We start from the raw sequence: 71,837 nt of genomic DNA, 5'->3' as shown, positions 1-71,837 counted from the left end.
CGCAACCGCGACCAAAGAAGCGCGACTAAAGGCCCCCCTTTAGTCGCGGTTCCTTACAAACCGCGACTAAAGGCCCGTCCACGTGGGCCGCGAGGCGGCGCCGGGCGGAGGGCCTTTAGTCGCGGTTCTTACGGCCAACCGCGACTAAAGGCCTCCGCAGGGTTTAGGGTTTAGCCCCCCTCCCCCTAAATCTGGTTTCTTTTTAATTTGTATTATTTTATTTCTTTTTGGTTTTAATTCTGAAGGAGTTTCACATATTCTACGGTACTGTATACATATACATGCATATGAATGTACAATTTCAAACAAATTTGAAATTAGAACCAAAAATAATTCAAGAGGGATATACAATATATATTCAATATCGGATGACCATATACAATATATATATAATCAATATCGGATGACCATATACAATTTTGAACAAGTTAGTTACAAATTCCGATGCACATAAAGATCTACGTCATCGTAATAGTGTTCTCCTCTAGGATCGATGACTTCCCTCGCCAACCATCCAGCTAGTTCCTCTTGAAGTGGTCGGAAGCGAGCTCCTAGACTAAGCGTCTTCCGGAGGTTATTCCTCAGGATGTTGTTCTCACACGTACTGGTCCCGCTCATTGCGGTATCTCCGGATCCTCTCACAAACATAGTATCCACATAGATTGGTTCCCGGTGGCTGAGTATCCCCGGTCGTCCGCACTTGCCATTTTAAAATTTAGCTCTTTTTTGAATTCACCGACCTTGGTATCTACGAACCGTCTCCAAACCCTACGAGGCAAAGAAAATTAAATAAACAAGAGAGTTATTAATTAGTTACTTGATATTAGGAAATGATGAACGAAATAGGCCGATCGATATAGAGCGCAAATGAATGAAAATAATTACTTTTGCATCATTTTTCTCATGTCGCCCCAAAGCGCCGGATCCATATTCAGAGAGTCGTGGACGAGAGCTGAGGAGGTCTGAACTTTAATTACCATAAGAATCCAGTGGAACCTGCGGACACGATACATGCACGATCATGCATAACTCATCGATTAGCCACATACCATGCATGGAGTAAACAAAAGAGAATGTGCTCAAGACGAAACACTCACCCAAAATGGTAAGGAAATAGAATATCACTTTTCTCTTGCTGTTTTCTAATAAACCGCCACGGGTCTTCCTCCACGTCGGCGGGGTGGTGTTCTAACACATATGGATTAACGATGTGTGGGTCAATGAACCCAACATCATGGATGTTCCTTATTCGCATTTCCCGCTTCTTCATTCTGCATAATATATAGCGTACACAACAAGATAGTTAGGACAATATATATATATATATATATATATATATATATATATATATATATATATATATATATATATATATATGTGAGGCAATGAACGAGATGGGGTAGAAATTAATAAATCACTTACGAACGTAGCAACCGATGATAGATTTGTCGAGCTCGCGCAGATTGAACAGTTGGAACAATTCACTCGGAGGAATTTGTACCCGATAACGTTTGAAGTGATGCACATATTTAACTTCCGCATAGATATAGTCTTTGGCGTTTTCATGTTTTATGTAACCCTTGTACCAATTTAGCGGACCTTTCATTTGTCGAGGTAGATCCTCTTCTGCGCGAGGCTCGATGAGAGGGCCATTCTTCACATATGTAAATACTACGTCCTTCATTGGCGCCTCATCAAGGCCTAACACTGCACGAAGAGTGATACCTAAGTCGGCCGCTTGTTTTACGGCACTTTCTACGGTCAATCCATGTGCTGCCGCAGCTGCTATGATATCGGGGCATCCGGACCGGCGGCTTGCACTATGAGCGGGGCGATCGATTGTTTACTTTGTTCCCCGAGCTGGGCAACTTCTTTCCCCCTTTCTAATTTTGTCTCGGCCTTGTCCTCCAAGGCTTTCTTCTCCGCGAGACTCTTTGTTCCTCTTGAACGCGGCGCTTGCCTACGAAGTTCACGTAAATAGTCGTCGAGCGGATTCTTCGCGGCTTGGGACGGTGTGTTCAAAAATGACTTAGCCCATTGCTTTTCCTTGTCGGAATATGCGGCTTGGGCTCGCCCTCTATTTTCTTCTTGACGCTCGCCTTCCATTTCTCTAAATCAGCAGCCGCGCCCGCCTCGACTTCCTCGGCACTACTTTCCCAAGGCCTCGTGGGGAGAGGCTTCGGTGATACCTCCGGTACCTTTGTTTTCTTAGGTACGTAAGGGTCCGGGTTAATAACCCAGGACTGCCTCGCTTCTTCGCCGGAGGTGGATTGGGGCGGTACCGGTGTCCGATCACCCGCCGGACGGGAGGCAGGGCGGCGGCGTCGGGCTGACGTGAATGAGGTGTATTAGGTGAAGCACCACCGCCACCGTCACCGCCACCGCCACCGTCACCGCCACCGCCACCGCCACCGTCACCGCCACCGCCACCACCACCACCGTACGGGGGTGGACTTGTTGGCGCCTCGCCCGGAAACTTGATAAATTTCTTCTGCCATAGAATGAGCCGGCGCTTGACATCTCCAAGTCTTTTCACCCCTTCGGGTGTAGCAATGTCAATGTCCGGGTCCTCAAACCCTTGGACTATCTCCTCCACCGTCACACGAGCATAGCCATCTTGAATGGGGTTGTTGTGGTGGAGTGCTCCAGTGGTAAAGCACTGCCGATGGCTACCTTCATGGACATGTTCCCGATAGGATAATACGGATGACATGCTTTCATCTCCTTTATATCGTCCACGGGGTAGCGAGGAGGCTCCGGTGCAGTAACCTCGACCACCGGCCGAGGCTCCGGTGCGGTAATTTCGATCGTCGGTGCACCGGCCGGTGAGGCCTCCGTGGAAGCCACGCTGCTTCTTCTCCGCTCGCTGGCTTCCGAGATCCATTGGATGATCTTCATGCTGCGCCCGAGCTGCATCTCTTTCGGCGACTAGTCACTGTCGTTGCCTGATCGACGGTACCTCGGAGGAGGGATCCTCACGAGGGGAGAAGAAGTAGGGGCCATAGGGCGGAGTGCACACGGGACGGTGGTACGCGAGTTACCCAGCTTCGGAACACCCGCACGATGACGAGGCCTCACTGCTGCTTGTCCGGAATTATCCGGGCGCTTTCGCGTTGTTACAATGAGTTGTGGTTGTGCCTCTAGGGCTCCCGGGATCCGGCTTATAAAGGCGCACGGATCTAGGGTTTACATGGAGAGTCCTAGCCGGATTACAGATAGCCTAACTACGATACAATGTCTTGCCGTGCACGTCACGGATCCGCCTTCCATATACGTCATACTGGATCCGGGTCCCTCCTGGGCCTCCATGGATCCGGGTTACTCCTATGTCGGTACGGATCCGGCTTACTGATCCTGGACTGGACTTCTTCCTTCATGATCAACAAGCAATCGGGCCGCCCGATGGGCCACATGCCTCATCACCATCTGTGGGCCACCCGGGCTTGCCGGATCTAGGCACTGTCGATGGTACACCCATGAAGTATACCCACAACAGTAGCCCCCAGAGTTCTCCGAGTTTCGCCTGCAGTTTCCGCCTTGCTAGTTCATTATAATCTCCGGCAAACGGTGGTAACGCGGAGAAACTTGAAGAGCTCCAACTTTGCATTTTCTTCCTTTTTCCCAACTTACAGTCGGAAAATGCTCCCATCCCGCGGGACTTCATCCATCGACATTCCAAAGAACATTTCCGGGTTACTCCCTGCTCGAATGAGAGACAACTTATCTTCACGCAGTTACCCGGAATCTTAAAAAGACTCAATCGGTTCCGCCAATTCTGGCGCCATTTTTGCGCGATTCGCGCGGTAACTTATCCCTAGCCATTTTTACTGCTAGGGTTTGGGACACGTGTCACACATCCAACGGCGCGACGCTTGCGTTCCGACCACAGGATGCGGAACACGAATCTCATTCCCTCAGCCTATAAATACCAGCCGTCGACCCCTTCACCTCTCATTCACCCCCTCCTCTCTTCTCTGCCGAGCGCCGCCCGAGAGTTTCTCCGCCGCCGTGCCGGAACCCGCCGGAGAACCACCGGAGCATCACCGGAGCGCACCCGCCACCGCAGTGTTCTTCGTGTTCATAACTCCGACGAGCTACCGCAACTCCGGCCACCGCACGCCATTACGGTAAACCTCGAACTCAACTTTCACACCGCAGTTGGTAGGGATGAATTTGGGGAAGACGAAGTGGGATCCGACTAAGGAAAGTTTCCGCCAACCTTTTTCTTCAGATGTCTTCAACGACTCCGCCTACGAACTCGGAACCGATCATGGCGACGCCAATCTCCTCCGCCCCTCCTCCTTTTGTTCCCATCAGGCCGGATCCTTCAAAGGATTCCGGCAAGGAAACTGAGGGAACCTCCGCACACCCGAGAAAACCTCCGGGGCAGGCCGATCGGAGCAGCAAACAGAAGAGGCTGCCAAAAAATCAAAGGCTCGGAAGCGCGACTCCGAAGCTAAGGGGAAGTGGTGGCCTTGTACCACCACCGAGATGGAATTGAAGAATCTCGAGTCGGAGGGCTTCCCGCAACCCGGAAGCTGGAGGTCAGTTCCAGATGAACCAACTCCGGCTCCAAGGGACGACGAGATGGTGCTGACGAAGGCACTGGTGGAGCGTGGATTTTCATTCCCGCCTTCGGATTTCTTCCGAGAGATTCTGAAGACGTACGGACTCCAACCCCATAACATATCTCCGAATAGCGTGCTCGCCATCAGCAACCACGTCGCTCTCTGCGAAGGCCACCTCCGGGTAACTCCGAGCTTCCCTTGTTCCAATATTTCTTTACTCGTCAAGAAAGAGAAGATCCGCCAAACTTCCGAATTGCCAACTTGCGGATCCATCACTTTCCTCCTTCGCCCGGGTCGCGTCTACCCCCACACCGACCGCCATGAATCCGCGAGGTACTCGGTCCGGAGGTTTCTTCTACTCGAAGGACGTCTCCGACCCGGCGAGCGACAAAGACTTCCAACATTCAAGAACAGCCCCGCCAATGAAACTCCGGCATGGACACGGTGCCCCCACCTCTCCGACTCACCTCAGCTAAACCGCGCAATTAGGCGGATCTGCAAGCTCACGGAGGAGGGGCTCACGGGGAAGGACTTAACCCTTTCCTGGTTTACCAAACGGATCCAGCCGCTCCAGCACAGGGACCACCTAATGTTTGAATACACAGGGCGCGATGATCCGATGCGCGCCACAAAAGATAATCTGTCCGCCGACGCTATCGACAAGAGGATCCGGCTCCTCCTCAAAATCCCACGTGAACTCCGTGTTCACGTATGCAACAAAGACATCCACACGGGGGATCCGGAACCGCGGTACGTCGTCTGGACTTAGTTTATTGTTTTTCTTCAAACTTTGTCTAAGTGTTTATCTTTGCATTAGCTCGAGGCGCTTGGGGAGAATGAACTCGGAAATCTCCTCCGAGTCCCATCCACCGGCAACCCGGATCCAGAAGCCGCGTCGGAGGCGGAAGCTCCTGAAGCCAGCCGCCCTACGAAGAGGAAAAGGCCAGCCCCTTCCAGCCCCCAAGCGAAACGCCCCCGCGAAGCGCTAAGCATCGCGGCTACTCGGAAAGCGGAGGCGGAAAAGAAGCGCCTCTCACTGATTAACACCAGCAACAAAGGGCAACCCGCCATCCAGCATTTCTTCAAGCCTTCCGGGTAAGCGTTTACTTCCGAGATCCAAGTTCTGGTTTTTTCGCTCAAACTCGTACTTATGCTTTTTATGTTTATCCTGAAGTTCCGGAAGCCAGCCTCCCAAGGCCCCAAGGGTCATCAAGAATAAAGCCAAACCATCTCCGGCTTCCTTCCCTATTACTCCTGAGGTGGAAGTTCCGCCTAAGGCTTCATCCGCCGGCAAGCCGGATCCGAAGGACATCATTGACCTTGATGATCTTCCCGAAGACCCCGCCCATCATGGCGACTCCGCCCCGGGGACCTCCACACCCATTCCTCCACCAGATCAACCCAGTTCCGCTTTTGCGGAACCTACTAATGAAGAACAAGAGCAAAAGGTCAAGCTTCTCCAAGTTACCAATGCGACCCGAGTCAGCCTCGAGCCAACTCCATCCATCCAAAAACTTACCCTTGCACAGCGTCACGCGGAAGTTTCCGAGATGCTGAACAAGGTGTGGGGGAAGCCGGACGAGGAGACGCGAGATCTCGCGGAACTGGAGGACGACTTGAAGGATTTTTTCGCCAAGCACAGGGAGGTGCGGCAGGTAATACTAGCCCCCAAGCATTGGGTGATATAGTTCCGTGTAACGTGTATTATCCGATGCTTTCCCAGAATGTACTCTAGACGGAAAATTTAAAATTTTTTATATCTCAAACTGAATTCCTCGCTAGCCCCCAAGATTTTAAATATCCGGCTAACTCCCTGCTGCTGACAGACCACACGGAAATTGCACGAAGATTTGCGCATCCATGTGCTTGAGCAGATCGCGGAGATCGAGGGGCTGCGCCAGAACGCGGAAAATGGCCAAAAGGCTATCCAGCTGCTGGAGACTCGCCTGAAAGGTACGAGATCCGGGTATTTCTCTTTTTGTGTTGTCATAGTTTATGATGCATAATATGTGCAACTTGTCTGCCTTCAGAAGAATCTGCTAAGCGCTCCACGCTTGATGAGCTTTCCGCCAAGGTCAAGGTGCTTGAGGCGGAGAACGAGTCCCTCCAAAACTTCATGAAAGAATCCTCAAGCAAAGAAACTGAAGCGAGGAGGGAGCTCTCCGAGAAGCATACCCGCGAGAAGGCGGAGCTGATTGACAAGCTGGAGAAGAGCCAAGGCCGCGTGATCTCCATAATTGCTAAGAATAAAGCTCTGGAAGCGGAGGCGGAAACCATTGACAAGCTTATCTTCCGTAAGCATCTTTCCGCGTCATTGCTCAAACCACCTTTTATGTTTTCTGTGACGGAACTGAACCTCTTTTCTTCCACAGCAAGCCTTGGCTTTGAGTGGACTAAAGATTCAAACCTGACGAGGGCGGAAGCATACGAGGAAGTGCGGAACTCAATTGATGCGCTGTTTGGAGCCTGTCGCGGAATCGCCACGGCTCTGTCGCTAAAGAAGGCCAAAACCTCAGTCATCGATACGATGACCAATCTTATGCGACAGGTGCCGGAGTTCATCAAGGACTGGCAGAAATCTTCAGCGCGCGGAGCCGCCTCCTTGGTCCTGGCCACCTGCAAGGCCTTCTTCCCCTCACTCAACCTGGCGCAAGTTGCACGCGGAGCCCCCGAGAGTTCCGACATGAGCACCCTCCTCGCGGAAACTGAAGGCTATGAAGAGCTGTTTGTCAGGCGAGTGGATCACTCGTTCTGGTACAACAAGCACAACCTGCCCGAAGGTTTTTCCGATGCCGAGGAGGAAGCGGGCGAGCCAGAGTTTTATGGGGAAGGATCCGGGTCCAGCAGCGAGCATTCCGGAGGAAACTCTGGAAACGACTCTGAAGCCGGATCTGGTGACAGCGACGGCGGCTCCAGCTACCATCAAACTGAAGAGGAAGACTCCGAGTAGAGTTCCTGTTTGAAACAATGAGACAAGTTGCATCATTTTGGCCCCAGCGAGGGTTTGTAATAAGACTTAAATTCTTAAGTAGCTAGGAACGAAACGATTATGCATGGGGCGGAAACACTTATCCTGCTATCCGTTAAATATTATGTGCATGTTTCGTTTTATGTCGGAAAGCAAGTGCTGACTTCGTTATTTTCCGGCTTGCCCGCTTGACCTTCCGCGAGCCGGAAAACCTTAGCCGGAAACGCTCGCCAGCGGTGGCGAAGCCCAATGGCAATCCGTCCATAACCGCGGAAACAAGCCCCCAGGCATAGGTGCCGGAAATCGCTACTAGGAATCCACGGGTTTGCAACAGATACCAACTTAATCAGAAAACTTAAGCTTACGTCCTAAAGGACGGTTTTAGAAATCACAACTTTTATACGCGCCTAGGCGGAAAACATCCAGCTCTGCGGTTTTAGTCGGAAAAACATACACGATCTAAAATGAACAAGTAAAGGAGGTAAAAGACTCAAAGAGTGAACCATAAGCTTTATTCCATTGATCATGTATAACTATTACAGAGTTTGTAACTCGGAAAAATATGCTAAGTGTAGAAAGGACGTAGCTGTGCGATATTCCAAGGGCGATCTGTTTCATCGTAGATGTCATCCGGATCCTCACGCTTGCGTTTCCGGCGCCAGTTAGCAGGTCTATCTCTCAGCTCGCGGAAATCGACAAGGTAGTACGATCCGTTATGCAGCACTTTGCTGATGACAAAGGGTCCTTCCCATGGAGATTGCAGCTTATGGTCTTTCACCTGTCGAAGGCGGAGGACCAGGTCTCCGGCCATGAAGGAGCGTTTCCGAACTCGACGACTGTGATAACGTCGGAGCTTCTGCTGGTAGATGGCGGAGCGCTGGTCAGCTAGGTTCCGAGCTTCTTCGATCAGGTCCACAGATAGCTGTCTGGCCTCGTCAGCTGTTTCTTCGTTATAGGCGGAAACTCGCGGTGAATCATGGATGATGTCGGAGGGAATTACGGCTTCAGATCCGTATACCAGGAAGAAAGGGGTAAACCCCGTTGACCTGTTAGGGGTAGTTCGCAAACTCCACAAGACAGCGTCTAGTTCGTCGGCCCAAGCTCCAGCTGCTCGTCGCAGCGGTTCTTCAAGGCGTGGCTTGATTCCTGATAATATTAGACCGTTAGCTCTTTCGACTTGACCATTGGATTGTGGGTGAGCCACAGATGCAAGGTCCAATCGAATCCCCATTGTCTCACAATAATCCTTCAATTCTCCCTGAGCGAAGTTTGTGCCATTATCGGTGATTATGCTGTGCGGGATGCCGAATCTCATTATGAGGCTGATGACAAATTTTAGTGCCTTAGCACCGTCGGCTTTTCTCACTGGCTTGGCCTCGATCCACTTGCTGAACTTATCAACAGCGACCAGGAGGTATTCGCAACCACCAGGAGATGATCGTTTTAACTTACCAACCATATCGAGCCCCCAGACCGCAAATGGCCAGGTGATAGGTATGGTCTTCAGCTCTTGGGCTGGAGCATTTGGTTGAGTAGCGTAGTACTGACAACCTCGGCAGGTCTTGACTATTTTGTCAGCATCTTCTTTAGCTGTTAGCCAATAAAAGCCTAGCCGAAAAGCTTTTGCAACGAGTGACCTGGGAGCGGCATGGTGCCCGCAGTCCCCTGCGTGGATCTCTCTGAGGATTTCAATGCCATCTTGATTGGAGACGCATTTGAGAAACACCCTCGTTGCGCTTTGTTTGTAGAGCTGTCCATCAACAATTGTGTAGGTTCGTGCTCGTCTGATGATCTGGCGCGCGAGGACCTCGTCCTCCGGCAACTTCTGATCGATGAGGTAGTCCGAGAAAGGCTGTGTCCAAGCCGGAATGGTAGCCAATACCTCTTTAGCCGGAGACACCGCCACTTCGGGTTTTCCGGGTTAGCGCCCTTCACCGAGGGTATCCGGAGGTGCTCTAGGAAGATTCCTGGCGGAATTGGCTTTCTGCCGGATCCGAGCTTGGATAGCATATCAGCCGCTGTATTGTCGTCTCTTCTGACGTACTTGACTTCGTATCCGAGGAAGCTCTTGGCGATCTCGTCAACTTCGTCTCTGTAGGCCACCATGACGGAATTTCTGGCGTTCCAGGTTCCGGCTACTTGTCGGGCCACCGTGTCGGAATCTCCACAGCGAGATGATGTGCTTGATCCCTATTTCCTTGGCGATGCGCGGTCCGTGTAGTAGAGCCTCGTATTCCGCCATGTTATTTGTAGCTTCGAAGTGGATCTCGCGAACGTACCGTAGTTCTTCTCCGGTAGGGGATTTCAGGGTGACTCCGGCTCCCGAGCCTTGATGCTGCTTGGATCCATCGAAGTGCATAACCCATGTTTCGGTTCCGGCTCTAGACTTGCATCCGGAGCTTCTGTCCAATCTGCAACGAAGTCTGCCAAGACTTGGGATTTTACCGCAGTCCTAGGCTTGTAGGCGATGTCGAAGGGGGATAGTTCAATGCCCCATTTAGCCGTTCGTCCTGTTGCGTCAGCGTTGTTCAGAATTGTTGACAGCGGAGCTTTGCTCACGACTGTTACTGGGTGCTCTTGGAAGTAGTGTCTCAGCTTCCGGCTGCCTAGGAAAACTCCATAAGCTAGCTTCTGAAAGTGAGGGTATCTTTGCTTTGACTCCGTCGACACCTCGCTTATGTAGTAGACAGGTCTTTGGACGTCATATTCGTGACCTTCTTCCTTTCGCTCCACCACGATCACGAGGCCGATGACTTTGTTGGTAGCTGCCAGGTAAAGGAGCATTGGCTCGACTCGCCGGGGCTGCCGGGATAGGTGGGGAGGTAAGTATTTCCTTCAACCCACGAAGAGCTGCGTCGGCTGCGTCGTCCCAGACAAATTTGTCTGTTTTCTTCAACAACTTGTACAGAGGTAGCGCCTTCTCGCCAAGACGGCTAACAAACCTACTGATTGCTGCGACACAACCAGTTAGCCGTTGCACATCTTTGAGACAAGTTGGCCGTTTGATACACAGGATTGCCTTGATCTTTTCCGGGTTCACCTCAATGCCTCTCGTGAGAGACTATGAAGCCAAGGAGTTTTCCGGCTGGCACGCCAAAGACGCACTTCAGCGGATTCAACATCATCTTGTACCTGCGGAGGTTGTCGAAGGTTTCGTGAGGTCGCCGATCAAGTCGGATCCTTTCCGGGTCATGACCGCGATATCGTCGACGTATGCGTGCACGTTCCGGCCAATTTGGTCCTTCAAGCACCGCTGCATCGTACGTTGGTAAGTAGCACCTGCATTTTTCAAACCAAAAGGCATAGTAACATAGCAGTAAGTACCAAACGGGGTTATGAATGAAGTCGCCTTTTGGTCGGATTCCTTCATCCGGATCTGATGATACCCGGAATACGCATCAAGAAAACACAGAAGTTCCGCCCCGCCGTCGAATCAATGACTTGGTCAATGCGCGGCAAGGGGAACGGATCCTTCGGGCAATGTTTGTTCAAGCCAGAGTAATCGATGCACATTCTTAGTATTTCAGTGTTCTTTTTGGGTACAAGGACGGGATTCGCGACCCAATCGGTGTGGATAACTTCTATTACAAAACCTCGCTTCTAGTAACTTTGCTAGTTCCATTCCTATGGCGCGGCGCTTCTTGTCTCCAAAGCGTCGCATAGCTTGCTTCACCGGTTTAGCCCCGGATTTATGTTGAGGTAGTGCTCGGCGAGTTCCCTAGGTACTCCGGACATGTCAGAAGGTTGCCATGCGAAGATATCCATGTTCGCGCGGAGGAACTCGACGAGCGCGCTTTCCTATTTGGGGTCCATGTTGGCTCCGACTGAAACCTGCTTGGAAGAGTCACCCGGAATAAGGTCATGCTTCTTTGTTTCTATCGCGGGCTTGAAGGAGGTTTTCTCGCTCGGAGATCCGCTTCTTGGTGGTCTCGCATCTCGGCCGGATCCACCGCGGCCCCGTAGCCTTTCGGCTCTTCTCCGGATATGACGGACTCGCGAAGGCGGCTTCGCCCAACTCGCACTCGTGAGCCTTTTTGTAGTCTCCGGTTATGGTGATCATGCCATTGGGACCCGGCATCTTGAGCTTGTTGTAGATATAGCACGCTCTTGCGTGGAACTTGTGGTAGGTGGGCCTGCCGAAGATGACATGGTAGGAGCTCTTGAAGGGCACAACTTCGAACGTGATCTTCTCTTCGCGGAAATTGTGAACATCGCCGAAAGCCACGGGAAGTGTGATGCTGCCAAGGGAGTTCGCCTTCTTACCCGGAACCACGCCGTGAAACTCAGTGTTGCTGTGTTTGAGCTGTTCCTTGGTGAGGTTCATCCGCTCCAGAGTCTCCAGGTACATGATGTTCAAACTGGCTCCGCCATCCATGAGGCATTTGGAGAAGTCATACCCATCTATGCGGGGACTCACAACCAAGGCGTAGTATTCTTTGGGCACAATGGCGGGATGATCCTCCCTGTCAAATGTGCACGGAACTTCCGACCACCCGACATACTGCGGCACAGCCGGAACTGTGGCGTTCAGGATCCGGGTAGCTGATTTTGTAGCGCGGACTGTGGGGGTTCCGAGGAAGGTGTGGTAAGCTCCCACGCTCTTTTTCTCGAAGGGGTTGGATTTACCTCCGGGTCCGGCTTTGGGATCCGGCGAGTTATCATCCTCGTCCATCGCCTCGGAACTGTCCTCCTCCTTGTCCTTGTTCTTGCCCTTGCCTCCTTTGCCGCGTGGGCGGTGCTTCCGGGCTCGTTTGTATCCTGCTTCGGGTCGTTCTTTAGGTCGTTGACCCACTTGCAGCTGCGGTTGGTGTGTGTGGACTTCCCCGTAGCCGGATCCAAGTGGGCCGGTGCAGGGCATGTCTCTGTACTCCTCGTAGGTTTGCGGGGCACGGGATCCGCCAGCGGTGACATCAGTGCCCTGCTGCTGACCCCTGCCTGCTCCGCCTCCGTGGCCGCGTCCTCTTCCGCCTCCTGAACCTCCGCGTTGGAACGCCATGGCGACCATGTCGGATCCGCCACTCTTTTGGTCATCAGGGTTCTTGCGTTTGTGGCCGCTGTTATTACCGTTATCGCGGTTCTTCTTTTGTTGGTGTAGGGGGATTGCTGTAGCTGCGAGATCACCGCCTGCGTCGTCATCGGCGGCAGTGTGGTCACTGGCAATGGAGATCATCTCATCCAAAGTCAGTTTGTTGGCGTTGGCCAAACAAGTAAGCTTATGCCTCAGCAATCCTCCTCTCTGCAGTCCACCAATGAAGGCGTACATGGCAGTGGTGTGGTCAACGTTCTCGCACTCGTTTCTGCATGCCAACCATCGTGTGAGGAAGTTTCTTGATGATTCTCCCTTCTTCTGGATACAAGCTTGTAAGTCGCTTGCCGTGGCAGGTCTTTTGTAGGTGCCCCTGAAGTGTTTCTCGAAAGCGGTCTTCAGGTCAAACCAGCAGAAAGATGGAGTTTTTCTCGAGGTCACCGAGCCGGATCCGGGCTGGGCCTACAAGGTACAGCTGGAGCATGCGGCGGGCGATATTAGGGGTTCCTCCGGCGAAGGTTACTGCATTGTAGTAATCCTCAATCCAGGTATCCGGCCTTTCGGTGCCATCGTAATGCTTCGGGTTTCCGGGTAGCTTGAGGGAGCTCCTTGGCTTTGGTTCCTCTCGAATCATCCTCGCCAAAGCACTTCGGTCCGATGTAGTCGGTTCCGTATTCGTTGAGGCGTTCCCGCGCGTTGCGCGAACCGTGACGGGGGACCGTGAGCGAGAGCGAGATCTCCGGCCGCCGCCTCCGCCTCCACCTCCGCCGCCGCCGCTAGGTGGTGGTGAGGGAGACTCGCGAGGGGGCCGATCCGACCTCTTGCTTCCGCCTCCGGATTCTCCCCCGTGCCGGCTCCGGCTCCCGTGGCTGCCTTCGCCGTGGCGCTGGCTGCCCCGGTCGTTCCGGCTCCGGCGAGGTTCCGGGTCGCGCTCCTCATTCCGGCTCCTCCCCGGGCTCGGGCTCACGATCGTTGTTCTGATTCCGGCGAGGTTCCGGCGTGCGCTCCCTGTTCCGGTTTCCGGAGGGCAGCACGTTGTCGCGGATAACAATTCCACCATGCCCTTGAGGCCTGGTGTTTCCGGCTGGACTACGGCGGCGAGGGGGACGCGGGTAACCATTAGGCGGAGGGGAGGGGTTGCGGTACTTGTCTCGTCCGTAGTACATTGGGTCCTTTCCCTTTCTCGGATCTGACGGTGGCGTCTTTGATGGTACGGGGATCGGATTTGGATGTTCCCTGGTTTTCCTTCTGCGTTCCGAGGATCCGGTTCGCGATTCGTCATCTCGATGGCGGTTCTCGCGGGCGTCCTTCTGCGCAGTGGAGACGCAATGCTCCGGGTTAGATTCCAACCTGCGCGAAGTGTCTGCCTTACTTTGCTGTTGAACCGCTGAAGCGACGAGCGTGCGTAAGTAGTTGATGTCGATCTCCTCGTCATTCTTCTTCAGGAGCTCTGCAGCTTTTGTCATATTGTCTTTTGGGGTTGCAAGCGGCTGTTGCTCGTTGGAGTTGCGAAAGTGATCTTGCGGGGAGCTATCATCTCACGCCGGATCTTTTCGACCTCCCTCGTTAGCTTCAACGACCTTGTCTTCCCAATGCTTTCGGAGTTCTTTGACTTGTGCCGTCCCGCGTCCACCTCCTGCTCACGCTGGATGAAGTCTTCCACAAAAGCTGCGGCGTGCTTCCTTTCCTCCAGCATGGCGGCTGCGGTGCCCTTGAACTTTTTGGTCTGTGGCCAGCAGTTCCACTCTTTTAGCTTCTAAAGCTTCGACGTCTTCGGGAGTGATGGGTTTGTTAAGAATTTCCGAACGATAAACCGCATCCATGCCCGCTTGCGCGACCATCTCTTCGAGCGACGGGAGGCACTCCGAGGAAGAATCCTTCCGGGGCCGTTCCCGCGACATCGGAGATCCGTGGTGGGATGGCTGGGGGTCGGATTGGGTGCTCGCGTCTTCGATCCGTTCTCTCCCGGCCGGTGCTACGGCTTGCAAGTACCTGCTTTGGCTGGATGGAATCGACTTCAGACTCTTCACCGTATCCGAGCTCCTTCACCTTGCGATCGAACTCTTCAGTGTTCATGGATTGAGTGTCTCCTGATATTGGGCTTAGATTTCCCAAAATCGACTCTTCAGCCGGAATTTTGCTTTCTCCGACAGCCTCCTGCTGATCCGGAGCAGCGTTGTTTTCCGGGGCTCCGACCTGCTCGGGACCAGCTCCGACTTCATGAGGGGCGGTTCCGGCGGTATGGGCCAAGAAGTGTACGAAGTGACACCTTTGCTTCTCTAACACCTGGGAGACCCATGCGGATCTGCATTGGTCTTCCACCGATACTTCCTGCTCAGGGGCGGATTGGGTGGGTTTTGATTTTTTCAGATCTAAGGCGGAATCTTCGCTAGGAAGTTCCTGCGTCTCAGATCGGATCTTCGCGACTGCGTCCAGCTCGGCGGCGGTCGCGTCGGCGTTACTTACCGGTGGGTTTCCGTCGGAATCGACGGTTTCCCCGATGAAGATGTGTATGCCGCCGACCGGGACGATGGAGAGCTTGACGGGGTCGGTTTTAGCCGGAATCCAACACTCATCCGGCGGGACGATTGGCGGACTTCCGGCGTAAAGGACACGCCCCACGGCGATGGTGTCGTCGTAGCTTCCCATGGCGGATCCCTCCCGGTTCCGGCCTCCAGACGCCGCAGGCCCCACGGTGGGCGCCAACCGTCGTTGCCCTATCGACGGTACCTCGGAGGAGGGATCCTCACGAGGGGGAGAAGAAGTAGGGGCCATAGGGCGGAGTGCACACGGGACGGTGGTACGCGAGTTACCCAGCTTCGGAACACCCGCACGATGACAGGGCCTACCGCTGCTTGTCCGGAATTATCCGGGCGCTTTCGCGTTGTTACAATGAGTTGTGGTTGTGCCTCTAGGGCTCCCGGGATCCGGCTTATAAAGGCGCACGGATCTAGGGTTTACATGGAGAGTCCTAGCCGGATTACAGATAGCCTAACTACGATACAATGTCTTGCCGTGCACGTCACGGATCCGCCTTCCATATACGTCATACTGGATCCGGGTCCCTCCTGGGCCTCCATGGATCCGGGTTACTCCTATGTCGGTACGGATCCGGCTTACTGATCCTAGACTGGACTTCTTCCTTCATGATCAACAGCAACTGGGCCGCCCGATGGGCCACATGCCTCATCACCATCTGTGGGCCACCCGGGCTTGCCGGATCTAGGTACTGTCGATGGTACACCCATGAAGTATACCCACAACAAGTACACTCACGGTTTTCTTCATCACATCCATTTCCGTTACCAACTTCGCCACAACATCTGCATCCCGATCCATCTTTCTCTTACGGCTTCTGTAACCGTACGGGTCATCTTTCTGGGGGAACCCTAGTTTCCACGGAATGTCCCCGGGCATGCCTCGTACACGTCCTCCGTGTTCGGGATTCCCGAGGGCTTTTGTCGTGGCGTCGTTCTCTCCGTTGAACCTGATCCTCCCCTCTTGAGCATCCCTCATTGCCTCAATAAGGTTTTGGGTGGGTGTAATTATTTTGCCCCGGTAAACACACTCCCCTGTCTCCGGGTTCGCCGATCCCCCATGCCCGTACCACCAGCTTTTGGCCCTTGGGTCCCATCCCTCCGTACCGGACGGATTCCTCGCGCCCTCGGCTCGTTCTCCATCTTCTCCCACTTAGGCTGCCAAAAGCGATACCCTCCCGGCCCCATTTTATGATTGTACTCCTTCTTGGCCGCATTTTCCTTATTTTTTTCGATAGTTCAAGGAACTGCTCCGATTTCTTTTGCTTCACAAATTCTGGCCAATCATGTTGCAGTTTCTCATATTGTCCTTTGAAATCCGGAGTCTTGCCCTGGTTGACAAAGTCATGGGCTAGATTTTGCTTGTATTTCCGAATGCGTTGGCCATCCTAGAAAGAGCGAACTCGTTTGACTAGCTTGCGCCTCTTCTTGTTTTCCGCAATCTTGTTACCCTCCTCATCGTATTTGCGGTATTCCGGAGGTAGAACGAAATGTTCCATAAGCTTGTTGAAGCAATCTTTTTTTCTCTCTTATCGACAAAAGTGAAACCAACACGTGCCTTCTTTGGCTCATTCCACTCTCGGCGGGTGATCGAGACGTTGTCTCTAACAACGGATCCGCATTGGCCGACAAACTTGGTGGCGTTCTTGCTGGGCTCCAGCGGCTCTGCCGGTTGCTTCGTCGACAACATCGATGGTGCATGTTTCTCCTGCTTTCATCGTCTTGGTTGCGCCACGCTTTGACGACGACGTACTCGATTTTTTCGACGATCCGGCCGAGGGCTAAAATAAGAAAGAGAGTCGCGCGCGTTAGTACACACACATTTATTCAAATCGGTTAGTTGTATCACCGGACGCTCAATATGTATATATATATACCTCGGCGCCGGAGGTGGTTGCTACTTCCAATTGAAGATCGTCGTTTATCGACGTTCCTTCGGCACCATCTTGCTGACCATGCCCTTCATCTTCATCCTCAAGGTTCGGATAAGAAGAGATATCATCTTCTTCTTCTCCGAGTCGGCACAAATGGAATATCGCCTTTTATGATGCCGTACATATGGTCTTCGGCGTCCGGATCATAGTTGTCCGGAATCGGGTCAGCTCTATCGTCCGCCATATGTCGGTCCTGAAAACATGTAGTAAAAACAAATTAATTGTGTATATGCATTATCACATCTCTTCTACATATAAAGAGAGAGGGCGACGAGCGGGAGGCGAGAGGGGGGACGCAGTGACCGCGTGACCGAGAGACCGGTGGCGGTGGCGAAAGGGGGGACGCAGTGACCACGTGACCGAGAGACCGGTGGCGGTGGCGAAAGGGGGACGCAGAGACCGGTGTGGCGGTGACCGAGAGACCGGTGTTGTTCTACATTTTGGACGAAATTCACTACAGATGATGTGTGTAATTGTTGTGTATGAGATTAATTGTTGTGTATGCAAGATAACCGTGAGTAAATTAACAATGTTAACAATGTAAAATCAATAAGTTTACAACATTAATTTGTTATGTTAGTAACAAAACCAAATGTTGTTAGGGGCACACTCGAATATTGTTGTGTATGATACCCTGAAAATTGGTGTTGTTCATACCTTGAAAATTGATGTTGATTCCTTGTTGTTCTACATTTTGGAAAAAATACTACATATGATGTTGTTGTGTATGCAAGAGAACTACTCGTAAGTAAAAATAACAACGTTAACAATGTAAAATTTATAAGTTTACAACATTAGTTTTTTTGTATTAATTAGCAACAAAAACAATTTTGTTAAGTTAAGTTAAATTTTTAGTTAAGTTAAAAAAAACAAAATTAACAAAATTTAACAAAGTTTACGATTGTTAAATTTGTTAAATTTGTTAAATTTGAAAATTGTTAAATTTGTTAAATTTTGTTAATTTTTTTAAAGTTTACGATTGTTAACAATTGTTAATTAGGTTAAATTTTTAGTTAAGTTAAAAAAACAAAAAAAACAAAAAAAAAGAGAGGCAGGGGCGCCGGCCGTCTCTCTCTCCCCGCGCCCTCGATCTCTCTCTCTCTCCCGGCCGGGCGCAGCGGGCGGCGGCGGCGGGCAAGCGCAGGGCAACAGCGGCCGGCGGCGCCGCGAGTGGGGGGCGGCGCGCGGTGGCGCCGGCAACAGCTAGCGCGCGCGCGAGACCGGCGGGCGCGCGGCGGCGGTTGTGACGACGACGGCGACGGCCGGGACGGCGAGAGATCGACGACGTACGGCGGCGCGAAGACGGGGGCGGCGCGCGTTCGGCGGCTGCTCGGGCGCGGCGACGGCGGCGTGACGACGACGGCGACGGCGGCGTGGACGAGGAGGCGACGGCGACGGCGGGCAGGGCTTCGGCAGCGTCGAGGACTTCGTCTGTCGCGCGGAGAAGAAGATGGCGGGGCGGCGGTTCAGCGCTGGAATTTATAGTCCCCCCCTTTAGTCGCGGTTGGGGAGGCGACCCGCGACTAAAGGGTACCCTTTAGTCGCTTTAGTCGCGGTTGGCCTCGCCAACCGCGACTAAAGGTATTTCGTCGGGTTTTTCCCGTTCCCGCGCGCAGAGACCTTTAGTCGCGGTTGGCGAGGCCAACCGCGACTAAAGGTCTTTTTTCAAATTGCTTTTCTTTTTCAAAATCATAAAATACAAATAATATATCAACAAATTCAGAAAAATAAAACTAATTCATTTCTAAATGTGAAAAATACAAATTATATATCAAAAAAATCAGAAAAATAAAACTAATTCAATTCAAAATTTTAAAAATACAAATTATATATCAAAAAAATCAGAAAAATAAAACTAATTCATTTCAATATGTTAAAAATACAAATTATATATCAAAAAATTAAGAAAAATAAAACTAATTCATTTCTAAATGTGAAAAATACAAATTATATATCAAAAAAATCAGAAAAATAAAACTAATTCAATTCAAAATGTTAAAAATACATATAATATATCAAAAAATTCATAAAAATAAAACTAATTCAATTCAAAATCTTAAAAATACAAATAATATATCAAAAAATTCATAAAAATAAAACTAATTCAATTCAAAATCTTAAAAATACAAATAATATATCAAAAATTTCAGAAAAATAAAACTAATTCAATTCAAAAATTTAAAAATACAAATTATCAAAAATTCATAAAAATAAAACTAATTCAATTCAAAAGTTCGTTGGCCCCCTCTTCCCGCCTCTTTCCGCCGACCCCTCTTCCCTCCTCGTCTTCCCGCCATTTCTTCCCTGTCTTCCCGCCTCTTTCTTCCCGCCAATTGTTTCCCGCCAATTTCTTCCGGCCTCTTTCTTCCCGCCAATTTTTTCCCGCCAATTTCTTCCCGCCACTTTCTCCCCCCCTCTTTCTTCCCGCCTCCTGTCTTCCCGCCCCCATTTTTCCCGCCATTTGTCACTACATATAGGTAGCCCGGCTTGGCCGAGCATCACATCTCTACAATCTCTCATCACTCTCTCATGGCTTCCACCGCACCCACTCTAACCTACCGGCAGGTGGAGGAGCTTTGCGCCTCGAACTACCCTTGCCCTCCGGCTACCGCGTCCCTGCCGGGCCGGAGCCTAAGCGCCGGCGGCGTGCCGGTCCCTCCCGTCCCTCGAGTGCTGCGCGCCGGGCGGCCATCACGAACCACTACTACCTCGACCTCACGCCGGAGCAGCGGATGAATCCCCGCCGGCATCCCGATAACCAGCATACTTGGGACGCCTTCTTCATCAATCGGCGTGAGAGGGCGCTCGCCGTGTATGAGGAGGACGGCTCCGCCTCCTGGAAACTTCCACGAGGCCGGCCGTCGGCTATGGTGGTACGGCCGGACTCGCGAGAGCGTCATGGACTACATCACGACCGGCGATATCCCCCGCCTGCGCTACCCTCGGTTCGAGCCACGAGCGCCGCCCGACGACGAGCCGACGACGACAAGCAGCGACGACGACGCCGGCAACTTAGAAGGCGACGACTACCGAGTACAACGGCGGCGGCTATGAAGACTACGAGTATGCATATTATACGCCTAGGCAGGAGTATGACTAAATCACTCCAAATTTCATGTATGCGGGAGTATGACTTAGTCGTCACTCCAAATTTCCTATATGCGGGAGTATGACTTAGTCACTCCAAATTTCATGTATGCGGGAGTATGACTTAGTCGTCACTCCAAATTTCGTATATGCGGGAGTATGACTTAGTCACTCCAAATTTCATGTATGCGGGAGTATGACTTAGTCACTCCAAATTTCATGTATCATCGGTGCTATCTCGAGTCAATTGAATCATTCGAAAATGGACACCAAACACATCACGGGTAATATAATTCACATGATTCATTCAACAAAGTTTGGTACAATAAATTATTACACATCATTTCTTCCCTTGTGTCCCCGCTTGCTTACGATTGTGCCGTATCCATGGAGCATCCTCATCATTTAACTTAATGCTTGGGTCGGTGTTCACTTTGAAGGGCGGAATTTCAGCAAACATATTATAATCTTCGACATGTCCGTCTTGTCCTCCACTCCCACGATGTTTCTTTTCCCTGAAAGAACAATGTGGCGCTTTGGATCATCGCATGATGTACTCGATCGTTTTCTTATCTTTCCGTTTCCTCGGTTTGCTACTCATGTCCTTCACATAGAAAACCTGAGCGACATCTTTCGCTAGGATGAATGGTTCGTCAAGATAACCAAGATTGTTGAAATCCACCATTGTCATTCCGTATTGCTGGTCCACCTTTACCCCACCTCCTGTTAGCTTGAACCATTTGCACCGGAACAAAGGGACCCTAAAGGAGGGTCCATAGTCAAGTTCCCATATCTCCTCTATGTAACCATAATATGTGACCTTTTGCCCATTCTCGGTTGCTGCATCAAAGCGGACACCACTGTTTTGGTTGGTGCTCTTTTTATCTTGGGCGATCGTGTAAAATGTATTCCCATTTATCTCGTACCCTTGGAAAGTCGTTATAGTCGAAGATGGTGTCTTGGCCAACATGTACAGACTGATCTACAACCTTATTGTCACTCATTAAATGTTTTCTCAACCAACCGCCGAAAGTCTCCATGTGGGCCTTCCTAATCCAGGATTCAGGCTTCCCGGGGTTGTCCGAGCGTAAAATATTCTTGTGTTTCTCAAAGTACGGAGCCACCAAGCTGGAATTGGTCGAACCGTGTGGTGTGCTTCGATCGGAGAATGGCCGTCCATACATATCATTGATTTCCTTCCGATCGTGCCTTTTCCACTTAGTCTCCCCTCGTGCCGCGATTGAGGAAGACCAATCGGCTTAAGGTCGGGAACAAAGTCAACACAAAACTCAATTACCTCCTCATTTCCATAGCCCTTGGCGATGCTTCCTTCTGGCCTAGCACGGTTACGAACATATTTGTTTAATACTCCCATGAACCTCTCGAAGGGGAACATATTGTGTAGAAATACAGGACCGAGAATGGAAATCTCATCGACTAGGTGAACCAGGAGGTGCGTCATAATATTAAGAAGGATGGCGGGAACACCAACTCGAAACTGACAAGACATTGGATCACATCGTTCTGTAACCGTGGTAGAACTTCTGGATTGATTACCTTCTGAGAGATTGCATTGAGGAATGCACATAGCTTCACAATGGCTACTCGAACATTTTTCGGCAGGAGCCCCCTCAAAGCAATCGGAAGCAATTGCGTCATAATCACGTGGCAGTCGTGAGACTTCAGGTTTTGGAACTTTTTCTCCGCCATCTTTATTATTCCCTTTATATTGGACGAGAATCCTGACGGGACCTTCATACTCGCTCGGGCATTCAAAAAAGATGACCTTCTCTTCTTTGGTCGGAGCGTAGGCTGGCACGACCTTGAAACCGTTCCGGATGCGGGTCATCGGGGTCTTTCAAACTTTGCTGTCTCGCCGTGCTTCCTTTGTATCATTTGACTTCCCATACACGCCCAAGAAGCTTAGGATGTTCACGCAAATATTCTTCGTAACGTGCATCACGTCGATTGCGGAGCGGACTTCTAGGACTTTCCAATATTCTAGCTCCCGAATATAGATTTCTTCTTCCACATGGCTACGTGCCCGTCGGCTCCCTTCGGAACTGATTGTCCGCCAGACCCTTTCCAAAGATGACTTTCAAACCCTTGACCATATCAAATACCTCAGCACCGAGTGTGTTCCGCAGGCTTCGGCCGGTGATCTGCCTTGCCGTTGTAATGCTTGCCTTTCTTTCTTACTTGGATGACCTTTCGGAAGAAATCGACGATGCCCAAGGTACACGTTCTTCTTACAATTTGGCAAATGTACACTTTCAGTCTCATGTAAGCAGTGCGTGCATGCATTGTATCCCTTATTTGACAAGTCCCGAAAGGTTACTAAGAGCGAGGCCAATCGTTGATGGTTACGAAAAGCAACGCTCGTAGGTCAAATTCCTCTTCTTTGTGCTCATCCCACACACGGACACCAGGTCTGCCCCACAGTTGTAAAAGCTCATCAACTAATGGCCTTAGGTACACATCGATGTCGTTGCCGGGTTGCTTCGGACCTTGGATGAGCACTGGCATCATAATGAACTTCCGCTTCATGCACAACCAAGGAGGAAGGTTGTAGATGCATAGAGTCACGGGCCAGGTGCTATGGCTGGAGCTCTGCTCGCCAAAAGGATTCATGCCATCCGTACTTAGACCAAATCTTATGTTCCTTGCGTCAGCTGCAAAATCTTTGAACTCTCTGTCGATCTTTCTCCATTGCGTTCCATCTGCGGGGTGTCTCAACTCCCCGTCCGACTTACGGTCCTCTTTGTGCCATCGCAACAACTTGGCATGCTCTTTGTTCCCGAACGGACGTTTCAACCGTGGTATTATAGGAGCATACCACATCACCTTGGCGGGAACCCTCTTCCTGGGTTTCCGGCCCTCAACATCGTCACCGGGGTCATCGCCTCCGATCTTATAACGCAATGCGAGTGCATACCGAGCATTCATTCAAATTCTCGTATTCACCGCGGTAGAGGATGCAGTCGTTGATGCATGCATGTATCTTCGTAACCTCTAAACCTAGAGGGCGCAGACAACCTTCTTTGCTTCGTACGTAGTGGCGGGCAACTCGTTATTCTTTGGAAACATATTCTTCAACATTTTCAGCAAGTTTTCAAATGCCGAGTCAGCTACACCTGCCTCGTGCCTTCCATCTCAGCAAATCCGAGTGTGCAGCCCAGCTTTTTCAGACCATCATCGCATCCGGGGTACAGCGCCTTCCTGTGATCCTCTAACATGCGATCCAAATTCTCCCTCTCTTTTTCAGTTTCGCGACGTCTCCGTGCATTAGCAATGGTCCGACCAAGATCATCAACGGGATCATCACGTGCCTCTTCTTCACCTTCCCCTTCACCTTCCCCTTCACCTTCAGCATCCTCCATGAAAGTATCACCGAAATGAGCAAGATATCTTTCATCGATGAAATCATCCCCTTCTTCATCTTCTTCCATTATAACCCCTCTTTCTCCATGCTTGGTCCAACAATTATAGCTTGGCATGAAACCGTGCCGAAGCAGGTGCATGTGAACATCTCGTGAGGAAGAGTAACCATTATGATTCTTACATTTAACACATGGACAGATGACAAAACCCCCCTGCTTGTTCGCATTGGCCACTACGAGGAAATCTTTCAAACCCGCACTGAACTCGCCGGAAAGTCGGTTACCGTACATCCATTGTCGATTCATCTGCATTATTATAATATAAAATATATAATTAACCATCATGCATTTGTTAAACTAACTAGCTACAAACAATATAAATTAAACAATGAACTACACACACATGCACATTTTATCAACGACACATCAAAGGTTCAAGTTGCTAACCGCGATCGAGGAGGAAAAAATAAATGAGAAAGCTCAAGTGTGGCTCCAACACTTCATATCATGTTTGTTTCATGCTCTTGGGGCATTTCATCAAACACCTTATGTGCATAAGAGGAACCAAAAGCAAACCTAACACCCACTTGTGAAGCTTGTGAAGAGAATGGCACCAAATGGCTAAGTGTTGGCTGCTGGGTGGATATATATAGGGGAGGGGCTTTAGTCCCGGTTGGCCTGGCCAACCGCGACTAAAGGCCTTCGGGCACCTGCCTTCGGGCACCTTTAGTCGCGGTTGGCCTGGCCAACCGCTACTAAAGCCCCCCACGTGCACCGGCTGGCCACCGAGCGCCCTGGGCCCAGGCCTTTGGTCGCGGTTCGCCTCCCGAGCCGCGACTAAAGGTACCATTAGTCGCGGTTCCTGCAGCATCGCGACTTATGGGGCTCACCCGAAGCCTGTTTTTCCACCAGTGTATGCCACATGGTTACCATCATTACCGTGACATCCATAGCTGAACTCCTCTCAAGAAAATCCATCAGCCAAGTACGTGTAGATGTGAAATGTTTCCTTTGATGACGGATCGGGTATTCATCGTAGATCGCTTCCCACACCTCTCGAGAAAATTGGCACATTAAAATCGTGTGCTCAATTGTCTCATGGCGCCCACAGAAGAAACCGTCCGGCTTCGCCGGAATGTGTCAGACTTGCAGCTGGTGTCCACATGGGAGGCAGTCGTGGGCAAATCGCCATGCTGTGATCTTCATCTTCCCAGGAACCTTCGTCGACCAGAGAGTTTTCCATAGCTTTGCATCTCCTACCATGGCTGACGATGAACCCTTCTTCGGCATGCTGCGATGATCCCATAATTTGTTTGATCTCGACATATTGTAGCCTGAACGAACTGTATAGTATCCAAAACGGGTGTGAGGCCATGATGCAAAATCATCACCTCCATGACGGCTGATTGGAATTTGAAGGATTTTCCTTGCTACTTCCTCCGAAAAAAAGGTGCGAATAAGATCTGCATCCCATGTCCGTGAGTCTTGCATGATCAGAGTGTCCACTGTTTGACCTTCAGCTAACAGTACTGTCGGATGAAGGCATCGAGGGATGTACATCAGGTATCCAATTATCTGTTTCTATCTTTATCATGGCACCATTTCCAATACCCCACCGAACTCCAGCCTTCAACAGATCACGATCATATAAGATGCTTCGCCATGTGTATGAAGATGACCTCGGCCTTGGCGCATCCCAAAAGCTACAGTTTGGGTAGTAACGCCCTTTAAGGACCCGAGCGCATAGGGAGGATGGTTCTGTCAGCAAACGCCACCCCTGGCGGGCAAGCATCGCTTGATTAAAAATTTCCATGTCCCGGAAGCCCAATCCTCCTAGTGTTTTTGGGGCCGAAAGCCATTGCCATGATCGCCAATGAACCTTCTTCCGCCCATTTTCAATTCCCCACCAGTGATTTGCAATCAATTTTCTCATATCATCACATGAAGACACCGGTAATTGGAAACAACTCATTACATGTGTTGGAATTGCTTGTATCACAGACTTGAGAAAGATCTCCTTGCCTGCACGAGACATGGGTCTGTCCGAGCATCCATTTATACGCTTCCACATGCGGTCATAGGCTTTCATCATATCCACCTTCAGAGCAAAAAAAAGGCCTCTTCGATTGCATTGTCTGATGGTATGGAAAGATTCAAAAGCAATAAGTGCATTATCAGTAATTAACCTTTCCGGGACAAAGGCACTTTGATTTTCGGAAACAATCGATGGCAAGATGATCTTCAATCTATTAGCCAAGACTTTCGAAGCAATTTTATATAAAACATTGCACAAGCTGATGGGGCGAAATTTTTTTAGGTGGACTGGATCCGTCACCTTAGGAATAAGAACAACAATTGAATCACAAAAACCTTCTGGTATTGTCCCCCCCTCCAAGAAACTCCGCACTGCTTGGCAAATCTCCTTGCTAAAAAACTCCCAATGGACATGATAAAAAAGAGCCGGAAAGCCATCCGGGCCAGGGGCTTTTGTTGGTCCCATTTGGAAAAGAGCCGTCTTAATCTCATCATCCTTGTACTCCTGAGAAAGAGCTTCATTCATGTCACTGGTAACTTTTATTGGAATAGTGTTCAAGACAACATCCATAGAAATTGTCGGTTCCGAAGAGAATAAGGCTTCATAAATTTTTTGAACCATACTTTTAATCCCTTCAATATCCTGACACCGCGATCCATCATCCCTCACCAGAGCTTTAATTTTATTAGTACGTTTACATGCAGAAACTCGGGCATGAAAAAATGCCGTATTGCGGTCTCCCTCCTTGAGCCAATCAATACGAGAACGTTGACGGGCCATTATCTCCTCCCGTTCAAAAAGTTCACAGAGTTCACGTTCCAACAAATGAACCTCAGTCTCACTTCCATCCGAAGAGCCAAGGCGCATGGATTTTAATTTACGTTCAAGCTTCGTGATTTTTGTACGAACAGCACCAAATGAATCTCGTCCCCACTTTTTCAGGGAAGACGCAACCCTGTGCAAGGTGGAGATCAGTTACGTTTTTGTTATGTACTCCGTACTAACAATGCAACTAGCTTAGCTAGCAGCCGTACATGCCTGATATGAGAAAACTTCCGCGATCAGGCTCTGCCGACCTTACCTTTAGGAAATTGCTTACGATCCGGCGACCAATCGATGGCGCGGGATCGGTCGTCCTGGTCGAAGCTGGGCTTTGTTTAGAAAATCAAGGGCCCGCGCCGCCGCTGTAGATCACCACGCAGCTGTCCCAATCTTACTATTATTGTAAATGCCCAAAAGAATTTTTTTTGTTAATTATTATTGTAAATATATCTGTGATTTGTTGTAAATATATTTTTTCCATGTAAACTCCCAATCTTACGATTATTGTTTTCTTTTTGTAAAAGTTGTTGCTGAGAGTATTGTTGTAAATACCCATTTTTTGTTGTTGGTTTTATTGTTAATATATTGATGCTTTGTTGTAAATATATTTTTGGCATGTGAATTTTTTAGTGTTGGAGTATTGTTGTGAACACCCAAAAAAATTATTGGTTTTGTTGTTTATTACTGTTGTAAATATATTGGTTATTTGTTGTACATATATTTTTTAGTTGTAATGGTATATTTTGTAAATATATTGGTGAATTTTGTTAACTCTGCTGATGATTTTTGTTGTAACCAAATCTGCCGTGAACAATATTGTTCTTTAAACTTTTTGTAACAATACTTTTTAAAAATATTACATCAATTATGTTGTAATATTACATATATTTTATACGTCGGAGAGAGGATTTTTGTTGTAATACTCTTCACATTTGGGGAAAATCAAGAGTATGGGTAGGTCCAAAGGGATATGCCCAGTCGTTTTAAAGTGGAGTAGCTGGACTGCGGGTTGATTTCCAGAAAATAGAGGGTGGTAAATGTAAAACTACATTTAAACTAATTCCGGATATCGGATCTCGATCGCACGGCGCAGAAACAACCGATTTTGGAGCCTCCAATTGGTCGGCCGACCCTGAGCGTTCGCCCTACCTTTACATTACATGTGTAAGATTTAATATCGACTGGCGGTGTAAGCATATATGTTCGAATGTTATCCCGACATCGAACGTGGACAACTAGAACAACGGCTGCAGCCACGCAACTTCTACAGATAGGGTATACGTAAGTTCTACAGATAGCCACGCAGTCGGCACAAATCAAGAAACTCTAACGACGTTGACAGGAGTTGGACTTGCACCACGCAAGTGAGTCCAGCGACACCCCGAACTATCCATACAATTTTCATTCTATCTTCTCTAAGAGTACGGGCTTTGCCAAATCAATTGTTGAACTAGTTCAAAAAATCAGTTTAGGGAGAAACTAGAATTCACATATACAGTTTACTCGATGTTGTGCTACAGTACATTTTTTTGTGCGCGGGGTATTGGAGATGTTGTTGCTATATATTGAGATGAATAGGAGTGTATTCTTTTCCTTCTCCTCGAAGCAAAGTAGCAATCGGTAGGGACCTCCAAGGCTCAAACTTAGATACTCTGAGAGTTGAGATGGTGTGTGTCGACAGAATTTGAGCCGGAAGTGAATTCGAGCGTATGCAAGAGAAAGTATGTATGTGCTCGATCTCCGTCCATGTAAAACGCACGCGCAAGCAACAAAAGCAGAGCCATATCGGCCGCGGCCGACCGGCAGTTTGAACTTACAACCGGGAAGAATCCGGTGACCGTGAGCTATTTCCGAGTAGATGATGACAAATAACAGCCCCATCCTGACTGCAACGTACACCCATTTAGCATAGCTAGATCAATCTAAAAAATGGCGAGGCGAGAGTGAGACCTCTTAGATATTATTAGTATTTAATGCTCCCTCCCCCATAAATAGTTAAATACTACAACTTATATTGGTTGATTTGTAATAATGTCTTACATTGAGAACTAGCACAGTGGCAAGACTAGCGAGTGCGTAGCCAGCCCACCCAGATTCAAATCCCCATCTCGCGGTAATTTCGCTGGGAGGGACGGACTTTAAACCGGGTTATCATCCTAGCATCCATCTGCGGGGTGAGTCTCATCCTACATAACAACGTATTACGAAGGGAGGGATCATTCCCCCGTTGGTCAACGTTTTTAATAATGTCTCACATCAACTTAAAGATGGATCTAAGATTAGGTTTTGGGACGACAAATGGCTAGGAAATGCCACTCTTCCCAAACAATATTCAGCTCTGTACAATATTGTTTGACACAAAGGTGAAACCTTAGCTAAGGTTATGGACTCTTCTCCACCAAACCGTGTCGTTCATAACGGATCTTGATAGGATTAGGTTTCACAATTGGAATGCACTTCTTCAGCACTTAATATTCATTTAATTATCACCCGAGCCAAATGAGTTTCGCTGGAATCTTAATGAGAAAATTTGGATTCAATGTATGGAGCTTTGATCCAATATTCACAGCCGGTTATTAATAAAAAGAAAATCTGGAAGATGACGATACCACTGAAAACAAAGATTTTTTGCATGGTATCTTCATCAAGGGGTTATCCTTACCAAGAACAACATCGCCAAGCGCAATTGCCAAGGAAGTAAGAACTGTGTCATGAGACTATAGAACATCTATTTTTCCAGTGTCAGTTTGCGAGATCTATATGGCCAATCATCCAAATAGGTTATACCTTATATCCACCACAGAGCATTGCTAATATATTCGGCAATTGGCTTAATGGGGTGGATCAATGGTTCAAAATACTTAATAGGATGTCAGCGCTTGCCAATATTTGGTTGCTTTGGCTATGTAGAAATAATATTATTTTTAATGATAAAATGTCTTTTCTTATGCAGGTCATCTACCGGTGCAGTACTTTTCTCCGTTCATGATCGTCTCTTCAGCTTATGGAGAACCGTGAGCTATTTATGGAGGTCTCTACACGGTTGGAGGACGCGGCGAGGTATATTATTATCCAACATGGGCGGCAACATAATCTCAGGATTGGTCCACCATCGATGTAGGAGTTAATGCGGTATCTTGTTGATACATGTATCGATAGTTGTGTTTTTTTTCGCTTTTTGGAACTTGCTTCATTTGGACGGTTGTGCGCATCCTCGTTATGCAGAGGCCGGGTGTAATGCTTAAAATGTTTGAGTAATAAAGCGTCCTTTATCAACAAGAAAAAATAAGATGGGGGGAGTGGATCTCAAGAATACGGAATACAAGATGAGCTCGATGCGTGAAATGGCCAATTAATGATTTTCAGATTACCTATTGGATGCATTGTTCTATATATCCATCCAAAAATAGATGCTAGGCTAAATTTATATACAAAAAAGTATGCACATATATTTCTAAATTATAACTCCTCCCTAGCCGGTCTATACTCTATAGACCAGGCAAACAAGACCAATTCCACTGGCCGGCCTCCAAGAAGGAGAGCCCCAAATAATATACTAAAAATTTATATCATAGTGTTATTATTCATTACACCTACATACTATTGAATATCCTCATAAAACATGCTATTGAATATCCTATAAAAGACTATTGAATATCTATAAAATAATCGAAACACTAATTTAAAGTAATTCCACACCACAAACCAATGATGTGTATCACATATGAACAAGCCAATCTAATCCGCGGCAGCCCTTTTAGGTACTCCCTCCATTGACATTTATCTCGCATTATGGGTCTAGTGAAAGTCAATTTTTGTAAAGTTTGATCAAATACTTAGGAAAACATATTAAAATCTACAATATATAATCTATTGTATTAGAATCGTGATAAAATATATTTTCAAATTATATTCATTTGATACTATAAATGTTAATATTTTTTTCATTCTCAGTCAAACTTTACAAATTTTGACTGAAACTAAGCCTAGAACGTGAGGTAATTGTGAATGGATGAACTTGTCTCTCACCGGTGGCTGCTAGTTTCTCTCCGATGGAGCCTAGTAGGTTGCATTGAAATATATGTGATAACTTCAAGCATTTTTATTAAAGAATCTGGCAACACAATTTGTTCGAAATTTCATTTTTATTTTTTATTTGACCACGGGAAATCTTCATAAATCACACCAGCAGTTTTATTTGTACTCTATAAGTTACTGTAAAGTTTGTAAAGTTACGTACCTAATCCTACGTAAAAACCAACACGAAAATATTGTTAGCTAGATGGTATTTTAAGGACCGAAACCAAGATATCTAAAAATATTAAAAGCTACTATAACATATGCACACACATTATTCAATATATAAGCGCACATATATAATGTATATTGTTGTTAGTTTAAGGCTGCAAACACATTATATAACTTATGCACTTATCAAATAGTAGTAATCACGTAGGTGTGAATTTTTTCCATTTTATTTTGTTTCCACATTTAGTTGTTTTCATTTCAAGATCTTGTAAAGGCACAAATATCTCGAAAATGAGAAAAACCAATCTAAGATTTATTACAAGATACAAGTTGAATTTAGCACAACACGTACAAATGGTTATTAAGGCTATTTAAGTAAAAGAAAATATGATGGTTAAGATTGACAAGTATAAATTTTTAATACAAATTATTATTTTAGCTTGAACAATAAAAAATACTATGGGTCAACCCCGATCCACTTAACTGTCATTTCAACTTAACTTTAATTACTTTACTCATAGGTGTTAGTGAAAATATGCAACACATATTAACTTTATGTTAAAACATTAACACCGGTGTGTCTTAATAGGGTTAACTCCCGAACTAACGGATGGGAGACAAATTAGAAGACATTAAAAACCGAGTTGAAGATCGCATCAAAAAAAGATGAAAATGTATTCATACTTGTCAAGTTTGGACTAGAAAAGATAAGTGAGTTTTGTACTATGAAAGCACATTAATTTATGTTATTTCACATGTGCCGGACTAATGCGCATACATGGCATATCACATAATGCTAGCTGTAGAAAAAAGTTATGTCTGACTTCAATTACAATTGTAAGATGGATGCTGGAAAATAATTCGTTTCGTAGAATCATGTTAAAAAAACAAAACTTGGTTGATCGACATTTGAAGGATGAAAACTGGATAAATTTTTCTGGAACATGTGTGTAGGCATGCATATTTCATTTATTGTTCAATGGTTCAAATATATAAACAATAATCATTAGATCTATTAAGTGTAAATAGTACATATTATCAATATCCCATTATTTTCTTGTATCACTTTATAATATAGCAACTGCAAAATTATAATTGGGAGGTTAATTTGTCCATCTGCAATAAGCACATATAATCCGTCAGATATACCAGAGACGACCCGTCTATTTAAGCATCCATCCATTTGCCGTAATATTCTTAGCACTTGCTCCCTAAAAAAAAACTTAACAATTGTACTGAATTAGAACCACGTAAGTTTTATACTTTTATGGATAGCCACGTAACGACTTAGTTGCCTTAAAAATTAAGAATGGTGGGAGAGCCGACTGGATCGACTTCCAGTCCTGTTGGTGCCGCGCGCAGCGGGTTCAGACGCGCCACCCAACGACCGACCAGAGCCACGCACGCATGCACGGTACATACGTTACCTGCTTGACACTTCAGTGAGTTGAGATGCATAAGTCGGGTACGCATCTCCATGTATTCTCTCCTTCCCTCTCGTTCCAACACAAGCCACTCTACTTCACTATGGGAGTATTCGAACTCACGAACATTGACTGATACGGATATTGTACAACAAAATCTTCAGATCCGTGTCACCATATTTCTGATGAAAATATAGTGCTGCAATTTTATAATTTTTGCAACTTACCAACAGTCAAAGTTCCAAGGATTGGATAGAGTATATATTATGACGCGCATGTGTGATCTCAGAAGCTCCAAAAGTCCTCCTACCATATCCTTAGGGCATCTCCAACGCGGGGACGCAAAACGCAAAACGGACAGCCCGCGCGTCCGTTTGGTAAAAACTGCATCCAACGGGGATACCCATACCCAAAAAGCCAGCAATTATTGTCCGGCTCGACCCAAAGCTGGCGCAAAATTGGGAAGCTTTTGCGTGGCCACGGACGCCCGCGCGTGTCCTCGCGTGTCCCTTTCTCGTCCGTCCGTGTCCGGGATGAACCCCACTTGCGGCCACACATCCTTGTGCCTTCTCTCTCTCCTCTATCTCCGGCCCACGAGAGCTCTCCTCGCGGCGATCCCTCCGGCCAGAGCCCCTCCGCGCCGCCCTCTCCTCCATTTCCGTCGCCGCCCGTGCCAGTCGCCCGCGCCGCCCCCGGCCGCCGTGACGGCCTCGCCTCGCCGTTCTCGACAGCCACGCCGCCCTTGCCCGCGACGGCCTCGACCCGGCGCGCTCCTCGCTCGCCGCCGCGAGCCCTCGCCCGCCGCCGCGCGCGCGCTCGCCGCCCGCCGCCGCGCGCCCGCCGGCCGCCGCCTCGTGCCCTCGCTCGCGCCCTCGCCCGCCACCGCCGCCGCGCGACACGCTACTCCAGGAACAACGCCGGCTGCACGCGGCGCAGAGCAGCGCGGGGGGCGCGTGGCTGCGCGTCCTGGTCACCGCCGGCTAGACGGACAACCAGCGGAGAAGCAGCGGGATCACCTGCGGCGCGCTGCGCGTCCTGGTCGCCGCCGGCGCGACGGAGGTCGACACGCATCGGAGCGACGGCGCAGAGTGCGTCCTTCCCGGCCCCGGCCGCTGCCCACTCCGCCGTGGCCGCCGCGCGTCTCGCCTGGCGCGGAGCCCGGCCCCGCTGCCCCCGACGCCGCCCACTCTCCCGTGGCCGCCGCCCGCCTCGCTCGCGGTGGCTGCCCCCGGCGCCGCCCACCTCGCCCGCTGCTCGACTACGCGCGCTTCAGGGCCGGCGCCGTCAACGCGCAGGCGCTCATCGACGCCGAGGGACGCTTCGTGGACGACTCCGTCGGGCCACGGCAAAGGCTCCGGCCACACTTGGAACTGGAACTAGTACTAGTACTAGTATATTTGGGTCATTTGCGCGTTGGGGAGCACTACCCGAAACCGGCGTCCGAATGCCATCCGCGCGTCCGGCGGACGACCCAAACGGATAAAATGGACGTCCGTTTGGGTCGCCCGGTTGGAGATGCCCTTACATCATGTGTAGTGCATCCGGCGGATGCAAGAGTGACCGGCCGTATGTCTATGTAAGCATCCAGCCATTTGCTGAAATTAATTTCTTTCTTTTTTGCGAATCATTTGCTGTCGCAGTTAACTTGACACACATACTTGGACAATATAACCGCAACGTACGTCACATATCACCGCTACCGCAGCCATGTACGTTATGTAAGTTGTATGGATAGCCACGTACGTAATAACGACTAAATAATTGCCTGGAAAAAAAACTAAGAATTTCCACGCGAGGGAGAGTCGACAGGATCTCGACTTCCAGCTATAGCATGACAGGCCGGTTAGGCGTCCGGTCGCGCCAGCCCAAGCAACCAGCGTTGCGCACGTACGCAACGGCACCTTCGTGACTCAGTCGACATGCATAAGTCGGGCACGCATCTTGTAGCCCCTGATCAGTATAAATCAAGTCACGGTCCTCCTAATTCTCTATACATCCTTCGTTCTTCATTCGCGCCAACAAAGCTAAGCACTTGTTTTGCTAAATAAGCTCAACGTATACGTACGTACGTGCAAGATGCAGTCGAGGATTCTCTTCACTCCGGCCATGTCGGCGGCGGCGATGATGATCGTCGCGTTCTTTCTCGCGGCGTGCCCGAGCTTGGCGAGCGCCGGCGGCGGCTTCTACGAGAACTTCGAGGTGGTGTGGGGCGACGACCCTCACCCTGAGCAGCGCGTCAATGTCATCGACGACGGGCGGGTGGTGTCGCTCACCCTCAACAACGTGTCCGGGTCCGGGTTCCAGTCCAGGGACGCCTTCCTCTTCGGCGAGTTCACCATGGCCATGAAGCTCGTGCCCGGCGACTCCGCCGGCACCGTCACCACCTTCTACGTACGTAAGCCCACATCAACGAGCCATCTACCACTCCTGTACCATTTGCTTCTTCCGTTGAACATTTTGATCAGGCATATGCGTCCGTGCATGCAAAACCAAACTTCCTTTGATTTTTCAAATTTTCTTACAGGAAGCTTCTTTTGATTTTTACACACACGCGCGAACTCACACTTTCTTTGAATTTAACACACACATCTCATTTGAATTTTACACGCATACATGCATGTCAAATCGTGCACCTCCTCTGAATTTTAAACAAGCAAAGCACGCTATTTGTCTTAGTTTGACGTGTTCTGGCTGGCCATATATATACGTATTTTGACTGACTTGCATGCCTACATATGCAGCTGACGTCCAAGGACCCGACGGCGGCGGGGGACGGCCACGACGAGATCGACTTCGAGTTCCTGGGCAACGTCAGCGGCGAGCCGTACCTGCTGCAGACCAACGTGTTCGCGCAGGGCGTGGGCAACAGGGAGCAGCGCTCATACCTCTGGTTCGACCCCACGCAGGACTTCCACAACTACACCATCCTCTGGAACCCTCTCAACATCATGTAAGTACTGCTACGTGTTGATCGATCAACATGACCAGCATGCAAGCATCTGAATCATTCGCATACCTAACACGTTCATATACTGCATATACTATTCCATTCCTTTTTATATAAACTATACTATTCCATTCTAACGTCGTGTTGTCTGACCCAAGCTGGAAAGAAGGATGCAGAATGGCCGATAAGTATACCAAGACCATTACACCAAGGGACAACAATTTTTTCTCAGTATCGGTCAAATATTCTACGCGCGGTCCCTCGGGTCCACTTTAAATTTAACCTCACGGCCCGTAAAATCGTATACATGCATGAGTGGGCTTCGCGAATCAGGCCTGCCTTTTTTTTCTTCCTCTGAGAACTGCTATGGGCCCATGTTTTTCTTAACAATTTTTTTTTTGATAAACCGAGACAGCTGCTTTTTTTTTTTGTGAGGGAGGGTTTAGAAAAGAAAAGTACAGGGATAGGGACTATGAAGAACAGTTCATACTTTCGTCCAAAAAAATTATACTCCCCATGATTAATAGTACTTGTCGTGACTTTAATTCAAATTTGAATGACGTTGAACTAAACCATGACAACTATTTTGGATTGAGAGTAAAAATATGTTCAAAACCTCTTGCCGTCGGTTTGGAGCCTAAAAGTGTAGTACCAAGACTTGAACAGTAACTTGCATACTTCACTGGATCTGGGAGAGAGGGGATACTCTACTAGTTTTCTCGAGACTCTACAGCCAAATCATTCTAAAGCTGCTCTGATAGAGGTCTTAATTAGCCGCGTCCGGCATATTTCGAAGCACGAGAACATGACCCAACTAGTAGCAGTGTTCTTTTAAACCTAGACAGTGCCAGGGAAAACGTAAGGACGCACATGACAAACCCTACATAGGTAACATGAATGTCAACTTAGCATCTAAACTAATTCTTCAAGGAAGCAAATAGCAGTGCGCCAAGTCAAATACGTACTGTACTGTAGATTCTCCCTAAAATTGTTTTCCAACATCTGAATCAAATCTCGCCAAATTTGATAACCAGCATCCAGCTGGCCCAGTCCATGCATCAAATCTCGCTGCAATGGCTGCAGTGATCGATCGAATTAATGCATCAGATGCTCTGCTAATCTCAAGACACTCTGTTTCTAACACTCCAGATGCTCTGTTTCCCATCCATGCATCGCATCTCACTGCACTGCACTGATCAAATTAATGGAACACTCTGTTTCTAACACTTCTTTCTTCCGTTGCTCTGTTTTCAGCTTCTCGGTGGATGGCACGCCGGTGCGAGTGTTCCGCAACCACGAGTCGCTGGGCCTGCCCTACCTGAGCCGGCAGGCGATGAAGGTGCACGCGACCATCTGGGACGGCAGCGCCTGGGCCACGCGCGGCGGCCGGGACAAGACCGACTGGGCCCACGCGCCATTCGTCGCCTCCTACCGGACCTACGGCACCGCCAGCGCCTGCGTCTCCTCGCCGGCGAGCGACAACGGTGGCGCGCCCACCTTCTGCTGCCCGACCAACGCTGTGTCGGGAGACGACGGCGGGTGGATGACACGGCAGCTGGGGCCGGACGGCGAGCGCGCGATGGCGTCGGCGCGGGACAAGTACATGGTCATGGACTACTGCGAGGACCCCTGGAACATGGGCCGCCCCGCCGAGTGCGACATCGACCAGCTCGGCTCCGGCGGCCGTGCTAGCACATAAGACGTGTACCAGACAGGCGTAGGGTGTTTGTGTTCAGTCTTGCCACTGAGACGTGACGTATACCGTATATAGATAGATGTACGGCCGGGGAATTTCGAAGGAGTTTCTGTAGCGAATCGTCGACAAGAATGGTTCAGGAAACCTGTCCCCGTTGTAACTTTCCATCCACTGATTCGCGTACAGAAGCTAAGATGGTGCCAATCTTGTTTTTTCTCAAAAAAGATGGTGCCAATAGATAAGTATCATTTCGAATTCGATACACTGTGAGGCTCGGCGGATCTTCGCCAAAAAAATCGCTCTGCGTGTGTGTGTGTGTCTGTGTCATACACTCATACCCCAATCTTGATACAGCTAAACTCGTCCGATCGAGGCCGGCGGATCCAGATCAACCAAGCCCGCACGCACTACCTGTTTCTTCAGATTTACAAAAAATAATCAATGAACTATGGATCGAACTCAACAATCAATCGAGGTAGATCGACGAGCTAGCTCAACCCCATCGATCGACCAACATAACCAGCTGAACCTAATAAGGTGTGCCGTATCTTCAGGGTTTGCGGGGTAGCTTGCACTCCTTGGGCATGGTGGTGGCGTTGAACCTGACGGTATCGGCGCAGTAGTCGTAGATGACGCATCCGTTGTCGCGCACCCACTGCAGGTCGATCAGGTCCTGCTGGCTGAGGTTGAAGAGGGTGGAGTCGGCGGGCTCGTCGCCGCACCAGGCCACGCCGGGCGAGGGGCGGCACCAGGTGACATTGTAGTTCTTGTAGTAGGAGACGAAGGGCGACTGCGACCAGTCCGTCTTGATCCGCCCGCCCTGCGTCGCCCAGTCCTCGGCGCTCCACAGGCTCCCGTACACCCGCTGCTGCCGCCACGACGGGAACGGCACCCCCTGGTCCTCGTTGTTGTCGAACGACCGGATCGTCTTCCCGTCCACCTGGATGCTGCACCCCAGAGCCATACATACATACACACAGTTATTCACGGCCTCTCAATATCAAACTGTACGTACGTGAAAGGAATGTGGCCGGTGGTTGCCTGCTTACATGATGCGCCTGGGGTTCCAGATGATGGTGTATGTGTGGAAGTCTGCGGCGGCGTCGAACCAGAGCCTGAACTGCATCTCCCGGCCGCCCTTGCCGCCGGCGAATATGTTGGTGTGGAGCGTGTAAGGCTCGCCGGTGGAGTTGCCGAGGAACTCGAAGTCGATCTCGTCGTGGTTGTCCCAATCCTCCTCGGAGATGGTCTGCATCGTCAGTTCCAGACCGATGCATGTCAGAGGTCAATTCCAATCCATACACTAGCTAGTGGTACATGGATAAGTTAGTAGTGTAGTAGATCTTACGTAGATGGTGCAGACTGTGCCGGCGGAGTCGCCCTCGACGAGTTTGATGTCGACGTCGATGCGTGCGAAGAGGTACATTTGGTTGGACTTGAAGGTGGAGCCCTGGGATTTGTCGAGGGACATTGCCTGCACCTCGGTGTCGCCGTCCATGAAGCAGTAGGTCCGATCCGCGCCCCATAGGAGCTCGATCTCGCTGCAGATGCCCGCCGCCGCCATCTCCACCGCAAGGAAGAAGGCCAAGGCTATGCCTAGGAAGCCGCAGCAGCGGTGCTTCGCTCTACAAGGCGATGACGCCATTGCAAGCCAAGGGATCGATCTGCCAGCTGCAACTATGAATAGATAGTGAAGTGGAGTGGAGGTTCTGCGGAGCGACCTGGGAAAGGGAGGAACGGAATGCCCACCCTTGCCCACGAGGTTGCTAGGTCGCTATACGCGAGCTCTCGCGCGTATATAGGCTGGTCGTCTCTCTCGGCACGCGCCGTGCACATGCTTTACAGGAGAGAGAGAGACTACAGAAGTACAGATTGAGAAGAATTGAACTTCAGATTCTGCTTCTTGTGCGAAAGCATGGGGAACCGTAGGTTAGCTGGCAGCTGGCGATAGATCTCGGTAAACTCATATCTTATGATGTTAGCTGCTGACCTGACCTCGATCGTGCACTGTCTACGTCTCGACTCAGATTCGCTACTTGTCCAAAACAAATAGTGATCTAAGAGACATGAACGATTTGACTTTCAGAGCGACGGCTGGCTGTCTGGCTTGGGAAGATCTAAGCAATGCTGTTCGCACGCGACGCCAAGTTTAACTTGCAAGTTGCAATTGGGAATTGCTGCATCTGGGATGGTACGTTGCGCTTTGTAAAAACGCGGTTAATTAGAAGCTGTCCGAACTTTGCTTAGAGAAGCTAGCTACTAAGCTAGTTGTGCACGGTCGCGGCACACGGTTTCTGAAGATCGATGGATGCTCCTTGATCCAACACGCAATAGGCCGATCACCGACAGAATCGCAAGCCACGTACAAGTATATGTATTCACCGTCTCGAATGGAGGAGGAGACTTTCTTGATCTCTACATAGACTTCTATTACCGTCCCGCGAGGCTCGGGATACGCATGTGCGGAAAGGAGCACCCTGCAGCTAGCAACGCTCCGTAATTCCGTGTAACATGGGGGTCAGCTCAGGTCGGTCAGGAATCTGAAGCTGCCACGTACGGGTCCATATGTGATGTGTGTGTGATTTTTGGAGTACACACTACACTAGTGTTGTTTCTCAAAGCATCTACCAGCATACATGCATTGGATTTTTATTTTTGGCACTTAGTTACTGGTAGGGTAGGGAATTATACTAACCTTTAAACCTGTTGTTAATCCTGCCTGATGAGCCACTCCTGGTAGATATGTGCATAACCGTTGGATATCGGATAAGACAACAACCGGATTGTCGAGCCGCTGCTGCCCCGCCTCGATCCCCGCCGCTGGAGTGTGGTCTGTCGCCTCCCTCACTGTCTCCCGATCCGGGTCGATTCCCGCACCTTCAGCCTGCCACGGACGGCGCCATCCCGAGGACACCAGCCCAGGGAACGGCGTCCAGCCGGGATCAGTGCAGGGTGCATGGTGGACCATCCCTCCGTGTGACGGAGGTTGCGGCAGCCGACGGTCTTCTCCTGCCACGTTGCAGCTTGCCCTTCTGCTCCGGAGACACGGATGCGATGCTGACATGGGAGGGGCGAGGTGCCGAGGTGGAGCTCGGCTCTGGCCATCTCGAGTGGCTTCCGGTCCTCCCCTGCATCGCTTTGTGACTAGGCCACAACAGTACGTCGCCCCGCGTCGTTCCCCAGGGCGACGCCTGGGCGAACCCTAGCGCCGCCAGCCGCCGCCTCCATTCTGTACCCCTCCCTCCGCCGCTGCCGTCGGCGCTGGCCACGGTGGCGGCGGACCCCGGCGCCAAAGGGAGTCGGGGGGTGGTCGTGGCGTCGACCTGTTGTGGCAGCTGGGGCGGCTGCTGCGGGGAGGCGAGCACGACATCAGGGGCAGCGATCCCCTGGTGTGCGGCGGCAGCTGCCCCTTCCATGGCTTCCCGGCGATGGGGGGTGGTGGTGGCTGCGGGTCTAGTTCCCACACAGATCCGTAGTCGGTTCTCCTGACGGCGCGAGGAGGGGGCAGCGACTTTGCGAGGTGTGGATGGTGTGGTACCGGCGTCCAAGATCGCGTGGCGTGGCAGGCCCGATCTTTGATCTGGGTAGCGTGGGTCTCGGATGGTGCGTTCACCGATTCCTCCTTCGTTTTCGCTGGCTAGCAGATGACGGTGAGGGGGCCTGTTCATCTGTTTCGCAGTTTGAAGGTGATGGTCCTAGGGTTTCTCTTGCGCGAAGATGGAGACCTCCTGAGGTCTGCTCTCCTTGATCTAGCCGGAGTGTTGAGTTCCGGAAGGCGCTGCCGGCGAATGTAACAGTGCTTTCTTGCCTGGAGTTTGCTGGATCGGGTGGTATTCGGTCGTGCGCACCCATGTTTTTATTCCAGCCGTTTGGTTTTGGAGGGAGCGGCGCGAAGCTCTGTTCTGTTGACACCAAGTGACATTTTGGTCCATGGTGAAGGCAGAAGAAGAGAATATCATGAAGGCCGGATCGGAGGTCTAGCTAATGGGGATTTAAGTCTCCGCGCTGTTGAGGGACTTGCTTGGTGTTCCGGGTTTCGCAGCAGTGGTATGCAAGTGGGGGCGGCAACACAGGTGAAGTTCAGAGTCCTACCTTCCAGGGTGAAAATCCAAGGTCTGGCCTTAACTGGTTGTGCCTGGCAATGACCTTGTTGGAGGCATTGTTTTTGAGAGCGGGGACTATCTTCAGGGTGAAAACCTAAGATCTTTGATCGGGCGACGACGGCGCTGATGCACTGTTTCCTTCTTGGAGGCGTCGCTTTTGGAGAGTCTGTATTTCAGGTGTTGTCTTGGTGGTGGATGTATTGCTGTTGCTAGGCCTAGAATGTTGTAGCGGGACTTTTGTTTCTTAGTTTTCTTTTTCTTTTTTTGGCTGTGTGCATCCGTACTGCCATTAGGGTGTTGCGTTGTTGCAGAGGCTGGGTGTAATTGGTATCTTCTGATATTAATATATTCCCTTTATCGAAAAAAAGGGGGAGCACCGGGAGCTTTGTGGCCCTCCCCTACCACAAAACCTTCCGCCTGGCGTTGGAAACGATGGTGGTGTCGCCGCATCCAATGTGTGCGGGGAAATGCTTGATTATCCTCAAAGGAAATCCCTGCCCCGAAAAAAATCCAGAGGTAACTACCTAGCCGCGGAATTATAGCCACCTATGACAAACCAAGGTACACTCGACAATTGAAGGAGTTATACCCTAGATGCAATAATATAATATAATTATTTATTAATAACTTTATATTTATTTTTAATGTTTCTTTATTTATGCTAGAAATGTTATGGTTCTCCAATATGAGATTCAAAGGAAAGTCATGTGCATGTGTAGAGAGTTAAACAAATAAAGTTGCTCCTAGTCCCGCATCTAGGACTAGCTCATGTGTTGTTTCATGATCATAATTTTCTGATCAAATTTATAGTTAATGTAACAAGTTAATTCATGGGGAGACCTAAATCTCACCTCGGGTTGTCATTATGTATAGTGATAAAATAATCATTAATATATGTATTAACTCTAGGTTCTCTCAAAGTTACTCGTATATGTGTGTGATATGGGGTGGCCCGATCTTCTCAGTAAGCAACGGTGGTGATGATGATCACGGGGTGATGGCAGCGGAGAAACACGACGATGAAGTGGATGATAACTTGTATGACGCAACGAGATCTCTCGATTGGTCCCTGTCGCCAATGCAACAGCTCTCAACCCCGCAAGATATTCGCACCTCCACACACTTGCGCACGTAGCCGCCGACCACGAAGCGGTAAGTTGCAATCGTCTAATTCCCAATGGAACAGCGAGATCACACAAGACTTTTTCAGGATCTACACAATATCAAGCAATATGGTGTAGGGATTCAATAGTTTTGCTAGAGCAAACAACTAAGAACTAGGGTTTATCTTAAACGTGGTCTAAAGCAGCTAGGGGGGCGTCCTGGGCACTTATATAGGTGTCCGGGACGAGTCCTGGTCGAAAAGATACAAGAATAACCGACCCAGAATAGATCTGGTCGAGACAGACTCGGACTGGTCCGGTCTGGAATCCGGTCAACCGGGCTGTGGACCGGGCGGGCCGGCTCGTGGTCCGGTCAACCGGGCGGCAACCGGAAACTGCGAAGTTTCCGGTTTCGCCCGGTACGATGCACTCCCTCCGGTTGGCGGCCGGTTGACCGGGCCGGGGACCGGGCGGCCCGGCGTGGGGGCCGGTCCGACCGGGCGCCGGACCGGCCTGGACTTCTTCTTCTCCTCTCGCGCATTCCTCCCGCTCCTCCCTCGCGCGTCCATGAGATATCTTCATGTCCAGCTCCTTGTCCAGCTTCACGTCCATCTTCACGTCCAGACTGCTCCTCTCCTCCTCGTGCGATGCTTGTCTCCTCTTCATACCCGATGATACATAAGTAATAGGATTTAGGTAGTATAAAGTTCTCATCAATCAAGGTATCGTTTAGGAACAAGTTCACCTGTTGTTTAAGTAGCTTCGCACGAGCTCGTGTCATTGGTCCAATCCCGACTTCATTGGACTTGAGCTTCACAACGAGTTCATCTTCGGTTGGTAATGACGGAGGTAGTAGTGAGGTAGGGATGTCCTCATCATCTCCCCCCCTTCAAAAGGCGTCGACCCCGACGCTCCGATACGTCCAAAACGTATCTACTTTCCCGAACACTTTTGCTATTGTTTTGCCTCTAATTTGTGTATTTTGGATGCAACTAACACGGACTAACGCTCGTTTTCGGCGAACCGTTCCGGTGTCTCGTTTTTGTGCAGTAAATCCAACTTTCGAGGAAAAACTTCGGGATTTTTACAGTAAGGCCCTATTTTCCCGGAAAACTCACGGAGCCGTAAGGGCAAGTCGGTGGAGGCCCGAGGGCCCCACACCCTAGGGCGGCGCGGCCCAGGAGGGGGGCGCGCGGCCCTAGCGTGTGGCCCCCTCGACAGGCCTCCGACGCCCTCCTTCAGACTACTTATCGCCCTCGACCTAAAAACGCACGGAGAGAAGTCGAAGTCGGGAGAAACCCTCCAGAACGCCGCCACATCGCGAAACTCCGTCTCGGGAGCCAGAAGTCTCCGTTCGGCACTCCGCCGGACGGGGAATTGGAGGAGATCATCGCCGCCATCACCACCGACGCCTCTTCATCAACCAGCCATGTTTCCCCCATCCATGTGTGAGTAATTCCCCCGCTGTAGGCTGAAGGGGATGGTAGGGATTGGATGAGATTGGTCATGTAATAGTGTAAGATTGTTAGGGCATAGTGCCTAGTGTCCGTAATTGGTACTTTGATGATATTGTTGCAACTTGTTATGCTTAATGCTTGTCACTAGGGCCCGAGTGCCATGATCTCAGATCTGAACATGTTATTATTTCATCATGATATTCATTGTTTATGGTCTTACCTGCAAGTTGTATACACATGTCGCTGTCCGGAACCAATGGCCCCGAAGTGACGAAATCGGGACAACCGGAGGGGATGGTAGTGATGTGAGGATCACATGTGTTCACGGAGTGTTAATGCTTTGCTCCGGTACTCTATTAAAAGGAGTACCTTAATATCCAGTAGATTCCCTTGAGGCCCGGCTGCCACCGGCTGGTAGGACAAAAGATGTTGTGCAAGTTTCTCATTGCGAGCACGTTAATTGGAACACATGCCTATTGATTGCTTTGTACTTAGACACCGTTTTATTATTATCTGCAAATGCCCTGCTTGATTGTTACATGAGTTTCTCTCATCCATGCAACGCCCGTTATCCGTCCCCGTGCCTACAGTATTTTAATCCTGCTGTTTACTATAATCACTACTGCTGTCTCCGTTACTTTGTTGCTTGTTATTTCACTATCGCTATCGCTATAAAACCATTACTACTCGATAAACTCTTGCGAGCAAGTCTGTTTCCAGTGCAGCTGAATTGACAACTCCGTTGTTAAGGCTTTAAAGTATTCTTTGTCTCCCCTTGTGTCGAATCAATAAATTGGGTTTTACTACCCGCGAAGACCGCTGCGATCCCCTATACTTGTGGGTCATCAAGATCGTTTTACGGCGCCGTTGCCGGGGAGCATAGCTTTATTTGGAAGTTCACTTGGATTTATATTGTTCGCTGCAAATTCTCCATCATGGGTAAATCTCGCGATCCTAAAGTCGCCATATTACCATCCACTACAAGAAAAGGTACAACTCGAGTACCTCTCGTCGCTCTTGATTCACCATCTCGTGATTGATAAACTTGTTTCACCACCACATGCTTCACATGCTCGGTACTTCGTCGAATCTGAAAACTCTCATAATATTGATAATATTTCTGCTGTGCTTGATGATAGTGGTTCATTGGGATCCTTTCTAGATGCTACAATTGCTAGGTCTAGACAAATTGAAAATGCTTGAAACTCCCGATGCTACTACACCTGTTAGTTCACCCGAACTTGATTATTCTAGTGATGATCCCGATGAAGATTATGTGGAGCTTAATGATGATCTTATTAACAGATGCAATGCTACCGCTGATGCAAGTAAAATTAAAAAGTTTCTCACGCAATATACTGTTAGACATAAGTTATCTCCTGATCCTAAATTTGCCACATCTCCTATATGCATTAAGGATAAAGATTATGATTTTTCTCTTGATTTATCTCATATAGCTATTGTAGAGAAAGCACCCTTTTGTGGTACTGAAAAACAAAGTGCTGTAGAACACATGATTGAACTTTCTTCTATGAGTAGTTTGTTTTCCGATGATATCAAGATGCGTACTTACTTTGTCGCTAAAAATTTTCCTTTCTCATTAAAGGATGATGCTAAAACTTGGTATAATAATTTGCCTCCTGGTTCTATTAAAAATCCAACTGATTTGCGTGATGTTTTCTTTCGAAAATACTTTCCTGCTAGTGCTCAACATATTGCTTTACAGAGAATTTATAGATTTGACCAGGGAGATGAAGAGAAATTGCCTGAGGCTTGGGCAAGATTTTGTTCTCTTATCAGAGCTCGACCTGGGCATGATTTAGAAAAGAATGATCTACTTGATATATTTTATAGTGGACTAACCATTGAGTCTAGGGCATACCTGGATAGTTGTGCTGGTTGTGTTTTCAGGAAAAGAACTCCAGACGAAGTCGAAGAATTATTGGCTAAAATAGGCCGGAATCATGATGATTGGACTACGCCTGAACCAACTCCAACGCCAATATTGAAGAAGAGGGGTTTAATTAAATTGAATGATGAAGATATGAGGGAAGCCAAGAAGTCTCTCAAGGAGAAAGGTATTAAATCCGAAGATGTGAAGAATCTACCCCCCATAGAAGATATATGTGAGATAATTCCCCCTTCATCCATGATTGAGGTAAACTCCCTTCAACGCTTTACTAGGGAAGATATTCCGTATTCAAAGCCTCCTGCGCAATGCTTAGATGAGTTTGATAATTATATTGTTAAGCAAGAAAATTTTAATATGAGAGTAGAGAATCATCTAATGGAAAATTCTCAAGCTATTAGCAATTTGCATGATATTGTGGAGAGAACCTCCAATGATGTTAAGATGCTTGTTAAACATTTTCAAATGGTTCAAACTCAAATTGATCAACTCACTAAAGTGCAAAATGACTTATTACAAAATAATTCTAAAGAGAAACATGCTTATGAAGTAACAACTAGAGGCGGTGTCTCTACCCAGGATCCTCTATATCCTGAAGGGCATCCCAAAATAATTGAACAAGATTCTCAACGCATTGAACCTAGAGCTCCTTCTAAGAAAAAGAAGAAGAAACATAAAAATGTTGTAGAATCCTCTGAACCTGTTAATGATCCTAATAGTATTTCTATTTCTGATGCTAAAACTGAAAGTGGTAATGAACATGATCATAATAATGATAATGATAAGAATGATGTTTCTGATAAAGAAGAAGTTGAAGATGAACCTGAAAAGCAAGATAAAAACAAAAAGTATACTAAAGAAGATTTTATTGCTAAGAAACATGGTAATGAAAGGGAACCTTGGGTGCAAAAGCAAATGCCTTTTCCTGCTAAGAAACTAAAATCAAAGGAAGAAGAACACTATAATAAATTTTGTGATTGGATGAAACCTTTATTCTTGCAAATCCCTTTGACTGATGCTATTAAATTACCTCCTTATTCAAAGTATATGAAAGATATTGTTACTAACAAAAGGAAAATCCCCAATGAGGAAATTTCCACTATGCTTGCTAATTACTCTTTTAATGGTAAGGTTCCAAAGAAGCTTGGCGACCTAGGTATACCTACTATTCCTTGTTCTATTAAGAATAATTATGTTAAAACTGCTCTATGTGACTTGGGAGCCGGTGTTAGTGTTATGCCTTTTTCTCTTTATAAGAGACTTTACTTAGATAAGTTGATACCTACTCGATATATCTTTGCAAATGGCTGATAAATCTACTCGCTATTCCCGTTGGTATATGTGAGGATGTTCCTGTTCAAGTTACTAATAACTGCTTGATATTAACTGATTTTGTTGTGTTGGAAATGCCTGAAGATGATAATATGTCTATTATTCTTGGGAGACCTTTTCTTAATACCGCAGGGCTGTTATTGATTGCAATAAAGGAAAGGTTACTTTCAATGTTGATGATAGGGAGCACACCGTCTATTTCCCCAAGAGGATTGAAAAAGCATGCGGAGTTAATACTATTTCTAATGTGAGAACTATCAAAGTTGGAACTATCGATTGTCCTATATATGAGCCTAAAGAAGAATATCAAACTCTTGTGATTGGATCCATATCAATACAATTCAACGTAACATGATTGATTTGAGGTTTATTTCTTCTTATGCTATGTAAAATTTATTTGGTGGCAAGACTTGATCAACCTTGTTAACAAATACTTTTTATAAGCATAGAGGGGGTAAACAACATCTCTTTCTTCCTCCACTTGCTCTAGTTGCTGTAGCACTTTTATTTTTCAAAGTTCCTTAGTTAATTAGAGATTTCAAAAATTTCCCGGCCGGTAATAATAAACTAAATACCAGAAATGTGCATTTTTCAAAGTTTTCAAAAATTCGCAAAAATTACACCGTTGGTCCTATTTTTCGACGAGGCACCTGGGAGCACCTGGGGATGACCAGTGGGGCACCCCAGGGTGGCACCCCACAGGCCGGCGCGGCCTGCAAGAGGGGCGCGCCACCTTGGTGTGTCGGCCCCCCTTTACCCCACTCTGGCATCTTTTCCTCCCACACTCTTCTCTCTCCCGAAAAAATCGACACCAGCTTCCTCTCACTCGTGTTTTTGCTCAAGAGTTCCAGATTTCTCGATCTCTTTGCTCAGCCCAGATGTCTGAAATTTGGCACATTTGCTCTTCGGTATGTGACTCGTTCGATTATCCAAGTAGAATTTTGTTTGGTGAAGTATATCTTGCATATTTTGCTGCTGTAGGTAACATGTTTAGTGAGCTTTCATGCTTGTTCTAAGTGGTAGAAACTAGTTTTGATGCATGATTAGTACTCTAGCAAGTTCCTATGGTAGTTTTCCTCGATTATATGTCACCAAATCAAGTTTTATATTGTTTGTTGAAAAATTTCAGAAAATGGAAGGAGGTAGGCACCAACTCAACCAACATGAGTTGGAGGTGCAACAGGTCATGAGAGTTCACCGAGAAGAAGGAGTATATCCCACTTACTATCCGTGCGTGGATTTCATGAGAAGTGCGGGGATCTTGCAGGACGTTCAAAGTTTAATCTCTCGTGCAGGGTTGGATGATTTTGTTGATGGGGAACCATGCCAATATGCAAAACTGACTATGTCAGTAGTGCAGGATTTTAAATTCAATTGGTCATGATCTAATCCCATGGTTCAGTACAAAATTTATAATAAAACTGTCAACTTGCCATTCAATAATTTTTGTGCAGCAATCAGAGTGCCGCAATGGGGATCATGCGAAAAGATAAAGGGATCGCTGCAAGAGTTCTTGGACCTCTTCAAGATGATTTGTCATGGAAGAAGTTTCTCAGAGGATGGTGGTAAAATCAGTAGCATTCATTTCCCAGCTATTCGTTACTTTGCTTATTTCATTACCAAGTGCGTTCTAGCAAGGAAGAACGGAAGTAAATTATCTATCCAGGATCTAGCCTTTCTAGCTGCTGCATTACAAGGTAATAGGACTTATAACTTGGGTGCTTTGATAGCCAACAGACTTGCTACTAACCGTGAGAAGGGGGGAATTTTTGGAGGTCTCATTGCCTCTCGCTTATTAGCTATGCATAATGTAGAATCTCACCATCTTGATATTCAGCTCCCCATAGAGAAACTTGACATAGTCTCCATGATTAAGCATGAATTTGTTTCTGATTCGTCTAATTTGAGCAACCTGTCTTATAGAATAACATTTTACAAGAAATCTTGGACAATGACTAAGAAAACTGAAAAATTAGTAGGATTTCCTGCACCTGCTCTGTTTAACCTTGATTCCAGGGAGGATTGGTCAGTCACGGAAGGTGAATTGAAGGCATATATAGAGAGAGATGGCCATCGTGCAAGAGATAACACGGATGAGGTCGAGGAACACCTCGACTCGTCATCAGATGAAGCAAGCTCTTCGCACCAACACGTTGGGCATGAGGAGCCTCCACGCTTTTCTTCTGCATCGGTGCCTTATTATGACTACTCCATGTATGATCCACCAGCATGGATCCCAAACCCTCATTGGGGTTGATCTCCACTTAGGCCAAAAGCCTAAGCTTGGGGGGAGGTATACCGGCATCACTCATTCTTTGCATATTATGGTTTCTGGATACTTGTACATACTTGTTTAGTCTCCTTGAGTGGTTTTCTAATGAGAGGGAGATGATATTTGGGGAAGTGCTGCCTGAAAACAGATTCTGGACTGTTACTAGAAAAATTCGTGCGCACAGACAGAACGTTATTTTGAGCTGCCAATTTTTGTGCATGTTCCCCAGGTTGTTATCTAACTTTCATTAGTTGAACACTTTTCGAGCTGAATAACGGAAGATTTTTGTAAAAATCGATTTCTGTACTGCTGTCAGGTTTTGGCAGATTTCTGCCATCTCGTTTTTCTGTGTTTCTTTTAGTTTGCAATTTCTTGTTTTTGCTTTGTTTCTTTCCGAAAACACAAAAAGAGATTTGTTTCTCTTTATTTTCTATTGCTAGTTTGCTATAAGAAAACCCAAAAAGATTTTGCTTTGTTTGCTTGTTTCCTTTTATTCTTGTTCTCAAATTCGAAAACACCAAAAATATTTGCTGTTCTTCTTTGGTTTTGTAAAGTTCTTTATGAGTTCAATGGTATTTGGTGGCTGGAGCGTGGTTTTCATTTCATATTATCCAAGCTACACAATTGAAAAGGCAATAATGACGATATTCGACAATCTGATTGTGGTGAGAGGCTGGTATGAACTCTATTTATTTTCATTTTTGTACATATACTCATCCATGTGAGCATGCTTAGTTGGTTCATGTGAGGTATATGTCATTTAAGAAAGTCTAGTAGTTCATGATCTCTCATGTTTAGCTCCAATTTATTAATATGAGTAGCATGTCATGGATGTTTGCTTGTATTGTTTTATTCATAGATAGGTATGATATTGTGGTATCCTCCTCTGAATAATTCGTTTGAGTTAACTTGGCCCATGCTCACGCATGCATATGACTGAACAAGAGTCAATTAATCCTCAATGATTTACATTGCTTCAGAGTTCTGGTATCACTTTTATGCCTCAGTTAATTTATTTTGCCGCAAGCATGATTATGACAGCTGCTCTCTTGATTTGTCGCTCCCTAGTCTTTTGCTAGCCTTCACTTGTACTGAGCGGGAACGCTGCTCGTGCCTCCAAACACATGAAAACCAAGTTATTCCAGAGTGTCCACCATTAATACCTATGCATGGCATTTCAAACCATTCCAAGTAAATTCTCATGCGCTATCTTTAAAACCTTCAAAATGCTTCTTAATTTGTGTTGATGTTTCATAGCTCATGAGGAAGTATGTGGTGTTTAACTTTCAACCTTGTCATTTACTCTTGACGGACTTTCATATGGACTAGTGGCATATCCGCTTATCCAATAATTTTGCAAAAAGAGCTGGCAATGGGGTTCCCAGCCCCGATTAATCAAACTTCACTAATAATTCTCTTCACATGTTTTGCTCTGATTCATCAATAAGCAACTTAATTTTGCAAATAGACACTCCTCCATGGTATGTGATTGATGGAAGGCACCCGAGGATTCGGTTAGCCATGGCTTGTGTAAGCAAAGGTTGGGGGGAGTGTCACCCATAATAAAACTAAAATACGTGTGTAAACAAAAGAGAAGTGCTGGTAGAGATAGCGTCCTTCATGGGAGCCGCTCTTGAAAGTCCGGTTGGCGAGGTAGTTGGTGTACCCATTACCATTCGTTGACAACAACAAACACCTCTCAAAATAATTTTACTCCTGCTTTACAAATAAAAAGCTCTAGCGCATGTTAATCCCTGCTTCCCTCTGCGAAGGGTCAATCTTTTACTTTTATGTTGTGTCTCTATCCTTTCTTTGAGCACTTTCTTGAGAGCACAACTCGTCATTCTTAGTGTAATATGCTTGTCTCAAAATATGATTGATTGTGGTATAACTTTGATGCTTTTATCTTTGACAATCACTATTTCTAGTCTTTCTATGAACTTCGGAGGTGCCTGAGCATTTATGTTTTGCTGATCAAATATGGGCAAGCGAGATACCACTCTATCATACTCTTTTATGAACATTGCAATCCTGCTTATATACATGATTCATGATGCTTGTTATTAATTGTTGGTACCTTTCCATGATTGACATAGCTATTAGATGATCTTATTTGCATGTATCTTATTATGAACTGCTTAAGTGTTAGCCATAGCATGAGAATATTTACATCATATGAACAAATGTGTTCGTGAAAGTTCTTTTATCGCTCAGTTGTTAATTGAATTGCTTGAGGACAAGCAATAAGCTAAGCTTGGGGGAGTTGATACGTCCAAAACGTATCTACTTTCCCGAACATTTTTGCTATTGTTTTGCCTCTAATTTGTGTATTTTGGATGCAACTAACACGGACTAACGCTGTTTTCAGCGAACCGTTCCAGTGTCTCGTTTTTGTGCGAAATCCAACTTTCGGGAAAAACCTCGGGATTTTTACGTAAGGCCCTATTTTCCCGAGAAAACTCACGGAGCCGGAAGGGCAAGTCGGGTGGAGGCCCAAGGGCCCCACACCCTAGGGCGGCGCGGCCCAGGAGGGGGGCGCGCGGCCCTAGCATGTGGCCCCCTCGGCAGGCCTCCGACGCCCTCCTTCGGACTACTTATCGCCCTCGACCTAAAAACGCACGGAGAGAAGTCGAAGTCGGGAGAAACCCTCCAGAACGCCGCCACATCACGAAACTCCGTCTCGGGAGCCAGAAGTCTCCGTTCTGGCACTCCGCCGGGACGGGGAATTGGAGGAGATCATCGCCGCCATCACCACCGACGCCTCTTCATCAACCAGCCATGTTTCCCCCATCCATGTGTGAGTAATTCCCCCGCTGTAGGCTGAAGGGGATGGTAGGGATTGGATGAGATTGGTCATGTAATAGTGTAAGATTGTTAGGGCATAGTGCCTAGTGTCCGTAATTGGTACTTTGATGATATTGTTGCAACTTGTTATGCTTAATGCTTGTCACTAGGGCCCGAGTGCCATGATCTCAGATCTGAACATGTTATTATTTCATCATGATATTCATTGTTTATGGTCTTACCCGCAAGTTGTATACACATGTCGCTCGTCCGGAACCAATGGCCCCGAAGTGACGAAATCGGGACAACCGGAGGGGATGGTAGTGATGTGAGGATCACATGTGTTCACGGAGTGTTAATGCTTTGCTCCGGTACTCTATTAAAAGGAGTACCTTAATATCCGATAGATTCCCTTGAGGCCCGGCTGCCACCGGCTGGTAGGACAAAAGATGTTGTGCAAGTTTCTCATTGCGAGCACGTACGACTATAATTGGAACACATGCCTATTGATTGCTTTGTACTTAGACACCGTTTTATTATTATCTGCAAATGCCCCGCTTGATTGTTACATGAGTTTCTCTCATCCATGCAACGCCCGTTATCCGTCCCCGTGCCTACGGTATTTTAATCCTGCTCGTTTACTATAATCACTACTACCGTCTCCGTACTCTGTCTGTCTGTTATTTCACTACCGCTACTGCTATAAAACTGTTACTACTCGATAAACTCTTGCGAGCAAGTCTCGTTTCCAGTGCAGTCTGAATTGACAACTCCGTTGTTAAGGCTTTCAAGTATTCTTTGTCTCCCCTTGTGTCGAATCAATAAATTGGGTTTTACTACCCGCGAAGACTGCTGCGATCCCCTATACTTGTGGGTCATCACGCTCCAAGGTCTTCTCCGTCATATGGTGTCAAATCAGCAACATTGAACGAATTACTGACACCAAACTCATCCTCTGGAAGATCTATCGAGTATGCATTATCATTGATCTTGGCAAGCACTTTGTAAGGACCAGCACCACGAGGCTTCAACTTAGACTTCCGCAGCTTCGGGAACCTATCCTTGCGAAAATGTACCCAGACCATATCACCAGGCTTGAACAACATCTCTTTGCGCTTCTTGTTCATCCTTGCAGCATTGCTCTTGCCTTTATTCTCTATCAACTCTTTAGTCTTCTCATGGATCTTACGCACAAAATCTGCCCTCTTGGATGCCTCCATATTAACTCTCTCATGTATGGGCAAAGGCAACAAGTCAAGTGGAGTAATGGGTTTGAAACCATACACCACCTCAAAAGGACATAGCTCCGTGGTAGAATGTACCGCCCTGTTGTAAGCAAACTCCACATGCGGCAAACACTCTTCCCACTCCTCCGGAGTTCTTCTTGATCATGGATCTCAACGGTTGTGACAATGTTCTATTCACTACTTCAGTTTGACCATCGGTTTGGGGATGACAAGTAGTGCTGAACAGCAGCTTCGTCCCCGGCTTTCTCCAAAGCGTCTTCCGGAAGTAGCTCATAAACTTCACGTCACGATCGAAACAATAGTCTTCGGAACTCCATGTAGACGTACAATCTCCCTGAAAAACAAGTTAGCAATATGCGACGCATCGTCGCTCTTGTGGCAGGCAATAAAGTGGGACATCTTAGAAAATCTATCCACTACCACAAATATAGAATCATGACCTCTCTTAGTACGCGGCAAACCCAACACAAAATCCATACTAATATCCTCCCATGGTGTAGTAGGTGCCGGTAAAGGAGTATACAAACCGTGAGGCTTGAGCTTGGACTTGGATTTGTTGCAAGTAATGCATCTCCTCACATATCTATCCACGTCCCGCCTCATCTTTGGCCAATAAAAGTGGTCAGCTAGCATGAGTAGCGTCTTCTCACGCCCAAAGTGACCCATCAAACCTCCGAGCATGTGATTCCCGCAATAAGAGCAAACGCACAGACGATTCTGGAACACATAGTTTGTTAGCTCTAAACAAGAACCCATCATGTATGTGATATTTTTCCCATGCTTTATCAAGAACACATAAGCGATATGGTTCAGCAAAATCATGATCAGTAGCATACAAATCACATAGTATCTCTAAACCAGGAATTTTAACATCAAGTTGAGTTAATAGCATATTCTTCCTAGATAGAGCATCAGCAACAATATTATCTTTTCCCTTCTTATGCTTAATAATATATGGAAAAGACTCAATGAACTCAACCCACTTAGCTAGACGCTTATGCAAAGTAGATTGGGCTTTCGGGTATTTTAAAGCTTCATGATCAGAATGTATGATAAATTCTTTTGGCCACAAGTAATGTTGCCAAACCTCAAGAACTCTAATTAAAGCATACAATTCTTTATCATATATAGGATAGTTCAACTTAGCACCGTAAAGTTTCTCGAAAAATATGCAATTGGGCGACCCTCTTGCATCAACACACCACCAATTCCAATACCACTAGCATCAAATTCAATCTCAAATTGCTTATTGAAATCAGGAAGTGCAAGCAATGGTGCGGAAGTTAACAATCGTTTCAGTTCATCAAAAGCATGATCTTGGGCAACGCCCCACTCAAATGCAACACCCTTTTTAGTCAATTCAGTCAAAGGTGCAGCAATAGTAGAAAAATTGGGCACAAAACGGCGATAAAACCCGGCTAGACCATGAAAACTTCTTACTTGACTCACATTCATGGGAGTAGGCCAATTTTGAATAGCTTCAATTTTAGACACATCTACTTCTACTCCATGCTTAGAGACAACATAACCCAGAAATATGACCTTATCTTTGCAAAATGTGCACTTCTCAAGATTACCATATAGTTTACTATCACGCAACACTTGCAAAACATGTCGAATATGTATAATATGATCAGATTCATTGCGGCTGTAGATTAATATGTCATCAAAATACACAACCACAAACTTGCCAATAAAATCACGCAAAACATGGTTCATCAGTCTCATGAAAGTGCTAGGTGCATTAGTTAAACCAAAAGGCATTACTAACCACTCATATAAACCAAATTTTATTTTAAAGGCGGTTTTCCACTCATCCCCTTCTTTCATCCTAATTTGATGATAACCACTACGCAAATCAATTTTAGTGAAAACAGCGAGCACCACTCAATTCATCTAGCATATCCTCTAAACGGGGAATAGGATGACGATATCGAATAGTAATGTTGTTTATCGCTCTACAATCTACGCACATACGCCATGTACCATCTTTCTTAGGAACAAGAATAACAGGAACGGCACAAGGACTAAGGCTTATTCGGATATAACCTTTGTCGAGTAGCGCTTGTACTTGCTTATGTATCTCCTTCGTCTCTTCGGGGTTCGTTCTATATGGTGCCCGATTGGGTAGCGAAGCTCCGGGAATCAAGTCGATTTGATGCTCAATACCTCGCAATGGTGGAAGTCCTGCGGGTACCTCGTCCGGAAACACGTCGCCAAATTCCTGCAAAACATTAGAAACACCAATAGGAAGAGGGGTCATGTCGTTAGAAACCAAAACCGTACCCCTGTACAAGAGCACAAGAGGCATGACTATAGGATCCTCACTAAATTCTCTCATGTCTTCTTTGGTGGCTAATGAGACTAAGGAATTCACTCTCTCACTTTTCGTTATATCACTCACAACATTACAATTCTCTCGCCTATCTAATGAAGCATCCTCCAAGTTGACTTCAACTTTCTGACGAGACTCATTGACAATTTGTTCGTGGTGTCATAGGCTGTAAATTAATTTTCTTGCCCTTAAACTCCAAGTGATATGTATTAGCATGGCCATTGTGTTGCACGAACGGTCATAGAGCCAAGGCCGTCCCAATAGTAGGTGACACACCGTCATAGGAACAACATCAAAATCAATGCAATCCTTATACGGTCCAATAGCAAATTCAACACGCACCATGTGGTTTACTTTCATCTCACCATTGTCGTTCAACCACTGAATATAGTATGGATGCGGGTGCGGTAGATACTTCAACTTCAGCTTGGTACATAACTCCTTGCTTGCTAAATTGCGGCAACTCCCGCCATCAATAATGACCTTGCAAGCCTTGTCAGGACCAACTAAAGCCTTTGTTTGGAACAAATTGCAGCGCTGAGTAGATGCACTAGGCAACACATTAAGAGCACGCTGCGACACAACAATGGTGCGAGCATCAGACGGATATGCATCTTCACCATCAGTGTCATAGCCATCATCTTCTGGAGCATTAGGATCAACATCATCTCCAGTCTCGTATTCATTGTCCTCATTGATAACCATGACTTTGCGGTTAGGACAATCTCTCTTGAAGTGACCCTTGCCACCACATGTATGACAAACCATATCACGGCTTACGCGCAGTGAGACACATTAGAGCCACTCGTACTTGTAGCGGATTCGGACTTCTTTGTGTTAGACACATTGGAGACCGGTTTACTAGGCGGAGTAGAGTAAGGTGCGGAGCGCGTCGAAGGCGCCGGCGCCGAAGATGGTGCCGTGCGGGGTGTGAAACGCCCACCTCCTGTAGCTCGACCTTTGACCTTTGCTTCGTCAGCCAATTGAAATTCAGCTTCTCTTGCATGATGTAACAATTGATTCATATTGGTGTAGCTGTAGTGACGAACAATGCCTTTGATATCATACTTCAAACCGTTGAGGAAACGCTGCATTGTCATCTCAAGAGACTCACGGACATGGCCACGCTGCATAAGCATCTCCATCTCCATGTAGTATTCATCCACAGTCTTCACACCTTGTCTCAATAGAGTCAGCTTATCATATATATTCCGCAAGTAATTTGTAGGCACAAAGCGAGAAGTCATTGCCTCCTTCATGGCACGCCATGTACGTATAGGCTGGTCACCATCCTCTTCGCGATTACGAACAAAAGCATCCCACCAACGCAAAGCGTAGCCATCAAACTCAGAAGAAGCAAGCTTGATCTTCCGGTCTTCAGTATAATGTGGATGTAAGCTCCACAACTTCTCAATCTTCATGCACAGGTTGCTAGAAGGAAAAGGGCAAATACGATCACTAGTCTCCAAAGGGAAGATGGTACAAGGTGTGAAGAGCCAGAAGAGGTAAATGCGGAAATACAGTCCTTCTACCAACAACTGTATACGTCTCAGGGCCCTCCTGTAATGACGGACTTGTTGAATCTTGTGCTGGCTAAGGTGTCGGATGACATGCAAATGAACCTTGATAAGGATTATACCGAGGAGGAAGTGAAACTAGCATTGTTCCAAATGCACCCGTCGAAGGCGCCGGGAGTGGATGGATTCACAGCGAGTTTCTTTCAGCGCCATTGGGATCTCTTGCACGCTGACCTAGTGGCTGCAGTTTTGGGTTTTTGAATGGAGGGGACTTACCTGCTATGCTTAACAACACCGCGATTGTCCTTATTCCTAAGGTAAGGAATCCCCAGTCCATCGCTCAATTTCGGCCGATCTCTTTGTGTACTGTATTGTATAAGATTTGTGCAAAGACAATTGCAAATCGCATGAGACCGGTGATGGAGGAGGTGATAAGCGTGGAACAGAGCGCCTTTGTTCCTGGGCGTTTGATTACAGATAATGCCCTTGTGGCGTTTGAGTGTATCCACTCTATGAAGAGGAAAAAGAAAGGGAAGAAAGGTTTGTGCGCGGTGAAACTTGATATGATGAAGGCGTATGACCGTGTAGAATGGCCCTTCCTCCAAGCAATTATGCAAAAGCTGGGTTTTCCTCCTCGGATAATCGGGCTTGTTATGCAATGTGTGCGGTCTGTGCAATTCTCAGTTAAGGTTAATGGAAATCTGCTAGATCCCTTTAACCCTTCAAGAGGATTGCGGCAGGGTGACCCAATGTCACCATATCTCTTTCTTCTATGTGGAGAGGGACTGTCGGCATTGCTGAACTTCTACAACAATGGCTATATTGACAGGGGGCATGCGAGTGTGTAATAGGGCTCCATGGATCACCCATCTGTTATTCGCTGATGATAGTTTGATTTTCATCAATGCTAATGTGGACAGTGCGACCAGGCTGAATGAAATCCTCAATATATATAATCAGGCCTCGGGGCAGCAGGTTAACAGAAACAAAAGTTCTATCTACTTCAGCCCTTGTACATCTGATATTGTGAGAACAGAAGTCAAACAAGTGCTGGATATTTCAGTAGAAGCTTTCTGTGAGAAGTACTTGGGACTTCCAACAGCCGTCGGGGAGGTTAACAAATGATGCCTTTGAGTACATTACCGATAGTGCAAAGGGACAGATGAATGGATGGGCGGAGAGACTTCTCTCTTATCCGGCGAAAGAGACATTATTGAAGTCAGTTATCCAGGCAAAAACTACTTACAGCATGAGCTGTTTTGAGTTATCTAAGGGGTCATGCAAGAAGCTTGTGTCTCTTATGGCACGGTTCTGGTGGAGTGGGAACCTTGACAAGCGATCCTTGCATTGGACGACGTGGGAGAAGTCGAGCGATTCCTAAAGGAAATGGCGGCATGGGTTTTAGGGACTTGCATGCGTTCAATTTGGCGCTGCTGGGTAAGCAAGGATGGAGGCTCCTTACCTCTCCAAACTCTCTTTGCGCCCAGGTCCTTAAGGGACGTTACTACCCTGACCGAGGGTTTATGGAGGCCATCGCTCCGCGTGCTGCGTCCGTAACTTGGCGTGCGATCTTGGCGGGCGCAAGGCACTCGGAGAAGGGTTTGGTGAAGCGTATTGGTGCTGGTGATTCGGTGTCTATTTGGAATGACAGCTTGGATCCCGAGCTCGAGAACAATGCGTCCAATGGGACGTTTAATCGATACCGATGTTGAGACAGTGAATGAACTGCTCACAAATGATCACTGCTGGGATGTTGGGAAGGTCCGGTCAATTTTCTTTGCTCCTGATGCTGAGGCAATCTTGCAAATTCCTCTTAGTATGCGAGTGAGCGAGGATGGACTAGCCTGGGCCAAGGAAAAATCAGGGGAGTACTCGGTCCGCTCGGCCTACCGAGCACCGGGTTCGAATGATGGCCATGAGGTAGCTCAGGGGTCGGATGCGGTATCCTCGTCTATGGGCGATGAAGGATTGTGGAAAAAGTTGTGGAAGATTAACGTGGTTCCCAAAGTTCGTACTTTTTGGTGGAGGGTTTTAAAAGGTTTTATGCCTGATTATGCGACTCTCTCCCGGCGCCATATCAAAGAGGAAAGTATCTGTGGGATCTGCAAATCAACCATTGAAGATGTGAAGCACGCTTTGATCGAATGCTCACATGCAAAACTGTTCTGGGAGGCGGCAAAGGAGATTCTGAATCTTAAACTCCCTCGCCTCCATCAGGATACATGGACTAAGGACATTATCTCGTGACAGCCTTATCTCAAAGGAGGACGAGACCGAAGATCATCACTATTATGTATTCGATCTGGGACTCACGGAACAAATGGACCCATGGTGAGAAGGGGTATAACCCGGTTTCTACTATTGGTTTTGTTAGGGATACTCTTCTGTCCCTTGATCTTCCGCCGCCTCAGCAGCGTCCGTTGCCAAGGAGGCCGGAGTGTAGATGGCGAGAGGCCGCCGGAAGGAGTTATCAAGATGAACTCGGATGGGGCGGTTGCGGTTGCCGAAGGAGTAGCGAGGAGGAGGCGGGATTGCTAGAGACAATGGGGGTTTCAAAGGAGCTTGGTGTAAGGTCTACCCAGCTATGTCGGATCCTCTCACGATCGAAGCCCTTGCCCTCCGAGACGCCGTGGTTTTTGCGAGGGAGCATAATTACCCTCGGGTCATTTTTGAGGTCGACCGTTCCGAGCTCGTCCGTATCCGGGGCGTAGGCCGGAGAGATCGATCGGTTATCTCTCCTATCTTAGATGATATCCGTGAGCTGAGTGTGTTTTTTCAGTTTTTTAGCTTGTGTTTTAGACGCCGTTCAGCCAATAGTGTGGCCCACTTGTGTGCTAAATATGCTTGCAACAACGTGGTGTCACACGAATGGCTGGGGGAGTGTCCTTCCTTTTTAGTTCAAAGCCTTGAGGCTGATTGTAACTTTGTGTTTTGTGATTAATAAAGCTCACGGTTTACTCCAAAAAAAAAAAAACTTCTCAATCTTCAGCTCCCAAGTGAGGTATTCTTCAACGTCAGCTCCTCCTTCAAACTTGGGTATAGAAAACTTGGGCTTACCCAAGCCATCTTCCTCATCTTGTCCACGACCATTGCGGCCAAGTGGAGCCCAACCGCGAGGACGATTACCACGTGGCGCATCACGAGCATTGTGTGCGTCATCGTCTTGTTGTTGTTGCGCGGTCAAATTCTCAACAGCTAAGCGCAAATCAGCAAGATTACGTTGTACATCCGTTATTTGATCTTGCATGGTAGTGACGGTCACATGAGTAGCATCCAGCTTTTGGGAAATCTCATCAATCTTCCCATTAAGCACCTCGTCCTGAGCGCGGAATTCACGTCGCATCTCATTACGAAGAGCCTCATACTCCCTCCATGTGATGATATATGCAGCACTCTTGTTTTCCTGGTCAACAATTTTATGATCACTAGCAGACATCGTTAGTAGATTAGTGCACTAAATCAAAAATATATGGTGGTACTCTCACAACTCACTCAAAACTGATAAGAAAAAGAAATCTTACCGTTCCAAAGTAAATTAGTGTTGCTTACCACTTGTAGTAACAACTAGTGCACGGATGTAGCGAAGCGAATATCAAGGGTATAAGAACAAATCACACGACAAAGCAGGGTATATGTGGGGCTGTAGGTAGGATACCTATTTGCACCAATAACAAGCTCTAGCGCTGACCGTAGACAACCAATGATACTCACACAAGGCGATATAATGGGGCAATGCAACTATATATGGGAAAAGTTGCAATGCACAAGAGAGACGCTAGCAAAGCTCAACGAGACAGGCACAAGATTGCTCAACTACGGGTGCAATAAAGTAAACTTAGGCCTTCACTTGATTCAACTAGCACTTCACTTTTCTTTTTGTGGATTTTTCTTTTTGTATAACACACGCAGCTATGTAGCTCTTTTTGCTTCTTTTCAATTATTTTTTATGACTCAACTCCTTGATAACACGGCCAACAAGATATGCAAAGCACCAAACCCTAACGAGCAGCCTGTCGAGCGGTAAAACTAGTCTCTTCTAGGGAAGTTCCTAGTCACTTTATATCGATAGGCTGTGTCTATGGTTGGAAACAAGCACACTGTACGCTATGTGGACTCGGAGAAACAAAATTGACACACTATGATAAACTAGATGATAGAGAAAACACAAACCCTAACAATTCTACTAGATGAAAGATAAAGATACGCAAAAACAACTACGAAAAGCAACTAAAACTCGAAATTAGTGCAATCTAAGGCTATGGCAAACCCTAACCCTAATTTTTTTTATGGCTTTTTCTGGATAGGAAAACACTCACAACTCAACTATGGGGTGGATTGTGGATGGCTTACCGAGGAAAACTGGAAATCTGATACCAAGATGATATGGGGTGGCCCGATGTTCTCAGTAAGCAACGGTGGTGATGATGATCACGGGGTGATGGCAGCGGAGAAACACGACGATGAAGTGGATGATAACTTGTATGACGCAACGAGATCTCTCGATTGGTCCCTGTCGCCAATGCAACAGCTCTCAACCCTGCAAGATATTCGCAACTCCACACACTTGCGCACGTAGCCGCCGACCACGAAGCGGTAAGTTGCAATCGTCTAATTCCCAATGGAACAGCAAATCACACAAGACTTTTTCAGGATTACACAATATCAAGCAATATGGTGTAGGGATTCAATAGTTTTGCTAGAGCAAACAACTAAGAACTAGAGTTTATCTTAAACGTGGTCTAAAGCAGCTAGGGGGGCGTCCTGGGCACTTATATAGATGTCCGGGACGAGTTCTGGTCGAAAAGATACAAGAATAACCGACCCAGAATAGATCTGGTCGAGACAGACTCGGACTTGTCCGGTCCGGAATCCGATCAACCGGGCTGTGGACCGGGCGGGCCGGTCCGTGGTCCGGTCAACCGGGCGGCAACCGGGAAGCTGCGAAGCTTCCGGCTTCTGCCCGTACGATGCACTCCCTCCGGTTGGCGGCCGGGGACCGGGCGGCCCGGCGTGGGGGCCGGTCTGACCGGGCGCTGGACCGGCCCGGACTTCTTCTTCTCCTCTCGCGCATTCCTCCCGCTCCTCCCTCGCGCGTCCATGAGATATCTTCATGTCCAGCTCCTTGTCCAGCTTCACGTCCATCTTCACGTCCAGCTGCTCCTCTCCTCCTCGTGCGATGCTTGTCTCCTCTTCATACCCTATGATACATAAGTAATAGGATTTAGGTAGTATAAAGTTCTCATCAATCAAGGTATCGTTTAGGAACAAGTTCACCTGTTGTTTAAGTAGCTTCGCACGAGCTCGTGTCATTAGTCCAATCCTGACTTCATTGGACTTGAGCTTCACAGCAGGTTCATCTTCAGTTGGTAATGACGGAGGTAGTAGTGAGGTAGGGATGTCCTCATCAGTGTGGGAGCCACTACAGACAGTCTCGCTATTGGTTATTGGTCCGAAAGAAGTATTAGAGTCATGTCCACGTGTTATAGGACCTGATCGGTCACACCCTTAAGGTCTACCAATCTTTTGTGATAGTTATGTATATGGTATGTGGTTGAGAGAAAATGTCCGGAATAGTTCCAACGGCAAAGTAATAGTTATGGTGGAGTATATATCATTGTCATTCCGCACTTTACTCCAGGAAGTAGTCTTCCCCACGCCGCGGAGGTCGTTGTGCATTGGCCCAACACGGATGAACTTCTCTGAGTTGCAGGTCCGGTGCGGGCGACCAAGCTGCTGAGTCATGGACGGTGGTACCAATGGGATGGAGGCGGTACCAATGGGTTGGACGGCCATGTCATGTGCGACTTGGACTTGCTAGAATTGACTAAAGCCTTCCGATCAGCGGAAATGCGACGACGCATTACTGTAAACATATTTAGGCTCCAACAGTAGGTGAAGGAAACAAAATTTACCAATTTCCATACATATGGAAATGGGCCTACCTCCACTATAATGTGTAATCATAAACTTTCTACCACTTTGAAGTAATGCACAGGCTTCGAACCATATTTGTCCGCATAAATAATTTGACAGTTGCACACCGGATAATGCCTTCTTTCCAGTTTGCAAGGTGTTGTCGATGACACAATCAACAACATTCTCTATCATGCATTTTAAGCCAGGGTACTACCATAAGTGAGAAAAATAGAATGATCCATTTATCAGAGCCCTCTTCACATTTCCAGAGCAAGAAACAAGTTGGTTTGGTGAAGTATGTCAGCGAAACAGAGACATGGCGCCAAATTACTAATCATTGTGGAGCATCTCTTTCTTCAAAGGGACCAAAAATGGTCAACATGAGACATGTAGGTTTACCTCTAACATATCTCTCCCATGGAAATAAGGGTATTCTTCGTCACCAAGCCAAACAAAATCAGCATCGCCAAAAGCATCACCATCTTCCAATCCACCTAGCTCAACCTGTTCCATCACATTGTTTCAAAAAAAACATATTGTGATACATTGAATTTTGTATCACTACAAAAACAATTCAGCAGCCACAATCAGATGATATGGTATAACAAAGCAAACCAACAAAACAGATGTACTGGTATGGAAGGCTCATGGAAAATGTGAGACTGGAAGATACTGAAGGGGTATCACCAAAGAACATCACAATACAAAGCTAATCACATATGGGCACAAGTTGCAGTTGCTAAAAAGCTGAGATTGAGAAATCAACAAAAGCGGCAATGACTGTAACCTTGTTCATATAACAGAACTTTAAAAAAGTTGAATCATGCTTTATAGGGGAAGATATAAGGAATGAAATTGTTACGTGCAATCCCATGTCCATGCATTTGAAGATGGTTTTCAAGTTGCATTGTAAAAAAGCCTCTAAAAATAATGGTAACAACGATACATGTTCGAACACGTTAAGAGAGCGGTGCAGATTTTTGGGACAGAAAATGTATCATGTGACCAATGAGTACAAAAGAAACGATACCATATGGCATGACTATCGAAAACCTTTCTGGTTATACATGTGTATTTAACCCTAACACAGTTAACACATTTCCTTTTCACACAAAAAATGAAAGGAAACCATCCAATAGTAAAAGACAAAGATTGCATTTACTCACTAAAGCTTCTAGTTCTTGCACAAGTGTTTCCCTCTTGCTAATTTGTGCTTCATTATCACTACACCACAGCACAAAAATGCCTACCGACGTTTTAAGTTGTTGGTCGGTAATAGTTGTTTACGCTGATAGATTGTGGGTTGGGAATAGCTAAATCTTTGATGTCAAACCGTCGGTCGGCACTACTATTACGGCCATCGAACGATCGGTCGGGATCAAAATGCCGACCAACTGTTAGTTAGGCCTGCTAGGCGCGGCAACGATTCCTTCCTCGGCCCCTCTGTACTAGTTTGTGCAATCTGAGAATGTATGTAACAATGTAATCTTATTTGTCTGTACTTGTATGTGCAGGTGTCCCATTCTAATATGAATTATCATGATAAACTTTTCCCGCAAACCACCAAGTACCCGGACGTTTCCTATCAATAGAATGAATTGTGTAATGGAGTAAACTTCGTCATATTGGTGGTCATCTGCTTCCATTTTGTAAACCTGGTTATATGGTAGTCATTTGGCTTCCATTTTGTAAAACCTGCTTATATGCGGTGACAACTTATCTATGTTTGTTGACTATGTTGTAATCAGCAGAGAACATATGAACAATAAGTACTGTAAGAATTTAATCTATATCAGAGTCAGGTGTGTGATGTGCATTTATGATTGTGTGGAATATGAGAATAAATTGAATTTTGCCATTCATATATCTAAATTACTCAAGTGTTGGTTGGCAAAAGAAACACCGACTGGTTGTTAGAAGGAAGCTTTGTACGGCATGTGCTAACGGAAAGTTGGTTGGGAAAACTTACCTCGTCTGAAGTTCGGTTGGCAAAGAAATGTTGGTCGGGAAAAGGCTGTCGGTCGGCAAAGAAAACGTCGGTCGGTAAAGCTCTAGGCATGGTGTCTAACCGTCGGTCGGCAAAGAAATGTTGGTCGGGAAAGGCCTTTGCCGACCGGACTTACAGTGACCAACAGTGTTGGTCGGCAAAACTAATCCCCGACCGACTTTCTGTTGGCGTAAGCGGCTTTCCCAACCAACTTATCAGTTGAGGTTCTAGTGCTGTGGTGTAGTGTATCCGTATGAAGTTTCCAGCCTATAACAGAAAAAAAAATTCAAAACCTCATAATCGGCAGCTATAACTTTCCTTCTATGCCAGCTTCGCAAGATAAACAACCCATCAAATGGCCTTTCCCGCATATGGCTATAAAACGCCTTTGGTTATAGGCGCAACTAATCTCATAAAGTTTTAAAAAAGTACTGGCCAAAGTTAGGCATATCTTTCACGGTGCATATACGATTCCACTCCTACAACGTTCGCACCAAAATACACCACTTGGGGGGGGGGGGGCTATACAAATCACATAAGTTGGAGGGGGCCATGTAGGTAAACTTTGCTAAATTTAGGGGCCAAATCTACAAATTTTAAAGGAATGTTTCAGGGGAAAAAAATCATAGGAGGTGCCATGGACCCAACCCGCCCCCAGTGGCTCCATCCCTATGTATCACTATCATGTATGAGATGGTCTACATGTGTCGTTGCCTGTTGGACGAGTCTCCGGTGAGGGGAGCCTCACGGAGGGGAGAGAGAGAGGGAGCCATAGGGCGAGGAGTCACTGGGACATGGTCACATGAGTTTCCCAGCTTCAGACGTCGCAATGGTGGCCAGATCCTACGTGCTAATATAATTCACTATCAGGCAACAGGTGCGCGATTACAATGAGTTGTGTCATGCTCTATGGGCTCCCGGGAACCGGCTTATAAAAGCACCCGGATCTAGGGTTTACATGGAGGAGTCCATGCTAGATTCTACTAGCTCTAACCTAACTAGTACAACTTACTATACAAGGAAGGTTCCGGATGTCCTATGTCGGTTGGTATCTAGCTTATGAAGAAGAGGCCGGATTCGGCTAGATCTCCTGCACCCGGACTCTTCGTCTTGGATCAATCAACAACTAGGCCACCCGGATAGGCCATAGGGCCATCCACCACCTGTGGGCTACCCGGACTTGCCGGAATCGGATCGTGTTGATGGTATACCTATGAAGTATATATATGCACAACAACATGGTTAATATACACATACCCTCGTCTGTCCGGATATCTGACGAATATGGTAGCGGATATGGTATTGATAATATCCGAGAGATACGGATTATCTGATTTTTTGTGTGGATTATTCGAGGTCCTCAAAGAGAATTATCCGATAAAATTAACCCAACCCCAAATACACACACAAAATCAGCTAATCCATCGGCCCAACTATGAGTGCACCTCCTCTCGCCATGCATATCATGTTAGTATCGGTATTGCACATTTCTACTATGGAGTATTATTGTTGTTCATTGTTAATGTGTTTGGCGTCTTTAAGATTATTGTGAAGCACATTTTTAGCCAAAAGAACAAAATTCTAATTTCAAGTAAGTATGTATTTGTTCAATTACCGTTTTTATTAGAGTCCAGACAGAATTCGCTCCATACCTGCAATCCGATATAATCTGCATATAAATTCACATCCGATCATTATCCTCTCCAATCCAAACCGGCCAAAAAAAATATGATAAAGAATAGAGAAATAACAATAGGCAATCCAATCTGTTTAAACCTTACTTTTATCACAAAAGTAGACTACGCCAGCCCACGCGAACGAAAAAAGGGCCCAGTGGCCTGTCTTCGCTAGGGCCTGGTTTCCCTATCCCCCGAGAAGGCCTAACGCCTGAAATGCTCCAAGCCCAGAATACCTCACGTGCTGCTTTGGTCATCCCATATCAGGCCGGCAATCTTGCCCATGGGTTTGGGCGTCCATGGGCACCCGACCCGAATGGGTAGGGTATGGGTCGACTATTTTGTCCATTGGTCGTACCCATGGGTAACCCGATTAGTTATGGGTAGGGCATGGGCATAAGGTTGTGCCCGTGGGTAACCCGATGGGTCGCCCGATTAGTATTGATAATTAAATAAATATATATTCTATATAACACTCAAAAAAGAAGAAAAGTGCTCGTCCTCAAAACCTGCTAAATTATGTATACGCGGATTCTAAGAAAATACATATTGTGCTTCTTTTCCTGTTGGTGGTTAATGGGGCCGGCCGCTCCAACTTCAGTTGTGGAAAGGCGTCCGGCGTGGAGCTATGCAGGTGAGCTCGGTGCACCGGAAGATCTTGAGTATCAAGTATCGGGGGATAAGTAAAAAGAACTGCACCGTGCCGATTTTCTGTTCTAACCGACAGATATATCGTTGCACATGCATAAGTCAATTCCAGAACCACATGGCCGAATCAACGAGAATATTAAGAGGTGCGACGACCACATTCCTCTCTTTCCAACAGCTCTCTCCGAGAGATATTCGATCCCTCTCACTCTGTGTATACCTAAGTCAATAAGTCATAGTACTCCATCCGATTCATATTACTTGACGTTAATATAGATGTATCTACATACATTTTAATTGTAGATATATATATTTTAGTGGCAAATAATATGAAACGGAGGGGGTACTACCTTTGTTCAATGATCTAAAATATTATACCAAGCTATTTTTTTGCAGATAAATAATGAGCGTAAAAACATGGAGTTACCCTAAAATAATGAACGGCCGATTGTTGCATCGCATCTCTCACACATTCTTTTATTCAGGATTGCCGTCCATCCTGAATTGGATCATAATTCAGTTTACAAACCTCTATATAAAGGGGTGGAACTACAACTTCCCAAGGAGATGATTGATAATATTTTCAAGCAAGAGGTGGAACTGGCCGAGCCGATTTCCGCAATATTGTTCTATGGAAGCGAGTGAGCTGCTTTTTAGAAGTTCGGCCCGGTTTTGAATTAAAAAAGGGAGCAAGAAGGATTGACATTTCTAACACATATTTTCCTTCGAGGTTGACGGGAGGAAAACCCCCACCGCTTGTTATATTCCATGTTATTACAAACAGATTGGAGATATATTACAGGGGATACAAGAGAGTATAAGACGGATAAAAACAAAGAAACAATCTAGAACAAGGGGACACAAAAAGGAAGGGGAGGTTAGCATCCGAAGCCAACTGAACCCCCTAGGAGGACATCATCTCAAGGGACGACCACCACAATTCGGCAAGGCAAGCAACGGGTGTCGACGAAGGACCTACATAATCAAGACCAAACACAGTTGAAGATCGTCGGATAGCTGAAATTGGGGGCGACGACACCGAGGTGCCGACCCCGAGGTCGAAGGGCGATGTAGAATCGAGTCCCACCACAAGGCACGGACAAAAGAAAAATCGTAACCAGTACACCACCTCGAGCACCTCAGGTCGATAGGCGAGGGGATCTCCGGTGAGGACCTCAACACCGAAGGCAAGCAAACCCAAGGAAAAGGTAGTGGAATACGTGGGGACCGGGGGAGAGCACACCAAGAATCATCATTGGCACGGTCGAAGCCCGTCGGATAGCTGAGACCGTGCGACGATAACGATGTGCTGTCGGTGAAGCCGAAGGGCGTTGTGCCGCCGAGACCAAGCACAGCTGCAGGGCGTCGGATAGCCGAAACTGGGGCGACGACACCGATGTGTCGCCCCCGTGGTTGAAGGGCAATGCAAGCCAATGCCACCCTGGGACATCTAGGAAGCATTGCCCGGGCCACCATGACCACAGCCTCGTCCGCAAGGTAACGAGCCAAGGGCCGGCGAGAAGACGCGAGGCGATGCCGCCCAACATAGGTCAAGCTCCAAGGCGATGCCTCAAGAGAGGATCAGCGATGCGGAGATGACGCCATCGCCTGACCCGGAGAGGTCCGGGTCTAAGATTTCTCCCGGAGCGCTGACATGAGCTACACACCTTTGCAACCCACGCAGCATCGGGACAAGCCGTCCTCACCACCTCTGCAGCACCAAGGAAGAGATGTAGAGGGCCCTTCCCATGGCAAAGGGCAGCGGGCCGAGCTAGGCCCGCAGGACGCCCACTGCTAGATTTACCGGGCGAGACCTTCCGCTACCGGACGAATCCAGCTAGGACCAGGAGCCAGCTGCCAACCACCGGCGATGAGCGTGAGGAGCAGCGGCCGCTGGAGCCGAGGCGACCAGTCACAGCGGGGAAGAGAGCCGCACGGGAGCGGAGCATAGCAAGTTGGGGAGGAGTGCCGGCGAGGGCGAAACAGTGGGTGGAGCGCCCTGCTGCCGCCGGTGTCGCACGGGCTTTGGCGGCAGCGCCCTCTGACGGCGGCAGGGGGAGGACGGGATGTGGGTGGCTGCGGGGGTTGGGTCCTAGGGTTCCGCCCGGGCTGCTCGGGAGGAGCAGCATGGGGGCGTTTTAATACTATGTTCTTTTCAAGTCTCCATCTCTAACACATATTTTGTCGTACTGTTGCATAATTCTTGTCATAGTGAAATGTTTCTCCATCTTTTTCTTCACTCTCAAAATAAAAGGTCAATTTCACCCTCTCCACCAAGCTCATGTAGGTAGCGAGGTGGAAGGTTGGCGGTGACTCTTATGTTGGCACCTGGCAGCCAAATTCTTGGCGACACAGTACTTCAGCCATCTTCGCTTCCATGACTTATTCAATCTCCTCTCCCCTTCTTCAATAGCGTATTCCCCGTACCACTGGGACGCTAAGCACTCGCTATTAACGTATCTTTCAAATTTTAAGTACATAGAGTATATGGAATGAAAATGGAATGTTCTTGTGTTTTTGAACATTCAAATATGCTTTTGTATCTGCAAATAAATGGCTCGGCGTAGCCCGGGAGCCATACTGATGCACTCACTGGATGAGCAGGGACATGCATGTGCCGGATATAGCATTTCTGGTTTCCGGCGCTGCTTAATTGATGCGGAAATGCAATTTGAGCTGCAGAAAACCGTGGCCTCCCCGTTTTTATCGATTGTCATGTCCCCGCTTCTCTCGGAGCCTCACATTCCACAACACGCCATGCAAGAGATGCAGCGTGCGTCATTTTCCCAACCACGGAAGACGTGCGCTTTCCCCATCGATCCCCGCCTCCCCGACGACGACGCACGAGGCAATGGCGATAGGCGCCGTCCTCCGCGCGTTGCCAGCCCACATGCTTGCGCCCCGGGACACGAACATGCGCCTCGTCTCTGCTGTGCCTGCGCTGTCATCCTCCTCCACCTCGATCGATCGATTCCCCCAACCACTCGCCACCGCCGTCTACCCGATCGACCCGAACTCTATATAAGCCTTTCGACACACGCACCGATCGATCGATCACTGCGCGCGTCCTCTTCGCCGCACAACTCGATCTTTGAGTGACGAGCTAGGTGCAGGCGTGCACCTACGAAGCTTAATAATCAAGAGATGGCGGTGAGCTCCAAGAGGGAGGCCTGCGTGCTGGCGGTTCTCGTGGGGCTCTGCATTGTCGTGCGGACGGTGGTCGCCGGCGGCAGGATCGACGACGGGCTGGTGCTGGACTGGGGCCACGGGAACGTGTCGCCGGACGGGCAGGTCATCTCGCTGTATCTCGACCGGGACGCCGGCGGCTCGGGCTTCCGGTCCAAAGACACGTACATGTACGCCCGCACCGACCTGCAGATCAAGCTCGTCCCCAACAACTCCGCCGGCACCGTCACCACCTGCTACGTAAGTCCCCTCCGGCCATGATAATCGATCGATCAATATAATGTGCAATTCTAATCTGTATATCCGTGGGTTCATGCAGTTCATGTCGGAGGGGTCATGGGCGAACCACGACGAGATCGACCTGGAGTTCCTCGGCAACCTCAGCGGGCAGCCCTACACGCTCCACACCAACATCTACATCAACGGCACCGGCCAGAAGGAGCAGCAGTTCCACCTCTGGTTCGACCCTACCACCGACTTCCACACCTACTCCATCGTCTGGACTTCCCTCCACATCCTGTGAGTACCCATTCTCACAACATCCCAACTTAATTATCCATGGAGTCACCAAACTGACAATCGAAGTGAATTGCAGCGTGCTTGTGGACGGCACGCCGATACGGGAGTTCAGGAACAACGCGAACAAGGGCGTGGCGTACCCGTCGTCGCAGCGGATGCGGCTGTACGGGAGCCTGTGGGACGCCGAGGACTGGGCCACGCAGGGCGGCCGCGTCAAGGCGGACTGGTCGGCGGCGCCCTTCGTCGCGCAGTACCGCAACTTCACCGCCACCGCGTCGTCGCCGGGAGGGTACTCCTACTACGACCAGGAGATGGACGCGACGGCGCAGCAGAACATGAAGTGGGCGCGGGACAACTACATGGTCTACAACTACTGCGCCGACACCAAGAGGTTCTCCAACGGCTCGCCGCCCGAGTGCTACATGCCGTAGAGATCCAGTTAAGGCTCCCCATCGGGTGCACTTTGAGTGCAGACTCGATGGATTACACATAGAGCAGAGTGCAGTAGGGAAAAGGGGTATACACCCATGGTAGCGTTGACCTCATTTCTTGTCAGGACCGATTCATTCTTTTATTGTAAAAAATAAGAGTAAATAGCAAAATGCATACACGATTACGACAATGGATTCAGTAATCAGTAGTCTGCCAGCTGAACTGTAAATTCTTATTCGGGTGCGTTTAGTATCCTCGGCCCATTTTGGGATCCCTGGGGAAGGCCGTAGGGGGTCTAGCTTCGGACAAACTTGTCGACTTTGTATGATGGCCCTATCAAGGGTTATTTAGGCATTGTGGAGATTTTAGCTCAGGTTGTTTGATTGCATGGTTTGCAGCCCATGGAGGAGCCTAAAAATAGGTTGATGTTTGGTTGTCACCACAATAGTGAGTGTGGTAACCTCTTCTCACATGTGGTGAGGTTACCAGGTCATATGAATAGCACACATAGTAAGCATGCATATCGTAGCACAGTAGTTAACTTAACATAATACCAAATTGGACATATAAGTTCTGACGATCGACATTGAGGAGTCCTAGACACACAAGACACCGATGTCCATAGTCTACAAGAGAAAAACAAGTCTAGCTGCCTCCCGACCCTCACGACCCCTCCCGACCCCAACCCTAGCCGCCTCCCGCCGCCGGCAGCGCCGCCGGGGCAAAGACCTCGGGGCGTGGC

The 71,837-nt window shown here is 47.8% G+C and overlaps 3 protein-coding genes across 3 annotated transcripts; 2 read left to right on the top strand and 1 right to left on the bottom strand.

Moving 5' to 3' along the window:
- The first annotated feature begins 34,135 nt into the window (after positions 1 to 34,135).
- On the top strand, positions 34,136 to 36,675 carry LOC124669162 (xyloglucan endotransglucosylase protein 7-like). Its single transcript, XM_047205839.1, has 3 exons — positions 34,136 to 34,420; positions 34,771 to 34,979; positions 36,231 to 36,675. The coding sequence occupies exons 1-3, from the start codon at positions 34,136 to 34,138 to the stop codon at positions 36,673 to 36,675; spliced, it is 939 nt and encodes a 312-aa protein (XP_047061795.1).
- A 547-nt stretch (positions 36,676 to 37,222) lies between these two features.
- On the bottom strand, positions 37,223 to 38,317 carry LOC124670666 (xyloglucan endotransglucosylase protein 7-like). The gene is made up of 3 exons (XM_047207138.1): positions 38,021 to 38,317; positions 37,722 to 37,921; positions 37,223 to 37,619 (listed from the first exon to the last, which is right to left on the bottom strand). The coding sequence occupies exons 1-3, from the start codon at positions 38,315 to 38,317 to the stop codon at positions 37,223 to 37,225; spliced, it is 894 nt and encodes a 297-aa protein (XP_047063094.1).
- Positions 38,318 to 70,102: 31,785 nt separating this feature from the next.
- Positions 70,103 to 71,094, top strand: LOC124678158 (xyloglucan endotransglucosylase/hydrolase protein 24-like). Its single transcript, XM_047214075.1, has 3 exons — positions 70,103 to 70,384; positions 70,464 to 70,663; positions 70,740 to 71,094. Exons 1-3 carry the CDS (start codon positions 70,103 to 70,105, stop codon positions 71,092 to 71,094), a joined length of 837 nt encoding a protein of 278 aa, XP_047070031.1.
- The last annotated feature ends 743 nt before the right edge of the window (positions 71,095 to 71,837 follow it).

This window comes from Lolium rigidum, chromosome 7, assembly GCF_022539505.1.
Source record: "Lolium rigidum isolate FL_2022 chromosome 7, APGP_CSIRO_Lrig_0.1, whole genome shotgun sequence".
Lineage (NCBI taxonomy): Eukaryota > Viridiplantae > Streptophyta > Magnoliopsida > Poales > Poaceae > Lolium > Lolium rigidum.
This window is presented reverse-complemented; position numbering and strand designations above follow the sequence as displayed.

Excerpts from the sequence above, each read along its gene's own strand:
- LOC124678158 (XM_047214075.1), top strand. The coding sequence starts at position 70,103 with ATGGCGGTGAGCTCCAAGAGGGAGGCCTGCGTGCTGGCGGTTCTCGTG. Across the intron at positions 70,385-70,463 it reads GCACCGTCACCACCTGCTAC|TTCATGTCGGAGGGGTCATG; the intron begins GTAAGTCCCCTC and ends GGGTTCATGCAG. Across the intron at positions 70,664-70,739 it reads TGGACTTCCCTCCACATCCT|CGTGCTTGTGGACGGCACGC; the intron begins GTGAGTACCCAT and ends AGTGAATTGCAG.
- LOC124670666 (XM_047207138.1), bottom strand. The coding sequence starts at position 38,317 with ATGGCGTCATCGCCTTGTAGAGCGAAGCACCGCTGCTGCGGCTTCCTA. Across the intron at positions 37,922-38,020 it reads GCACAGTCTGCACCATCTAC|ACCATCTCCGAGGAGGATTG; the intron begins GTAAGATCTACT and ends CTGACGATGCAG. Across the intron at positions 37,620-37,721 it reads TGGAACCCCAGGCGCATCAT|CATCCAGGTGGACGGGAAGA; the intron begins GTAAGCAGGCAA and ends TCTGGGGTGCAG.
- LOC124669162 (XM_047205839.1), top strand. The coding sequence starts at position 34,136 with ATGTCGGCGGCGGCGATGATGATCGTCGCGTTCTTTCTCGCGGCGTGC. Across the intron at positions 34,421-34,770 it reads GCACCGTCACCACCTTCTAC|CTGACGTCCAAGGACCCGAC; the intron begins GTACGTAAGCCC and ends CTACATATGCAG. Across the intron at positions 34,980-36,230 it reads TGGAACCCTCTCAACATCAT|CTTCTCGGTGGATGGCACGC; the intron begins GTAAGTACTGCT and ends CTCTGTTTTCAG.